The sequence below is a fragment of the Aegilops tauschii genome, chromosome 4, assembly GCF_002575655.3.
Source record: "Aegilops tauschii subsp. strangulata cultivar AL8/78 chromosome 4, Aet v6.0, whole genome shotgun sequence".
Classification (NCBI taxonomy): Eukaryota; Viridiplantae; Streptophyta; class Magnoliopsida; order Poales; family Poaceae; genus Aegilops; species Aegilops tauschii.
Window position 1 is genome coordinate 505407795 of NC_053038.3, and position 72089 is coordinate 505479883.

Below are 72089 nucleotides of genomic sequence, written 5' to 3' on the forward strand. Positions count from 1 at the left end.
TTTCATATTTGATAGATAATGGAAGTATGGCCCACTTTCTTATGACTACATCCCAGATGAAATTCTTACTGGCGCAGGGAGTTACATGTCTATTGAATTAGTGAGTTATGATTGGCCATCCAGGATTCTTCCCTATTTTATTCGCACCATCTCTACTTCTCAAGTCTCTTGTGCACATCATCATGTCCGATGAGTTTCTGCTTCTAGAGCAGAATCTTGTCGGACGACCTTCGCCCTGTCTCCCGCATCTGCACATCAGAACCTGCACACATCTACGTATTAGCACTGGAATGGTCTATTCTTAATAGTATAATGGTATTCGTTAGCACTGGAAGCATATCCATTGACGATTCGTCGTCGCTAGTGGCAGGGTATTGGTGTGCCTTGCCACGCGGATAAGTGTAGTAGACACAACACATTAGCGCCATAATTATCAAAACGGCCCTAATTTATTATGGCAACGGTTGCTCCTAAGCCTACCGACTTCCTTGTCCCTTTGCCCTTAGCTAAGGTAACCGGCGGCTCAGGAGCAAATGGGGGGGGGGGGGGGGGGGGGGGGGGGGGGGGGGGGGGGTTGGAGCAGGCGGGATAGGTGAATGCACATCGACATCACCCTCGTGGCAAACACCTGCCTAGTATTGTATCAAACATTTGCTGACTATATAGGAGCTAATGTGGCACACATTGTATAAAAAGGAAAGTTGTGGAGAATGTTAGTTGGACATACCGTCACAATTTTTCATGTATGTTGGCCATGCCACAACTGTGCCGGAATCTTTTCCATAGCAAGAACAGTACACTGACCGGAGGTCGAATGGAATATCCCGTTCCAACATAAATTTGCACAAGCAACAAGCTCCCTTATCTAGCTCAAACCGTGGCTCCAAATCGACGGCAAAAAACAGAGCGTCGCGACAGGAAGGAGTAGGAGACTGCGCAGAAGCTTGGCAAGATACGACAGCCAGGCTTACAACTGTTCTTTCACGCTAACAACTAGCAGAACTGCTTCTAGTCCACACTATAGATACATGAAATATGACCAAGGTAGGGGGCGGAGCCCCCCCCCCCCCCCCCCCTCTCTGACTTTGCCATATTTGCAGCAATGTGTACATGGGACATGTATGCATATCAACACTGCCCATATAGCAAATAGTGGTATAATCTTCATTGAAGTTCTTCATATAAGGTGGCCATGTCACAATAAGTGAGAATCCTTGCCATGGCAACAATGGTACATAGATGTATCGATCGAAGATCAAAAAGAATATCCCATGCCACCATAAATTTGCACAAGATTAACATGCACCCTTATCTAACTCAAACCCTGGCGCCAAACCTTCTGCATACATGAGGGCATCACATCACGAAGGTGTAAGAGAATGAAGAGACTCTTGGTAACAGATCACGGCGAGACTAGTAAGTTCAAACATACACATATGCTTCACCATCACCAAAACCGCCAAGAGTGGCACCGACACAAAATATAGTGTCACGGGTAGGAGAAGATCCATTTCCTTAAGGAAGGTAAATGGAAATGAGCAAGAGTAAAACAACATAACTTAAATTATTTGCAAGCACATGGAAGAAACTTTTGATTTAGCACATAATTTCACTGATCCTCTCATCCAGATCAAAAACTCTACCAACACTTAAAAATATTTTGTAGACAAGAATGCTTTTAAATCAAACTAAAAAAAATCTATTTAAGGAATTGGTCCCCTTTTAAGAAAAGAAAAATATTAAAGTCTACCCACCTCACCCTTAAAGTATACTACGAACCTTAATTTTTAAAGGGTATTTAGGTATTAACACGTGGAGGTGGATAATTAGCCCCACACAGAGAGGAAAAAAAAGAATTGTTGATCGATCGATCTACTGGGAAGAAACTGGTACTACGTGCAATTAAGTATGAATGAAGCTTTACAAACTTTAACCAGATTTACATTAAAAAATATTAATGTTTACAATACTAAATAATTATAATATGAAAATATGTCCCATGATGGATCTATATTGATTTGGTATTGCGAATGTCTGTATTGTTTTCTATAAATTTGGTCTAACTTCATAAACTTTGACTTATGACAAACCTAATATGCATGGTAAAAATGAAATAGAGGGAGTAGTAGTTATCATAGGAATCAGAGAATTGTTGTTTCATCCCAAATTCAATAAACCAAGGTTGATTTTATATGATTTAGCCTTAGTAGTTGGTGGGGCAATACGTCTATAGTAAAGTCATCATTATTAGTACTTTAAAAATCACAAAGCTTGGTATTTTGGGCAGAAATATACATGATTTCAAGCCTAAAACAAAAGTAACTACTTATTGTAATAAAAATGTTTTTTTGTGTTATATTCGGCCCTGGGAGAACCGAAAAGCAAATTAACAACAAATACAAAACAACTAAGCAAGATAAATAGTAAGCAAGCGGAGTACTGGAGTGTAGGACCTATAGCTGAAAGAAGGGCTTCCCTGCAATGCCACTAGAAAAGGGTTTGCTTTTGATACGTCTCCGTCGTATCTATAATTTTTGATTGTTCCATGCCAATATTCTAGAACTTTTACATACTTTTGGCAACAATTTATATGATTTTCTTGGACTAACATATTGATCCAGTGCCTAGTGCCAGTTCCTTTTGTTTTGCAGAATATCCATATCAAAGGAAGTCCGAACGCGATAAAAATTTACGGAGATTTTTTTTGGAATATATGTGATTTTTGGAAAGCAGAATCAAAGGGCGCCCCCGGGGGGTAGGCACGCCCAGCAAGCTTGTGGCCACCCCGAAGGTCGGTTGGAGGTGTCCTTTGGCCGCAAGGAAGCTTATATTCAGATAAAAATCGTGTTAAAATTTTAGTCCAATTGGAGTTACAGATCTCCGGATATTTAAGAAACGGTGAAAGGTCAGAATCGGGGTCGCGAAACAGAAGAGAAACAGAGAGATAGATCCAATCTCGGAGGGGCTCCCGCCCCTCCGCCGCCATGCAGGAGGGGAAGGTCAAGGAACAAGAAGAAGAAGGAGGGGGGCTCTCTCCCCCTCTCCCCCGGTGGTGCCGGAGTGCCGCCGGGGCAAGGATCAGGACGGTGATCTACACCAACAATCTCGCTACCGTCAACACCAACTTTCTCCCCTCTATCCAGCGGTGTAACACCTCTTCTCCCCGCTGTATTCTCTACTTAAACATGATGCTCAACGCTATATATTATTATCCAATGATGTGTGACTATCCTATGATATTTGAGTAGATCCGTTTTGTCCTATGGGTTAATTGATGATCAAGATTGGTTTGAGTTGTATGTTTTATTATTGGTGCTGTCCTATGGTGCTCTCCGTGTCGCGCAAGCGCGAGGGATCCCCGCTGTAGGGTATTGCAGTATGTTCATGATTCGCTTATGGTGGGTGGCGTAAGTGGAAGCACACACCCGAGTAAGTGGGAAGCGCACAGGAGGTGTTTGGTAAAATGCCAAAGAAAGATAGAGAGAGGAAGAAGAAGAATGACGTGTGGGCCCCACCTGTCATAACAGTCAGCTTAACGGTCAAAATAAACGGAGTTGACTTTGCCGCCACGTCAGCCCTGACAGATGGGTCCCGCATGTCATAAACGTGTTTAAATCGTCTAAACTGGCCATTTTTCAAAAGTGGTAGTTTTTAGTCACAAAATTAGAAATTTTTAGTAGTTATCGGTCACTTTTTTGAATGTGGTAGTTATGTGGGATGGCAACCCCTAATGTGGTAGTTTTTTGTCAAATACTCGCTTGAGGAAGACGATAGCCAAAGAAAGCTACAACATGGCCCCACTAGTCAACAAACCATTTTGACCTCGGCCATGTTAGTGAAACCACCCGTGCAAACCACCAATGTCGATTTTTGAACGGGATTGATAAGATTAGGGGGTTAAACGAACCAAAAAAAGTTCAGGGGTTATGCCAACAACCCATTTTCTTGAGGGGAGTAAAATTGACTTTTTTCTTTTTTTCTCTCTCTAAATAACATGGAACACATCAGAGAAGACCACCTTATCAACCAGTACCGTATATGTATAAACTGATAGCACTGACAACTGGGACTCATGTGTCCTGCCCAAATCAAATTGCCAATGTTACAAAAACGCTATGTATCTGCACTGCATATGCCTTCATGCCCTATTTGTGTGTTTATTTTGCCAACCAGAGAGGCCCCGAAACTCCCCCATTGTAGCATTCGTCCACATACCTAGCAGACTCGGGGCGGGACAGAAGAGCAGCGCCGCGGATTACCGCGTCCTCGTCCCTGATTAGCCCTCTACCATTGAAGTAATCCTCGAGGAGCTGCCCAACCATGGGGATCCTCACACTGCCGCCGACGAGAATGACCTCGTCGATGGCGTCCTTGCGGCTCTGCGTCTGGGAAGTGGGAGCACCTCCCATCACCACCGTGTCCACTATTTCCAGTGCTCTCTCCATGAGGTCACGGTTCAGCTCCTCGAACTTGGCCCGCGTGAGCTCCTCGTAGATATCTGCGCCTTCGCCGAGAACCGGTCCGATGTTCATAAGAACGCCTTCTCGGTCGCTCAGTAGCTTCTTGGTCCTCTCGCAGTGTGCCCTCAGCTTCTTGAGAGCGCCCTCGTCCCCACGGATGTCCCGGTGATGCTTCTCCTTGATCAGCTCCACGAAGTAATCCACAACCCTGTCAGTGAAGTCGTCACCTGCATGGAAGAAGTGAACCAGAGTTTAGCCTCCCCCCTTAGCAAAATCTGGAGCTGTGTATGCTCAACTCACGTACGTACCGCCGAGGTAGGCATCATGGCGTTCCTCGAGGAGACGACCCGTGCCATCCTTGAATCTGAACTTTGTAGCATGGCTTGTGCGGCCACCGAGATGGAAGACGAGGACGACCTTGCCGTCGCCCCTCTTCTCGTAAAGGCGATATGCCGCGGCCGCCGCGATCTGCTCGTCGACGACCTTGGCGACACCGAAGCCACCGTGCAACCGCGCAGCTTCTCTCCTGAACGAACTCCGTTGGGCACCATTGAGGTGCCCGGGGACGGTGACAAGGGCGCTCTCGATCTCACGGCCCAGGCGCGCCTCCGCCATCTTCTTAAGCTCGGCAATGAGGATGCCGGCCACACGCTCGGGAAGGAAATTCATCACGTGGCCTTCCTCGGTCTCCATCTGGATGCCGCATCTTCCCAGCTGTTCGGTGAACTGGTATGGCACTAGCTTTGCCTCCCTCTTCACCATCTCGTTATAGATCCTACGTACGAACAATTGAATTTGACAAATCAAATAATCCATCCGCTCGAACAACTAATTGTGCAAGCTTTAAACAGAGCGAGTAAGCAAGTTACTTGCCTAATGCCGAGGAGTCGCTTGAAGCCGGAGACGGCCGTCCCGGGGCTGACGGCGGCGTGGTTTATGGCGGCCTCTCCGACGAGGGTGCCGTTGTGTGTGAAGGCAACCCAGGAGGGGATGCAGAGCTGGTACGCGGTGTAGGGATCCAGTCGGCCTCCGTAGCCGGCGATGCAGGACTTGGTGTTGCCGAGGTGGATGGCGGCCTTTTCGTTCTGCGAGATCCCTTGGTACTGCAGGAACTCGTTGGCGCAGTAGGCAGGCGACACGCCTCGCGGGAGGCCGAACGCCGCCGCTCCCGATGCCGCTGCATGCATGTCATGCCAAGAAAATCAAAACAATTAGCGAATTATAGGCAACAGGAGATTGATCGACGCCGATGCCGATGCCGGAGGGAGAAGAAGCAGACCCATGGCCAGGAACAGCAGAACACCAAGGTGGTAGAGGACCGGACGAGCCGCCGCCATTGGAGTTTCTGTTTCTCGTCGTGTTCTGGCGATCCGAGTTATCCGAGTGCTACCCGACGGTTGTACATCAGTACTATATATGTCATCGCCATCGATCACGCCGCGCCCGACTCCAACATATTATCCGAGTAATATTGACCAATCTGTGTACGTCTCGTCCAAGAAGTCATGTTTTTTTTTTTCTTTTGCAGGAGGCGAAAAAGTCATGTTGAATTCATGCTCAAACTTCAAAGTCACGGTTGACACATGCATGCAGCTTATTTCAAAAAAAAAAAAGGTTGACACATGCATGCTTCACCTGCCAGGATCGATCGGTCACTAACTTCATTTCCACCTACTCATGCCCGGCCACTGGATTCTACGACTGTTTGAACACCGGCCGGCCGGCTGCGCTCCAGTTCTTAATCCTCAGTCAGAAATCACAATCCCATTATTCCAGGTGCAATGGATTTTGCCATACTGCTGCTTCTCTTGATCTTTGCACCAGCAGGGACGCCATCATCTACCAGCTGCCCCTCATCCACCTTCGGTAAGTGATTTGCCTCTTTATCTTCTTCTTTTTTTGCGGCTGCCTCTTTGTCTTTTTCGTGCACATTATTAAACTAGGCTTGAATTTATTCTGATTTTTCCATGAAAAAACATCAAATTTCCCATAGACGTCTGCAGGTGCAACTAATGGAGCCGTCTGACTTAATTTGGGATGGACTATTGTGTACAAATCGATGCTATATATCATCACTTTTCTTGGTAGCTCACCATATATATATAGCTCAGTCAGTGTCGCTCATCTTCAACCTCGCTAGCCACTATGGTATCTCCCATTGTTAGGATTAGATTTTTCTAATGTCTGCAGAGTGCAAGTTACTTGCTTTTCTCAAAACTACTACTTTTACTACTGTTTTGCAAAACTGAAATTAGCAAACAGACACTTACATTGTTCTTACAATGACTGCAGAGCATGTCGTCAACTCAGAAGGTGCACTTGAGTTCCCCTTGTTTCACACCGACCACCCATGCGCCTGTCGGGCACTTCAGTCGCGGCTGCGTCTGCCGTTCAAAGCATGCATGGAGAAAAGAGGATAGCTGCCTTTACAGTGCGTCATACGGGAAAGGATCTTATTATTAGTCGGCAAGCTGGTGGCAGACACAATCTCCATTGGGCGTGATGGCACACTACTAGAGAAAACCCTAGCAGTAGCGCGTGTTTAAAGCCAGCGCGGGGTGCGACGCTACTAGTAAGGCGCTACAGCTAAAGGTTAGCAGTAGCGTGGGTTGGACCACGTTACTGCTATATCGACTTAGTAGCAGTGCTTTGTACAATGAGCGCTACTGGTAATAGTAGTAGCGCTTCTCCTAGCACGCGCTCGCGCTACTACTATTATTCTGTATTTCTTTTTTATTTCATGTTGTATTCATACACCTTTATATAAATTTTCATACCACAGCAATTTAGAGAATAATTTTATATCATAATGAGTTATTACATCACTGGGAGAAAGAACCGTGGACTAGTTTCAAGTGGATGGACATCCACTTAAAACTAATCCGCGGTTCTTTCACCCAATGATATAATATATCATCATCATCATCATCATCATCATCATATCATTAACAACTTATCATCATTATACATCATTATCATATAACACCTCCTCATGAACCAACTCTACTTAATTGTTCTTAGCACATGATCATCAGTATTAGGTAGTACCTAAATACCCTTTTAAAGGTAAAATAGCATAAAACAATATAGACCCTGACTCTCCATTATGGAGAATGGAGATCATCCTGTCTCCAATTCTTACGCTTCGCTTCCTTTTGCTTCCAAGAACCTCCTTACGACTGTCCATACATTTTTTTTTCATTCTTTGATTAGCATGTATCCACTTCATTTAGAAATCCGGTATGGACATTTGAGATTCGTAGGATGACCTGGATGTATGTTCAAAACATCAAGGCTACCATTCTGATACATCAAATGAGGCACACAATCCATCGGGACTCTCTGTTGAAAAACATAGTAATAACTTCATAGTTAGCAATAATGTACTAGTTTTAGAAGTATACAAAAGATGCACGGATGTCGTCATACTAAAAAATCTTACCAAGGTATCTCCATGGTAGTTATCGTAGTTCAACACATGCACTAGTGGCACGTATTGACCATATTGTTGAGGAGTTTGATTGTAGATATTGTAATTCTCAAGGTCAGTACAAAATGCGACCAGATGATTTTTCTCCTAATAAGTTAATTCGGAGCCATCGGTGTAGTGGGTTTTGTCTACCATCTTCCGCACATTCTTTGAAGAATGAAAATAAGCTGTCAACTATTTTGAAATAAACAATATAAATTAGTTAATAACTATGTTTAAGAAACTCACATAGCGGTAGAATTGGAGGCGTATCAACAAGGACCCAAATGACCATATTGTCTTGCTCGATTTCAGCATCACCAAGATCCATGGTGACAAGCATATCCTCATGAAAACCATACATCTTGCAAAGTGCTTCCCATTCTTTGCAACCAAAATGGGTTATGCTATCAGAATTGTACAGATTTACTTCGAAATCCATACCATGATGGGTCCTTAGGTGAATTTTCTTTGTTTCCATACTTTCATGGTCTTCAAAATCCATCCTCTCCAAGACATAGCGTCTTGCATGGCATGGGATAAGCTAGTCGAATTGTAAAAGATGAAAATTACACGTTCAAATAGTTGAAGTCGTGCTTAATTCCGAAAAAAAACACTTGTTGTCGTTGCATACCGTTTCAACATCGAAGGTCTCCTCGAGCTTAATGCTGAAGCGCCGATCTTTGTCTAGGTGAGGCCTGTCGCACAGACCTCGGTCGTCGTGGCACCAGCCGCACTCTCCCAGGAGACTTTCGTCGTCCGAGTATGACATTACCTATGTTCATAATTCAAATATTAAACTTTTACAATTAAATATATGTACTAAAAAACCTAAATTAGATCATTATTATTCATCACAGGTTGACTATCGGTCTGTCGAGTCTTTTCTTGAAAACTCTCATCTCACGTGGTGTACATATTCGACCGTCGGTGATGGTAGCTCCTCCTTTCATTCCCGAGTGCATTACACCAAATTGTCTAGCACACGGGAATGAAGGAGAAGCTACCCCCACGACAACAGTCAGGATTCTTCGTCCTCTCATATATGGTAGAGACTCTCCCTCACTGATTCCTCTCTGACATTTGCGACCGTCGGTGATGGTCGTTACTCCTCCTTCCCCTAGTGCATAACAAAGGTCTAGCAGAAGGAGAAGAAGGAGAAACGACCCCCACGACAACAGTCGGGATTCTTCGGCCACTCGATATATGGTAGAGCCTCGACAGACTTAAAGTCAACCGAAAATGTTGTTTAATTATTTTTCGAGAAAATCCAGGCCACTTGATATTTCCTACATATTCTAGCACAAGTCATGCCAGAATTCACGGAAAAATCCGGCATGACCTTTGCTAAAAAAGGACATATCGAGCGCCTGAAATTTACCGGAACGGAAATTAATCAACACTCTGGCAAAACATAGGCCACTCGGAGGTGTAAACTGAACATGACCGGCCACTTGGGCAACCACATATCCTATTTGAGCAACACAAGATATACATGTTTTTATCTACATCCATCTTGTAGGACTCATATTGACATGGAGATTTGGCTGGTCTCACCTCGAGGTCGGAGGGGGTCGGTGACGGGGACGACGGCAGTGATGATGGAGGGGCTCCTTGATTTCTGCAAAAACAAAAACCCTACACTAGTAGAAAACAGGGTTTGGTTCGGGCCTGGCCAGCCCATTAGTCCCAGTTCTGCACGAACTAGGACCCATGGGGGCATTCGTCCCGGTTCGTGAGCCCAGGGGGCCGGCCGGGGCCTCGTGGGCATTGGTCCCGGTTCGTGTAGACCCATTTGTCCCGGTTCTAGGCACGAACCGGGACCAATGGGCCTCGCTCCTGGCCCACAGCCATTGGTCCCGGTTCGTGGCTCGAACCGGGACAGAAGGGGGAGATTTAGTCCCGGTTCCAGCCACGAACCGGGACAAATGAGTTGCCTATATATACCCCGTCGCCGCAGAATAGCACTCCACAGTGCTCTGTTTTTTGCTGGCCGGCGAGGGGGAGGGCATTGGGTGCTCTAGCTCACCTCCTATGCACATGAGGTGTTCGATGAAATGCCCGAGTCACACTAGTTAAGCTTTCTCCTCTCAAAGCTCGACCTCCGAGCTCCATTTTTCCCGAGATTTGTCTAGGTTTATATTCGCGGTCCGTCACGCCCCGTCCCCGTCTTCACCGCCGTCGATCGCCCGCGTCGATCTCGTCGCCGGCACCACCGTGGTGAGCCTCTTGTTCTTATCTTCTTTCTGAAAGAAAAAAATTCTTACTTTACATAGATACTTGTCTAATTTTCTTACTTTTGACACACATAATTATATATAATGCACGCAAATGAACCGGCAATGGATGTACGGTGACAGACACACCTCCGAGTACATTAAGGGCGTGTGTGATTTTCTCGAAGTGGCTGAGGCAAACAAGTAGAATAGTTTTATGTGTTGTCCATGCCCTAAATGTGGGAATACGAAGTCTTACTCTGACTGGAAAATCCTTCACACCCACTTGCTTTACAATGGTTTCATGCCACACTATAATGTTTGGACGAGGCACGGAGAAATAGGGGTTATGATGGAGGACGACGAAGAAGAAGAGGACGATGACAACTATGTCCCCCCTGAATACGGTGATGCTGCAACGGGGGAAGCTGCTGAAGATCAAGAGGAACCAGACGATGTGCCCGATGATGCTGCAATGGGGGAAGCTGCTGAAGATCAAGAGGAACCAGACGATGTGCCCGGTGATGATGATCTCCGCCGGGTCATTGTTGACGCAAGGACGCAATGCTAAAGTCAAAAGGAGAAGCTGAAGTTCGATCGCATGTTAGAGGATCACAAGAAAGGGTTGTACCCCAATTGCGAAGATGGCAACACAAAGCTCGGTACCGTACTGGAATTGCTGGAGTGGAAGGCTGAGAATGTTGTGCCTGACAAAGGATTTGAGAAGCTACTGAAAATATTTAAGAAGAAGCTTCCAAAGGATAACGAATTGCCCGACAGTATGTACGCAGCAAAGAAGGTCGTATGCCCTCTAGGATTGGAGGTGCAGAAGATACATGCATGCCCTAATGACTGCATCCTCTACCGCGGTGCGTACAAGGATTTGAACACTTGCCCGGTATGCTGTGCATTGCGGTATAAGATTAGATGAGATGACCCTGGTGATGTTGACGGCGAGCCCCGCAGGAAGAGGGTTCCTGCGAAGGTGATGTGGTATGCTCCTATAATACCACGGTTGAAACGACTGTTCAGAAACAAAGAGCATGCCAAGTTGATGCGATGGCACAGTGAGGACCGTAAGAAAGACGAGAAGTTGAGAGCACCCGCTGACGGGTCGCAGTGGAGAAAAATCGAGAGAAAGTACTGGGCTGAGTTTGCAGGTGACCCAACGAACGTATGGTTTGGTTTAAGCGCGGATGGCATTAATCCTTTCGGGGAGCAGAGCAGCAATCACAGCACCTAGCCCGTGAATCTATGTATGTATAACCTTCCTCCTTGGATGTGCATGAAGCGGAAGTTCATTATGATGTCAGTTCTCATCCAAGGCCCTAAGCAACCCGGCAACGACATTGATGTGTACCTAAGGCCATTAGTTGAAGAACTTTTATAGCTGTGGAATGGAAACGGTGTACGTTTGTGGGATGAGCACAGACAGGAGGAATTTAACCTGCACACGTTGTTGTTTGTAACCATCAACGATTGGCCCGCTCTCAGTAACCTTTCAGGACAGACAAACAAGGGATACCACGCATGCACGCACTGTTTAGCTGACACCGAAAGTATATACGGACAAATGCAGGAAGAATGTGTACCTAGGCCATCGTCGATTTCTTCCGACCAACCATCAATATCGAAAGAAAGGCAAGCATTTCAAAGGCGAGGCAGATCACCGGAAGAAGCCCGCCATGTGTACCGGTGATCACGTACTTGCTATGGTCAATGATTTACACGTAATCTTTGGAAAGGGTCCTGGCGGACTAGTTGTTCCGAATGACGCTGAGGGACGCGCACGCATGTGGAAGAACAAATCTATATTTTGGGACCTACCCTACTGGAAAGACCTAGAGGTCCGCTCTTCGATCGACGTGATGCATGTGACGAAGAACCTTTGCGTGAACCTGTTAGGCTTCTTGGGCGTGTATGGGAAGATAAAAGATATAGCTGAGGCACGGGAGGACCTGCAACATTTGCACGAAAAAGACGGCATGCCTCCAAAGCAGTATGAAGGTCCTGCCAGCTACGCTCTTACCAAAGAAGAGAAGGAAATCTTCTTTGAATGCCTTCTTAGTATGAAGGTCCCGACTGGCTTCTCGTCAAATATAAAGGGAATAATAAGTATGCCAGAGAAAAAGTTCTAGAACCTAAAGTCTCATGATTGCCACGTGATTATAAGGCAACTGCTTCCGGTTGCATTGAGGGGGCTTCTACCGGAAAACGTCCGATTAGACATTTGTGAAGCCGTGTGCATTCGTCAATGCAATCTCTCAGAAGGTGATCGATCCAGAAATCATACCAAGGCTAAGGAGTGATGTGGCGCAATGTCTTGTCAGTTTCGAGCTGGTGTTCTCGCCATCCTTCTTCAATATCATGACGCACGTCCTAGTTCATCTAGTTGACGAGATTGTCATTCTGGGCCCCGTATTTCTACACAATATGTACCCCTTTGAGAGGTTCATGGGAGTCCTAAAGAAATATGTCTGTAACCGTGCTAGGCCAGAAGAAAGCATCTCCATGGCCATCAAGCAGAGGATGTCATTGGGTTTTGTGTTGACTTCATTCCTGGCCTTAAGAAGATAGGTCTCCCTAAATTGCGGTATGAGGGGAGACTGACTGGAAAAGGCACGCTTGAAGGGGACTCAATAATATGCAGGGACGGGCATTCTTGGTCTCAAGCACACTACACAGTTCTACAGAACTCTACCTTGGTGACCCCGTATGTCGATGAACACAAGAACAGTCTGCGCTCCAAACACCCGGAGCAGTGCGACGACTGGATTACATGTGAACACATCAGGACTTTCAGTAGTTGGTTGGAAAAACGTCTCAGAGGTGACAACACTGTTTGTGATGAGCTTTACTCGTTGTCCAGGGGACCATCTTCAACTATATTGACTTACAAATGATACGAGATAAATGGGAATACATTTTACACGATCGCCCAAGATCAAAAGAGCACCAACCAAAACAGCGGTGTCCGCTTTGATGCAGCAACCGAGAGGGGAAAGGACACATATTATGGTTACATAGTGGACATATGGGAACTTGACTACGGACATGATTTTAAGGTCCCTTTGTTTAAGTGGAAATGGGTCAATCTGTCAGGAGGCGGGGTACAGGTAGACCCATAGTACGGAATGACAACAGTGGATCTAAACAATCTTGGGTACACTGACAAACCGTTCGTCCTAGCCAATGATGTGGCACAGGTTATCTATTTGAAGGACATGTCTACCAAACCGAGAAAAATAAAAGATAAGGAAGCGAATACATCATACGATGAGACAAAGCGCCACATAGTTCTTTCAGGAAAAAGGGACATCGTTGGAGTGGAGGGCAAGACAGACATGTCTGAAGATTATGAAAAGTTTCATGAAATTCCTCCCTTCAAAGTCAAAGCTGACCCAAGCATCCTGATAAACGATGAAGATTATCCATGGTTACGGCGCAATAAGAAAATGACACAAGCGAAGAAAAAGTGAAGACTTTCTCTCCACAACTATTACGATGATACCATGCTGATAACCCACAAGTGTAGGGGATAATTGTAGCCTCTTTCGATAAGTAAGAGTGTCGAACCCAACGAGGAGCTAAAGGTAGAAAAATACTCTCTCAAGTCCTATCTGCCACTGATACGACTCTACGCACGCTTAGTGTTCACTTTACCTAGAACAAGTATGAAACTAAAAGTACTTTATAGGTGTTGTTGGATAGGTTTGCAAGATAATAAAGAACATGTAAATAAAAAGTAGGGGTTGTTTAGATAAAGAAGCAATAAAGTAAATATAGCGAGTGTGGAAAAGTGGTGGTAGGAGTTGTGAAATTATCCCTAAGCAATTGACTACTTTACTAGACCGATAGCAAGTTCTATGTGGGAGAGGCCACTGCTAGCATGTCATCCCTGACTTGGAATTCTATGCACTTATGATTGGAACTATTAGCAAGCATCCGCAACTACTAACGTTCATTAAGGTAAAACCCAACCATAGCATTAAGATATATTGGTCCCCCTTCAATCCCGTATGCATCAATTTCTATGCTAGGTTGAAGCTTCTGTCACTCTTGCCCTCCAATACATAGTCCTATCAACATACAACTAACCCTATGGTGTGATCCACGCGCGCGCTCATATAATGGGCACGAAAGGACAGCAACATAACCACAAGCAGATTAAATCAATCATAGCAATTCATCAACCACCAATAGGACAATGAAAATCTACTGAGACATCATAGGATGGCAACACATCATTGGATAATAATATGAAGCATAAAGCACCATGTTCAAGTAAAGGGTACAGCGGGTTGCGGGAGAGTGGACGGCTGTAGATAGAGGGGGAAAGGTGATGGAGATGTTGGTGAAGATGGCAGAGGTGTTGGTGTAGATCGCGGTGATGATGATGGCCCCCGGTGGCATTCCGGCGCCACCGGAAGCAAGGGGGAGAGAGCCCCCCTTCTTCTTCTTCTTCCTTGACCTTCTCCCTAGATGGGAGAAGGGTTTCCCCTCTGGTCCTTGGCTCCCATGGCGTGGGAGGGGCGAGAGCCCCTCCGAGATTGGATCTGTCTCTCTGTTTCGACGTTCTCTGATTCTGCCCCTTCACCGTTTCTTTTATATCTGAAGATCCGTAACTCCGATTGGGGTGAATCTTTCGCCCAGATTTTTCTCATAAAATTAGCTTTCTTGCGGCAAAAGAAGAGCGTCAACCGCCTTACGGGGTGCCCACGAGGGTCCAGGGCACGCCTGCCCCTCTGGGGGCCCCCCTGTCTCGTGGCCCCCCGGGCACCGTCTCGCGTTGATTTTACTTCCCAAAAATCACAAATATTCCAAAATAATTCTCCGTCCGTTTTTATCCCGTTTGGACTCCGTTTGATATTGGGTTTCTACGAAACATAAAACATGCAACAAACAGGAACTGGCACTGGGCACTGGATCAATATGTTAGTCCCAAAAATAATATAAAAAGTTGCCAACAGTATATGAAAGCTGAATAATATTGGCATGGAACAATCAAAAATTATAGATACGACGGAGACGTATCAGCATCCCCAAGCTTAATTCCTGCTCTTCCTCGAGTAGGTAGATGATAAAAAAAATTTGATGTGGAATGCTACCTAGCATAATCTTGATCATGTAATCTAATCATAGTATGAATATTAAGACACGGGTGATTCAAAGAAATAGTCTATCATTTGACATAAAAATAATAATACTTCAAGCATACCAACCAAGCAATTATGTCTTATCGAAATAACATAGCCAAAGAAAGCTCATCCCTACAAAATCATATAGTCTGGCTATGCTCCATCTTCACCACACAAAGCATTCAAATCATGAACAACCCCGATGACAAGCTGAGCAATTGGTTCATACTTTTTAACGCGCTTCAGCCTTTTCAACCCTCACGCAATACATGAGCGCAAGCTATGGACATAGCACTATAGGTGGTATATGGTGTTGGTTGTGAGGACAAAAAAGGAGAAGATAATCTCACATCAACTAGGCGTATCAACGAGCTATGGAGATGCCCATTAATAGATATCAATGTGAGTGTGTAGGGATTGCCATGCAACGGATGCACTAGAGCTATAAATATATGAAAGCTCAACAAAAGAAACTAAGTGGGTGTGCATCCAACTTGCTTGCTCATGAAGACCTCGGGCATTTGAGGAAGCCCATCATCGGAATATACAAGCCAAGTTCTATAATGAAAATTCCCACTAGTATATGAAAGTGATAACTCAAGAGACTCTCTATATGAAGAACATGGTGCTACTCTGAAGCACAAGTGTGGTAAAAGGATAGTAACATTTCCCCTTCTCTCTTTTTCTCTCATTTTTTAATTATTTTTTTATTTTATTTTTTTGTGGGCTTCTTTGGCCTCTTTTTTTATTTGGGCTTCTTTGGCCTCTTTTATTTTTCATAAAGTCCGGAGTCTCATCCCGACTTGTGGGGGAATCATAGTCTCCATCATCCTTTCCTCACTGGGGCACTGCTCTAATAATGATGATCATCACACTTTTATTTACTTACAACTCAATATTACAACTCAATGTCTGGAACAAAGATATGACTCTATATGAATGCCTCCAGCAGTGTACCGGGATGTGCAATGATCTAGCGTAGCAATGACATCAAAAAATGGACAAGCCATGAAAACATCATGCTAGCTATCTTACGATCATGCAAAGCAATATGACAGTAAATGCTCAAGTCATGTATATGATGATGATGGAAGTTGCATGGCAATATATCTCGGAATGGCTATGGAAATGCCATGATAGGTAGGTATGGTGGCTGTTTTGAAGAAAATATAATGAGGCTTATGTGTGATAGAGCGTATCGTATCACGGGGTTTGGATGCACCGGCGAAGTTTGCACCAACTCTCGAGGTGAGAAAGGGCAATGCACGGTACCGAAGAGGCTAGAAAACTATGGAAGGTTGAGTGTGCGTATAATCCATGGACTCACATTAGTCATAAAGAACTCATATACTTATTGCAAAAGTTTATTAGCCCTCGAAGCAAAGTAGTACTACGCATGCCCCTAGGGGGGTAGATTGGTACGAAAAGACCATCGCTCGTCCCCGACCGCCACTCATAAGGAAAGCAATGAAAGAATACCTCATGCTCCGACTTCGTTACATAACGGTTCACCATACGTGCATGCTACGAGACTTGCAAACCTCAACACAAGTATTTCTCAATTTCACAATTACTCAACTAGCACGAAGCTAATATCACCACCTTTATATCGCAAAACTATTGCAAGGAATCAAACATATCATATTCAGTGATCTACAAGTTTTATGTAGGATTTTTATGACTAACCATGTGAATGACCAATTCCTGTCATCTCTCTAAATAGATATAAGTGAAGCAAGAGAGTTTAATTCTTTCTACAAAAGATATGCCCACGCTCTAACAAATATAAGTGAAGCAAAAGAGCATTCTACAAATGGCGGTTTTCTATGTGAAGAGAAACAGGCAATCCAAACTTCAAATGATATAAGCGAAGCACATGAAGCATTCTATAAAGCCATACTCAAAAGATTTAAGTGAAGTGCAATGAGCATTCTATAAATCAACCAAGGACTATCTCATACCAGCATGGAGCATAAAAGAAAGTGAAAACTAAATGCCAAAGACGCTCCAAGATTGCACATATTGCATGAACGAAACGAATCCGAAAACATACCGATACTTGTTGAAGAAAGAGGGGATGCCTTCCGGGGCATCCTCAAGCTTAGATGCTTGAGTCTCCTTGAATATTTACTTGGGGTGCCTTGGGCATCCCCAAGCTTGAGCTCTTTCCTCTCCTCCTTTCCCTCATACCGAGACCTTCTCGATCAAACACTTCATCCACAACTTCAACAGAAAACTCGGTAAGATCCGTTAGTATAATAAAGCAAATCACTACTATAGGTACTGTTGCAAACCAATTCATATTTTGTTTTTGCATTGTGTCTACTGTAATATAGCTTTTCCATGGCTTAATCCACTGATAGAAATTGATAGTTTCATCAAAACAAGCAAACTATGCATCAAAAACCGAATCTGTCTAAAACAGAACAGTCTGTAACAATCTGAAAATTCACCATACTTCTGGTACCCCAAAACTTCTACCAAAATTAGGACAATAAAAAATTTGTATGGAAAGACAGTGCAAAAAGAATCAGAACCGTTTGACGTTCCAGTAAAAAATGTAAAATCGCGCACTACAGCCAAAGTTTCTGTCCTGCACCGTACAAACCAACAAGCATTGTAAACATCCTAAAGGCAAACCTTGGCACATTATTTTTATTTTTAAACTTTATAAAAGCAGACAACAGAATAAATGACTCTCTAAAACTTCTGGGTTGTCTCCCTGGCAGCGCTTTCTTTAAAGCCATTAAGCTAGGCATATAATGCTCAAGTAATGGATCCACCCGGATCCCAAGGTATATCAAAGCCAATTTTAATTAACAATTATTTGTGATTTAGTAGTGAGCACAAAGCAACATATATCAAGTAATGACGAAGTCTAACTCTCTTCCTATGCATCGGCATGTCATAAAAGAACAATTCATGCGCACATAGTAAAGGCCAATGCATAGTATAAACAGTTTCTTGCAATTTTATCATGTTGGAAACATAGAGAGGTGGAGATATAGTTCCTCTCTCATAATAATTGCAAGTAGGGGCAGCAAGTACATGCATATTATACTCATCAAAATCATCATGTCTAGTAGTAAAAGGCAACCCATCAATATAATCCTTAATAAGCACAAACTTCTCCGATATCGTGTAGTTTTGGGAATTCAAAAAGATAATAGGACTATCATGCATGGATGCAATAGCAACAATTTCATGTTTAACATAAGGAACTATAGCAAGTTCATCTCCATAAACATCATTCATATTGGCATCTTGGCCACAAGCATAGCAAGCATCATCAAAAAGGGATATTTCAAGAGAATCAACGGGATCATAATAATCATCATAGCAATCATCCTTGGGTAAGCACGAAGGGGAATTAAACAATGTATGAGTTGAAGAGTTACTCTCATTAGAAGGTGGGCACGGGTAGCTAATCCGCTCTTCCTCCTTTTGTTCTTCGCTTTCATCCAATGAGCTCACAGTTTCATCAATTTCTTCTTTCATAGCTTCCTGCAAAATATTAGTCTCTTCTTGGACAGCGGAGACTTTCTCAATAAAAGCATCAATATCGGAATTATATTCATAATTCTCATAGCAATATTTCAATATAGCAAAATTTTCAGGACTATAAACATCATCATCAAAAGCTTCATACTTTTCAAACAAAGATTCAATTTCATAAGCAGCTTTAAAAGCAACAAATTCTTCAATATGTTCAACATCATAGTAATCATATATACCATTAGCATAAGAAGCTAAGGTTTCATTATCATTAAATTTGCATGAAAAGGGAAGGTGTGGAGCCTTCATACTAGAGCAACAATTATAATCATATCTCAAGCATAGATTCCGAGCATACCAACACAACATATAAATTTGATCCCATAATAGTTTCCCTTTTTGTGTCAAGCGATAATACCTAAAGTATTCATGTTGATCCAACGTGTCTCCCATTACTAGATTGAATGGGGTTTTCTCTGGATTATCAAAGTAGTACATAATATCTTTCACATAATAAGCATCGAGGGTTTTAGGAGGTTCCCCATCTCCATGAGCAGCAAGTACACCTAATTTTTTTCGTATTTCGTGTTCCATATCCATAACTAAAGATAGAGAACAACTTAGAACAGCAAATAAAAATTACTTAGTGATAAAGCAAACAAGCACACACGAGAATATTCACCCCACGCTATTGCTCCCCGGCAACGGCGCCAGAAAAAGGTCTTGATAGCCCACAAGTGTAGGAGATAATTGTAGCCTCTTTCGATAAGTAAGAGTGTCGAACCCAACGAGGAGCTAAAGGTAGAACAAATATTCTCTCAAGTCCTAGCTGCCACTGATACGACTCTACGCACGCTTAGTGTTCACTTTACCTAGAACAAGTATGAAACTAGAAGTACTTTGTAGGTGTTGTTGGATAGGTTTGCAAGATAATAAAGAACACGTAAATAAAAAGTAGGGGCTGTTTAGATAAAGAAGCAATAAAGTAAATATAGCGAGTGTGGAAAAGTGGTGGTAGGAGTTGTGAAATTGTCCCTAAGCAATTGACTACTTTACTAGACCGATAGCAAGTTTTATGTGGGAGAGGCCACTGCTAACATGTCATCCCTGACTTGGAATTCTATGCACTTATGATTGGAACTATTAGCAAGCATCCGCCACTACTAACGTTCATTAAGGTAAAACCCAACCATAGCATTAAGATATATTGGTCCCCCTTCAATCCCGTATGCATCAATTTCTATGCTAGGTTGAAGCTTCTGTCACTCTTGCCCTCCAATACATAGTCCTATCAACATACAACTAACCCTATGGTGTGATCCACGCGCGCGCTCATATTATGGGCACCAAAGGACAACAACATAACCACAAGCAAATTAAATCACCTAAGGACCCATCATGATATGGATTTTGAAGTAAATCTATATAATTATGAGAGCGTAACCCATTTTGGTTGCAAAAATTGGGAAGCATTTTGCAAGATGTATGATTTTGATGAGGGAATGCTTGTCACCATGGATCTTGGTGATCCTGACATCGACCAAGACAATATGGACATTTGGGTCCTTGTTGATACGCCTCCAATTCTACCACTATGTGAGTTTCTCAAACATAGTTATTAACTTTATATTGTTCATTTAAAAATAGTTGATAGCTTATTTCCATTGACATCTTATTTTGATTGTTCAAACAATGTGCGGAACATGGTAGACAGAACCTACTACACGATGGCTCTGAGTTAACTTATAAGGAGAAAAATCATCTCGTTGGATTTTGTACTGATTTTGAGAATTACAATATCTATTGTAAAACTCCTCCACATTATGGTCAATACGTGCCACTGGTGCACATGTTGAACTACGGTAACATCCATGGAGATGTCATGGTAAGATTTTTTAGTATTACGACATTCGTGCATCTTTTGCATAAATTCTTTTAGAACTTAACTACATTGCTAACTACAAAGTTATTACTATATGTTTTTCAACAGGAAATCCTGAATGATTGTGTGCCTCATCTGATGTATCAGAGTGGTCGCCTTGATGTTTTGAACATACGTCCAGGTCATCCTACGAATCTCAACTGTCCATACCGGATTTCTAAAAGAAGTGGAGACATGAAAATCAAGGAATAGAAAAAATGTATGGACAGTCGTAAGGAGGTTCATGGAAGCAAAAGGAAGCGAAGCGCAAGAATTGGAGATAGGATGATCTCCATTCTCCATAATGGAGAGTCAGGGTCTATATGGTTTTATGCTATTTACCTTAAAGAGGGTATTTAGGTCCTACCTAATACTGATGATCATGTGCCTAGAACAATTAAGTAGGGTTGGTTCGATGACTATGAGGATGATGATCGTATGACTTGTTATTAATAACGAGTAGAAGTTGTATGATGATGATTAGTAGGACTTATTATTATGATGATGCATGATGCGGGCATGAAGAGTTATTATATATCAGTGGGTGAAATGAACATGGATTGGATTGAAGTGAAGGCAACATGCATGTGTGGTGCATGTCGAAAGTAGTACTAATCCAAACTTGATCAAGTTAGGATTAGTATTACTTTCCACATGCACCACATGTTGCCTTCACTTTAATCTAAGCCATGTTTAGGCATAGCAGTAGCGTTGGTAAACCAAACACGGAAAAAAGAGAGGACACTTCTCTCTGTTAACTAGCTAACACACCCTAAATTACCCCCTAAACCACCCCCTTTCAAAAAAAAAAAAAAAACCTCAACTACTGCTAGCTGCTGACGCGTGGATGCCTATTGGTCCCAGTTGGTGCCACCAACCGGGACCAAAGGCAATCCTGCCTTCGCTCGCCGCAGCGGCCACGTGGAGGCCCATCTGTCCCGGTTCATGTAAGAACCGGGACTAAAGGCCTAGGGCATTAGTAATGACCCTTTAGTCCCGGTTCAAAAACCGGGACAAATGGGCCTTACGAACCGGGACAATAGGCCCTTTTCTACTAGTGCTATAAGTTATCACTAATACATTCCGAATAATTGCTTAAACTAAAAAAATAACAACAAATATGACATGTTCAACTAGTTCTATTAATTCAACTAGTTCTTACTAAATATAAACTTACTATAAATAGAAATAAACTAGTTCTTTCTAAAATAAACTAGTTCAACTAGTTATATTAATTTTCTTACTAAAAATACATTAGTTCTATTAATTCAACTAGTTCTTACTAAAACTAAACTAGTTCAACTAGTTTATAAATTTACATACTAATTATTTTAAACACTTACAAAAAACAGTAAAAAAACTACATTATACAATAGTAAAAAACATCTACTATTAACCATACTGCCCTAGTTAACTAGTACCATCACTACTACTAATTAACATCTACTACTACTAAAAATCATTATCTATGAACCCTACTACTAATTAACATATACTACTACTGCTAATTAACATGGCAGAGGAAGAAAAAGCAGAGAGAGAGGGGGTGGGGGAGGGGTGGGGGGCTTACAGACAGGGGAGAGACGGTGGCGGGGAGGTGCTCGGCGATGGAGGTAGCGGCGGCGAGGGTGGGCTCGGGATCGGGAGGCGGCGGTCCTGGGCGGGCTCGGGCGGCGGCGGTGAGGTCGAGGGCGGCGGCGGTGAGGTCGAGAGTGGCGACGGTGAGGTCGAGAGCGACGGCAGGCGGCGGCGGTGAGGTTGAGGGCGGCCTCGGGCGGCGGCGGTGAGGGTAGGCTAGGGCTCGGGCGACGGCGACAGAGGAGTTAGGGAAACAGGAGGGAGAGGGGGGAAAGGAGGACTTAGCAAAATTTTGAGCCTGCGCGAGTGGTTACGTCGAACTAGCAGTAGCGCTGTTTCGGAAACGCGCTATAGCTAAGTTAGCTATAGCGCGTTTAAGCAAAACACGCTGCTGCTAAAGGAAGCAGTTATTTCTTTTGTTTATCCTTACATTTTCTTTTTTTCATTTCTCTGTTTTCTACTTTTTCATTTTCATTTACTTATTTTTTTATTTTTTTATTTTTCTTTCTTTCTTAGCAGCAGCGCTCTATGCAGGAAACGCGCTGCAAAAACGACCATAGTGGTAGCGCGCTTTGTGCGGAACCGCTACTACTATTCCTAGCCTACCGCCAACACGGTAGGACTTATAGTGGTAGCGCTTTTTGCTGCACACGCGCTACTGCTATAGTTGTAGCTATAGCGCGCTTTCCTAGAACGCGCTACTATAAAATAGCAGTAGCGCCCTGTTTTAACCAGCGCTACTGCTATACCTCTGTATATAGGATTTTTCCTAATAATGGCAAGGATACAGTATTCCCAGCTTCATCTTCGGCTGCAGCTTGGACATCGAGTATGATCAGGGCGAGGCCGGCGCATATTCGGGTTCGGTGCCGCGCCGTCTTCTTTGTTCTCACAGGTAGTACGGGTGGTTAACTATCGGGCATTCAGCTACTGTTTTCCGAGTGACAGAAAGAAGACTGGATATTTGTCCATCGGGGATTACAACCGTGACAATTTTACTTCTTACACCCCCTTGTTCGTGGCTCATCAACGGCCGGTGTTTGCACTGACACTGGATAAGGTGGTGGTCAATGGGATCACGCTCATCACAGACCCCTCAGAAATGATGGTTGACACTGGGGCAAAATGGACGGTGCTGCGGTCTGATACCTTCAGCCAACTTGAGACGGTAATCTCCAAGGCTTTGCGAACTTTGGGATATAAGCGCACCCTTGTTCTGGGACCAAATCATATGTGCTATGAGGATGACTTATTCACAGTGTTCCGCAATTGGTCCGCTTTGCCTGTGGTACAGCTTTCGTTCGACATGGGTGCTACACTTACATTGGCACCCGAGGGCTCATTTCATTTTACAAGCAGTCATGGACTATGCACGTATTTCATGAGAGATGCTGGCATGGGAAAAGCAGGTTTGCAGCTGATGGGGAACTCGGTCACACGGTCGACCGGCGTCACCTTTGATTTTCAAGGGGGTCGATTTGCTTTTAGGGATGGAGACTGCTGATCAGTCATCAGTCTAAAATGTGAGTGTGACCGGTCAGTTGTTCTTATTAAATGCTCAATTAAAATGTTAATATTGTGTATTGGCACTAATAGATGCATGCTTTATCCCTTGTTTGCAGCCACATCCTCGACGGCGCAGGACATGTCCTCTAGGACACCAATGACTGGCACCGGGCATGAAGAGTTTGCAGGAGCAGGCTGCTCCTGCAGTTCTGCTCACTTGTTCAGGAGCTTCGCGTGTTCTTGTTTCAGTACTAGATTCCCAATAATTGTAACAATGCATGTCCAACTTGTGCACTACTTGGCTATTAAAGAATAGAAAGATCATAAACCCTTTCGGTGTTGCATTCCTTTAGAGTCTCAGAGTATTTTGTTCTACGCCAGAGTATCTATAGCCGGAATCCTCATATCCGCCTCAATGTTCGGGCGGCCTGCCCGGAGAGAAAACTGCCACCCAACTGGACCTGACAAACTCGGCCCATACGTCCAGGCTGACGGGCACCCCTCATTCCAAGCTCATATCTAGGGCGGATATGGGGGTTCCCGGATGCATCTGCCAGGTACCCAAGCCAAATCTCTTGAAGACCATTGAGATTGCTCGACCTGCCATCTTCCTCTCCTCTTTTTTGCCTCATCCATACAAGCGCCATAGTAGCTCCGCCGCCATCGTTGATCCGTCGTCGTTCCCAACCCACAGCGCCCATTCGGAGGCCCCAACCCACAATGCCGCTGACCGTGCCGCCACCAGACGGACAGGCCGCCATCCACACGAATTTATGGAATATGAAAGTACTAGCCAAAGTGAAAATCTTCATATGGAGGTGTCTGCACAACGCCATCCCGTGCTATAGTGCTCTTATGAATTGCCACATCGGACGGGTTTCTCAATAACCTTTGTGTCAAGCCGGGGCGGAAGACATTTTTCATATGTTGTTTAATTGTACTAGATCACAGGCAGTTTGGGATGCTCTCGGGATCACACCAGATATCAATTTCGCTTGTATGACCGATCAGTCGAGAGCATCCCTCATCGAGTTTATCCTATGCGACGTATCCTATCAGAGATTGTATTCTGGACCGTTGGAGTTGCCGGAGCTCATATTTATGGTGTGTTGGTACCATTGGTGGCAACGACGGCAATTCCTTCGGGGAGAAGACATTTTGTCTCCACAAAGAAATGCGTCGGCGGCCCTTGCTTTAGCTATGAATTTTGCTCATGCAGTGGAGATAAAAAACAAGCCTAAAATCAACAAGTGGCTGGTGTTTCTTTCTGGACAACAAATTTTAAATATTGATGCACCATTTACCGAGGGTGACAACGCAGGCTCATGTGGAGCTGTGATCCGTGATCACCGGGGAAGTGTTATAGCGGCATCTACGGAAGACTGGAACATGTAGCTGACGTGTTCACAGCAGAAGAAGTTGCCTTGCTTGAGGGGCTGAAGCTAGCAAGAAATACATGAAGCTCTAATCTGGTGGTGAGATCGGACAACATCACAGTGGTGGATACTATAAAATGCAACAAAGGGTATTCTATGGTGGCAGCGTCGGTTCTTGATGATTGTCGTAGTATTTTACATTTTTACTAGATTTCGGGAGGGTTAATATTGAGCATTATAGTAGAGAAACACATTATGTAGCTCATGAGTTAGCTAGATGGGGATGCGCAAATAACCCTTCTCTTTGGGTTACTTCTACCTTTAATTATCAGATGTTGTGTGTTATTACCTTGGACATGAATGGTGGTTTACTATGTTGTAGTTAGCACTCCTAATAAGATTAGGAACCAGACTAGTTCCTGGTTTTCTAAAGCTAGGCTCCTAAATTAATATTGCAGCGCTGAATAGAAGTGCAAACATTCTTAACCTTAACCCCATTTCTTTTATCTTTGAGTTTGTTTTGTAGGTTTTAATACAAAAGGGAAAGTTTAAAATAAGGAGAAGCTAGAAGAAGATCAAGCTTAGTTTAGCTTAGGATTTTTTTTTCTCTTGGTATTGACCATGTACTGTTCAGCAATATCATTTGTCTATCTTTGTAATACTTTATATATTGGTATTGTGATTAATAAAGCGTTCTATTGATATCACCCTCATAGCAAACTCTTGTATAATCTTCACCACCAGTGCATGCTATCTTAGAAAAAAATAACATAAAGAAATGTAAGTTGGACGACACCGTCGCAGTTCTTCATGTACGATGGCCACGTCACAACTAGGTCGGAGTCTTTTCCATGGCAAGAACGATACACCGACAGAAGATCAAAAGGAATATCCGTGACACCATAAATTTGCACAAGTAACAAGCACCCTCGTCAACATCAAACTAGCCTGGCGACACCAAATGGCGACTCCCACCCCTCTCCTCTCCACCTCTGGCGACTCCCATGGCGATTCTAGGGTTTAACCCTACAATCTCCACCTGGCGAACCCAATGGATGGCCTCCTCCATTGGGACTTTTCCCCCGGCCTTAAGGTCGAGGCACAGGTGCGTGCACGGTTTGGATCTACGGTCCACTTCGTCCCCAACCCCGGCTCCAAGGAATTCTTCCTTGAAGTTTCCTTCTCCTCGGCCTCTTTTCCCCTCTCGGTGGACTCGGTTGGTTTGGCTCTTCAATCATGTATTGGAGGGCTTAGTGATGGCTTCAATGTTGTTCGCTTGGGAGATCGTCATTTCCGGTTCTCGGTGGCATCAAATCGAGTGGGTCACTTTATCTTTGGTCTACAGGATCGTATTTGGCCGGATTTTATCTGTCACTTTCATTTGCATCGCGGTATGGACAATCGCCCCCGGATTCAATCATGGCATGCGGACTCTGAGCTGACTGGTTTGGCTTCTTCACCTGGTCCGGCTATCAAATCTAAATGGTTATCTTCACAACATTATGTGCCTATGGATCCTGCATCTATTCCAGTGTTTCAGAATTTGGGTTTGATCCCGCCGCCGACGGACTTGCATTCCGGTGAGCCTCCGGCTGTGATCTCTTTTGGTAGTTTTCTGGCTCCGGTTTCTCCGGATATTCTTCGGATTGGGTCCATATCCCTACCTATCTCCTTCGATATTCCGGCCAAGTTGCCTTCTTTTCGAGGTGGGTTGTTTGATTTGGGATCATGGGAGTCCATTCCTGATGATACTCTTTACTCCATCTTGGATGGATGGCAGGCTGGTTATGATAATGACAGTGTTAAGCAAATGGTACAAATTTCATCAGTTCCAACCAAAGATTATATATACAAACGGCTTAAGCATTGTTCTATATGTGATCGGCTTGGACATGTCGCAGAAAATTGCACTGGGTACTTTTATCAAAGTTGTGGGGATGTTTCTGGGCATGGTTCCTGTTTTTCTTCACGTAGAAACTCCCACAAGCATGTGCCATGCAAGGTGGGCCCGGACCCTTTAGGCCATCCATGCAATGCCTGCTCTGCAACTGACCACATGACTAGGCTTTGTCCTGGGCTCCGTCGTTGCATGCTTTGCCACTGTCTGGGTCATGCGGCCCGTAAGCCCAGATCTTGCAAATTTTTACCTCATTGGGCTTGGGCACAAAAATCCCTACAAGTAACAAAATCTGAGAGGATCTTGCCTCGGGGTGAGTTGGGTGTGTCTGTGTTTGGAAATTCTATGGTTGTTGGTATGGCCCGTGTTGTGAGGGATACGCGTGCCCGTTGGGTTTGGAAACAGAAACAGAAAATCCCACGCTCCTCGGAAGTGGCCACCCCCCATTGCTTGACGATACGCCTCCCCGGTCAGGGTGTAGTCACTTCAGCCTGCCAAAAACCCCAATCGGGTGAGCCGGCGTCATCCTCGAGCTCACCACCCCCACCTTCATTGCCCCCGTTCCCATCGCCTTCTCTCTGTCCATCATCGGTGATTCCCCTTTGGGCGGATACCAAACCTCCGGCAACTCTAGCTATGGCGAACTTCCTAGTGCGCCCGTTCGCCTTTGCTCCGGTTGGATCGACCTTCGACCGTGGCCCTGCTCATCGCGTCCAGCGCCATGTCATGGTGGTAGATGATCCGCCCCTCAACCATGACAGGTATGCTATTGTTTCAGTCCATCCTCCAGTCCCTGATCATCAAAAGGAGCTCTGGCTAGCCGAGGTCTGTCGCATTATCACTGGGGATCTAGAGTATGATTTGGTGGATGATTTCATTTACCCGCTGGGAATTGGCTGTGTGGTTTTTGCGGATATGGAGAGTCGGGATGCTGCCATTAGAGAGGGACCTCACGCTTTGACTGAGGATTCTACTTTCTCTTTAGTACCTCATGACGAATGTTTCAATATGCGCATGCCTGCTTTTGAATATGAGGTTTGGGTCATGTTTCTAGCTTTCCCAATGGACTACCAGACTGAACACTATATTCATAAGGCTGTTTCTAATTTTGGAAAGCTTCTTGTCTGGCCACGCCCGGGTCACAACAAAGCTAGAGTTCTGGTTAAGTGTCATATCAAAGATGTTGCTGAGGTGCCGCACAGTCTGTTGGTTACCAGGGTTGGTTTGTTGCCAGGGCTTGCTCGATCTTGGTCTGTACCTGTGTATGTTCTGAATGGCAGAAATACTATTCCCAGCTTAGTTGGTAATGAAGATGTTCCTCCTCTTCTGAATGCATCACCCCACCCATATGAGCTTCCCTACTACACCCTCATGCAGCAGGCAAGAATTGATGAGATGACTGCTCAAGAGGCTCTGAATGAAGCGGTATGGAATGCCCCGGATCCTGCCCAGGAGCACATTCAGGATAATGGTTGGCCTATGTGGCCCGTGGTTCCTCCGCCATACACAGGGTTCAGTTTTAGAACTTTCTTCCAGTACGACGGGCCGTCCCTGATGGATGGTGTGGACCCAGAAAACAATGTTCAGGACAACCTGTCTGATATTTGGTCTTCTGACTCAGAGTTTCAGGCGGTGGAAGCGTTGGCTGATGGTTTTGTGCTTGGGAATCCTGCTGCACGACTAGCGTTTGTCAGAGCAGGAGGAGATTCAGCTAATTTCATTGTGGTTGTCGATCATGAGTTGTTGCTTTGGATGGGAGGGATGCTCAAACGCATATATACGCCGGCCCTCACTTTTCAGCAATCTGAGGCTGTTATGTTACCCCTTAACCCGTTCAAGTTTCTCCAGAACCAACTGAATGCTGCTGCGGCTGCCTGGCTGAAGGCATGGTCCCAGAGCGTGATGTTATGTCAGAGGTGTTCAGTTCAATCTTTCAGTTGGGGGCTGTCATCATACCCTCATTTCTGCTGCAGGAGTCTGTTGAGCACATGTCTGAAGTGATTGATACTGATTGGGAGATGGCGGCTCGCTCTCCTGGTCTCAAGGCGATCTCACGACTTGTTTCTGAAGATACAGAGTTATAGTCAGTGCCCCTATCTGATCAAGAGACTGCTCTTCAGGTGATTGCTTCTACTTCTCTTTATAATGCTCCCCAGTCTCGCAATGTGCTAGTGCCTCTCGACACAACCACCGTCAGAAGAAGCACTCGATCTAACAAGTATGATGGCTTCAAGATCAATCACGTCTCTGACACCAAGCGCTCTAAGTCGCGGGTGAAACCACGCGAGACCTCTTTTATCACAGCTGTTTCTTTGGCTGCTGCCCCCGTACAGGTTAGGTCTGATGCTTGTCCCCCTCCTATGTCGATTGAAGATCTTCAACAGATGGGCAGCCGTTGTGGGATTGCGCAGGATGTTCTTTCTCCTGAGAAGCTGCTGGATGATCAGCGCTCGTCCACTGGAGCTGGAGACTGAATTTTCGCTCGTTCATGAATAAGTCGTGGAATGTACTGTCGTGGAACATCAGGGGCATCAACTCTGATGCTAAAACTTTGGCTCTTAGGAATGCTATTGATACTAGTGGTTGTTCTGTGCTATGTATCCAGGAAACAAAGCGTGACTCTTTTGATCTGGCGTTTATTAAAACTTTCTGCCCTAAGCGTTTTGATAAATTTGTGTTTGCCCCATCAGTGGGTGCCTCTGGTGGTCTTATTATCATATGTAATAGCTCTGTGTTTGTGGGCACGCCTTGGTATGTTGACTCGTTTGCTGTGGGTGTCTCTTTCGTTGCTACTCAGTCTAGTGATTCTTGAAAATTGATCAATGTCTACGGTCCATGCTCTGGTCAGCGTCGGGTGGATTTTACTAACTGGTTATTTGACCTAAATATACCTGATGATGAAAATTGGTTGATCCTTGGAGATTTCAATTTTATTCGTTCCACGAATAATAGGAACAAGCCTGGGGGCGACGCTGCGGACATGTTGTTGTTTAATGAAATCATTCGAGCGCAGTCTCTGATGGAGTTACCTGTGAAGGGCAGAACATATACCTGGAGCAATATGCAAGACGACCCCCTGCTCGAACAGCTCGATTGGTTCTTTTCTTCCTCTTGTTGGACTACCTCCTTCCCAAACACGATGGTCCTGCGATTGGGGAAACCGGTGTCTGATCATATTCCTTGTGTGGTTGCAATTGAATCTAATATCCCCAAGTCCAAGCTCTTCCGCTTTGAGAATTTCTGGGTTAACCATGCTGGGTTTATGGATGTGGTTGCCACCTCTTGGTCCAAGGCATGCCATGCCGCGAACGCTGCTGCCCGCATTTGTAAAAAAACTGAAAACTCTGAGATATGATCTCAAGAGATGGAGCAGAGATATCTCAAAGCTGAAAATTATGATCCAGAACAGTAATGAATCTTTAGCTCTGATGGATAATCTCGAGGACAAAAGACCCCTATTTATCCAGGAGTCAAACTTTCGGAGGATTTTGAAATCTCACTTGCAGACACTGTTAAAATTTCGGAACGAGTACTGGAGGAAAAGATGCACGATCAGGTATTTCAGATTTGCTGATGAAAACACCAAGCTCTTTCAATCTCTAGCCACTGAGAGATATAGACACAATTCTATTGCCATGCTTCGTGATGATGCTGTGGAAATCCATGACCACGTTGGCAAGGAAGGGGTGTTGTTCAAAACCTATAAGGATCGTTTGGGTTCTTCTAAACCCACTAACATGCGTTTTGATCTTTCTAGAATCATTCGTCGGATCGAGGGACTGGATCAATTGTCGGCACCTTTTTCCAATGAAGAGATTGATATTGTTATTAAGGAAATGCCGAGTGACAGGGCTCCAGGTCCTGATGGTTTTAATGGTTGTTTCCTTAAGAGCTGCTGGCAGATCATCAAGTCGGACTTCTATGAGCTGTGCCATGCCTTTCATGCTGGAGGGCTAGATATCACCAGCATTAGTGAGGGGTATATCACCTTGATCCCTAAGAACTCTTCTCCAGAAACTGCAAATGATTATAGACCAATCACTTTACTGAATTGTTGTCTGAAAATCATCACAAAGATCTTGGCTAATCGGCTACAGAAAGTCATCCTCAAAATCATCCATAAAAACCAGTACGGTTTCATCAAAGGGAGGACAATCCAAGATTGCCTGGCGTGGTCGTTTGAATACATCCATCAATGCCATACCTCAGCGAGGGAAAACATCCTCCTCAAGTTAGACTTTGCTAAGGCGTTTGACACGATTGAGCACGCCCCCATGATGGAGATCATGAAGCACATGGGTTTTGATGACAAATGGCTTGGATGGATGAAAACGATCTTTGGCTCGGGGGTTTCTTCTGTACTCCTTATGGAGTTCCTGGTCGGAAATTTAATTGTAAATGTGGTGTGCGACAGGCTGACCCTCTCTCACCGTTGATCTTCGTCCTTGCGGCTGACCTTCTCCAAGCAGCAATTAATGATGCTTTCGCTCGAGGACTAGTTGAGCTTCCTCTCCCTCGTGACAGTGCGGGTGACTTCCCCGTTGTCCAATACGCTGACGACACGATTTTGGTTATGCAGGCATGTCCCGAACAGGCTACCCGTATGAAAACTATCTTGGAGGATTATGCTATTTCGATTGGGCTGAAGATCAACTTTCAGAAATCAACTCTTATACCCATTAACATTGATCACCAGCGTGCTTGTGAATTTGCTGGGGTTTTTGGTTGTTCTCTTGGTTCCATGCCCTTCACCTACCTCGGCCTGCCAATGGGCACGACGAGGCCAAGTGTTCTTGATCTTATGCCGCTAGTAAATGCAGTCAAGAGGAAGACGTCCACTGCGTTGTCGCTGATGTCATCCGGGGCCAAACTGACCTTGGTCAATACTGTTGTGACTTCGATGCTGATATATGCAATGTGCACAATCAAATTGCACCCAAAAGTGATCGAGCATCTGGACAAACTGTGTAGATATTGCCTCTGGGCAAAAAATTCTGATGATGGGGTCAAGAATAACTCCCTTGCGGACTGGGAACTTGTCTGCCGCCCAAAACGCTGCGGAGGCCTTGGTGTTATTGATATCAAAACACAGAATGTTGCCCTTCTCCCAAAACATCTATTCAAATTCTATAATCATGAAGATGTCCCCTGGGTGGAGCTGGTTTGGGACGCTTACTACAGAAACAGAATACCGCATGCAACTGAGGCAGTGGGCTCTTTCTGGTGGAAGGACGTGATGCAACTCAGTGGGATCTTCCGGGGGATCACCAAAGTCACCTTGGGGGATGGCTCTAGCGCTTTATTCTGGAAAGATGTTTGGTCGATAATAGTCAGGATTCCCCACTCATGGACATGTACCCACGGGCTTTCTCATTTTGCTTGAATGAAGACGACTCCATTGCTAAGGTTCTTACTGCAACTGACCCAGCCATGATCTTTAGTCTGCCTCTCTCGATCCAGGCGAGGGAGGAAATCAAAGAGATCCAGGAGGGGTTGACACAAAATCGTGTGGCCAACGACCGTTGTGACACATGGGAATGCACGCTCGGGCGCTTCTCGTCCAAGAAATTCTATAATCACTGCTACAAGCAGGTTGTGGCAGATGAGGCGTTCGGATGGCTCTGGAAAGCCAAGAGCCTGATCAAATTCAAGATGTTCGGGTGGCTGCTCCTTGTTGATCGTCTGAATACCAGGAATATGCTCAAACGCAGACATTTTGCTGTCGCGGGGGGCAACTACACATGCATGCTCTGTCAAAACCCTCCCGAGGAAACTGTGGAACATCTGTTCTTCAATTGCCCCTTTAGCCAACAATGCTGGAGTAAAGTTGGATTGGCGTGGCCGATAGATGCCAACAGATTGGCTCTGCTGCGTGGGGTAGGGATAACTGGAGGCAACCTCTTTTCATGGATATATTTCTTTTGGCTGCTTGGAGTCTATGGATGGAGAGAAACAACCAACACTTCAGAGGGACTCAGCACTCCTTCGGAGCATGGCTGGCTAGATTCAAGCATCTCTTGGAGTTGCTAACACATAACTGCAGAGAGGAACTTCGCCCCTTCCTGTCTAATTACATTGTAAATTTGGGTCACTAGGATTGTGGATAGCTTGCATGGTCGGGGGGCCGCGAAAACCCTTTGTAACACATATGTAACTGTTCTTTTGTGAGTAATACAAAGTCAGTGGGAGCCTCTCCCACTGTCATTCATCCTAAAAAAAACATCAAACTAGCCTCTACGCAAAACTCTAAAAGACTAAGGAAACAAGAGAATAACCACACCGAATGAAATATGAAAAGCATGACAGCAGCACTACTTTAGTCTACACTATACATACAGTGGCGGAGCTTGATGGAGATTATTGAGGGGGCATATCAGAGTTGAAGGGGTGAAGAATACAAGCTATGCATGAACTCTGAGAAACCTTGGATATTCAATCCAATAATTAAGGATACACTTAAGAGTTTCCCTAGATTATAGGGGAGGGGGCATGGCCCCCTTTGCCTCTCATCCGCCACTATATACATACACTAGAAAAGTTTTGTAAAAGTGTGCAGCCCCATCCGTTGCTTTCCTTCTTTCTCTTCTCTTTCCTCTCGACTATTTTGGCAAGAACTTATAATATCCTCTTGTTTGTTAGCACAAAGGAAAGGATATGGTGCTATGACTTACTTCTGGCTCGATACTTGGCTTACTCCACGTCCGCTCTCCACGGTTTACCCAAGCCTCTACTCTCACTCCACTGGGCCTTTAGTTAGAGTGGCAAATATTATGCGTTTCGGTATAGACTTTAACCTGCGTGATCGTCTGATCTCTGCGGCTGTTGCAGAATTGTCCTCTCTTTTGTCTTTGCTGCAGGATTTTATGCTGAGCGACGAGCAGGACTCACGCTTCCTCAACGGTGGTCATCCATTCTCCACCAAGAAAGCATACAAGCTGCTGACACAAGGAGTGGACGAAGACACAAACGCAAAGATCTTTTGGCCCACCAGAGTGCCCAACAAAATCAAGGTTTTCGCATGGTTGGCCTTCAAGGGGCGATTAAACACAAAGGCCAATCTTGCTCGCAAGACAATCACTCCCACAGCCACATGCCCGAGATGTTCTCTCCAAGACGAAGATACAGATCACTTGTTCCTGCACTGCCCGCTGGCTGTCAGGATTTGGCAATGCTGCGGAATCGGAATCCACGCACTCTCCTACATCTACTCTGGGACAATGCCACACTACCAACGGATCTGGACACGACTGCCTGGCCCTTCGTCCTCTTGGCAATCATGTGGCGCATTTGGGATGCCAGGAATGAGCAGGCCTTCAACTCCATCGACGTTCACTCCTCTCTGTCACTTAACCTAATAGTATCAGACTTGGACTTATGGTCACATCGCTTACGAAAGCAATGTGATAAGGACGCCGTCTTCTCGTGGCGGTTGTTCCTCTCCTCGCGCCTCGGCGTGCCTATGTAATATGTCATGCTTGTGATTCCGCTCTTTGAGTAATATATTCAGGTGGGGAGCTCCCCCCCCCCCCCTTGATTCTAAAAAAACTTATAATATCCTCTCATTAGCTCTCTCTCTCTCTCTCTCTCTCTCTCTCTCTCTCTCTCTCTCTCTCTCTAATGTCCAATAAGAACAAATCATATTCTTGTATCTATGCCTAGCTAAGGATGGACAATTTTTCCCGAGGCATTTAATCGTCAGATAAGAATAGATTACTACCAAGTGCCCTTATTCTTGATGAAGAATCGCATATCACTAGTATGCAAGATTTGAGAGCAAAAATCCAAACTCCTTGATGCTTAGTTGCTAGGTTTGTTGACCTAAATCTTGTACCTTGTGTGTACTCATAGTGTTAAGTCATTTAGTGCAGTTTTTATTTAACCAATAGCATAGCAATTCTGCCCAAGTTGGCATTGCTTTTCCATATGGAAAAGATAACTTTTCTCCCCCTCTCTAGTTACACTCCTCTTCTCTCTTTCAACTCCTTCCTGATGGTCTTGTGAAGATTGGTCTTCAGGAAATCTAGACAACCTACTTCTTGTGGCCAGCCTTCTCCTAGCTTCTTCTTCTTGATTTTAAACTACTAGTAACGGTGGATTTTGCCCCTGTTTGGTATTGCTGTACCAAGTGTTGCTATGGCCTTGGGAGTACTATCTATAGTGTTTAATTATCAGTTGTCTTCTTCTTCTCACAAGTGGCACGGCTGGTTAACTATCAGGCATCCAACTACTGTTTTCCAAGTGAGAGAAAGAAGACTGGGTATTTGTCCATCGGGGATTACAACCGTGACGATTCTAATTCTTACACCCCATTGTTCGTGGCTCATCAACGACCGGTGCACTAACAGACGTCCATGAGAAATTGATGTTTTTAATGGAAAAATCAGAATAAATTCAAGCCTAGTTTCTAATGTGCAGGAAAAAGATAAAGAGACAAGCAACTTACCGAAGGTGGAGGAGGGGCTGCTGGTGGATGATGACATCCCTGGTGCAAGGATCAAGACAAGCAACACTATGGCAAAATCCATTGCACCTCGATATATCAAGCTTCAAGAGTACTGTAGCACTCGTATTGTTATTTTTAACTGAGGATTAAAAGAGCTGGAGCGCAGCCGGTGTGCAAACAAACGTAGAAACCAGTGGCTAAACCTTGGTGATTCAGCTGGACATGAGTAGGTGAAGATGAAATTAGTGGCTGATCGATTCTAGCGGGTGAAGGATGCATGTGTCAACCGTGACTTTGAAGTTTGAACATGACTTTTTTACCTCCAGCAAATTTTTTTCTTGACTTCTTCAGTGTGTCGTATACACATTGTTCAATAATACTGGGATAATAACATGTACAGTACAAAATACCATGGAAAGTATTGGAGTCGGGCGCGGTCTGATCGATGGCGATGACATGCGGAAAAAGTCCAAAACAAACCTTAAACTTGTAGACGAAAACTAAATTGAACCCCGAACTTGTATTCCTAGAAATTAGCACACCTCTTCAATCCCGGTCTATTTTAAACTTTCAAAGCGTTTGCAAGCAGGGATTGTCGCCGTGGCAGGTCGAATCCTAGGATTGTTGTCTGCGTTCCTGACTGGGTCGGCCCAACAATTAAACCACATGGAGCAGGGCCGAGATTTGAATCATTTTTTGAAGTACAACATATTGAAAACGTGCAGGCCCGAACAATTTTTGAAATATCATTTTTCTTTAGTGGGAACACATTTTGAAAATTCTGCAGGCCCGCACAGTCGCTCGCTTGCCTAATTCATTAATTTGATTGATTTTCTTGCATGACATGCAGCAGCATCGGGAGCGGCGGAATCACCTGGGCTACGGATTTGTCGATTAGTTGATTCTCGAAATAAGGTCATTCGAAAAAAAACTGCCGCTTTCTTAAGGCTTCAAACGAACGACTAGTCATTAAGAAACCATGAAATCCAAGTCTATTTTGGACCTTCCATGAAGAAGTTTTGCCTGCGCGCGGCCTCCCGCGTGGCGTGTCGCCTGCGCACTGCGCCATCGAGTTCGTGCAGTACCACGGGATCTCGCAGCACGAAAGAAGGCCACCCCCTCGGCAACACCAAGTCCTGCATGTTGGAGCCAATCCCTCTTGCCCTAGCTCACAGATGATCCCTCTCCTCGCTGGACACCTTTGTGCACACCTCTCGCTTTGCCTGGCTCGAACCGAGGAAGAAGAAGACAGAACAGGGAAGGAGAAGAAGCAGTGGACACAGTGGTGTTTCCCGGCGCACATACGCCCGCCGGTACAACGGCGATCTTTTCCCAAGCACAAACTCGACAGCACGGCAATTACAACAGTCATCCAGGGCTTTTATACCTGGGCCGTGCTGGAGCTATAGCAGGCGATGTAAAATAAGGCACGTCACTATAGCTCCAACAGGCGCAGCAAAATCCAGCGTGCCTGAGCAGCTGGTACTACGATATAACACATACGAAAACTATGAAACAACATATAGAATACAAATAAATATGAAACAACTATTCATAGTATAGTTCAAGCCCAACACCACAAGCTAGTCCATACGATAGAAATAAATCTAGATAAAAACGATACTACGATGCAAATATAGTAGATTACGTCGATGATAAACTAGATAAACTACTCCTCGTTCTCGTCCTCCTCGGTGGTGTAGTCCGATGACAGAAATGCGTCCTCCCATCGAGGATCATTGTCGTCCCAGGTCGACGCAACTGCCAGTTCGCACTGGGCTTCCGCCAGTGCCTTTCGCTCACGCCTGTTCGTCCGTTCTGCGGCTCGCACCGCCCTCCTCTGCTCCCAGAACTTGTTCTTCGCGGCGACATCCTCAGGGAAGCGCTCATGCCACACCGCCATGACATGCTCATCCGCCTCAGCGATGAGAAGGCGGCGCTCCCGCTTCCGTTGGATGCGGTGGTCCTCCTCGGTGACTAGCCACGGGGTAGGCGCGAGTTTCTGTGCCTGCTCCCGCATCTGCGCTTCCGAGAAGTTCATCTACGCCTGTGGCCTCCCGTGGCGCCACGCCGCCACGTCGTACGCGCGGGAGGCCTCGTCGGCGGTCTCGAACGTCCCGAGTACGAGGCATGTATTACTGGAGCAGATCTCCGCATAATACACGCTGGAGGGGTGGGCGCGGATGCCGTTGTAGCCGGAGCTGCTCCGGGTGCGGCGGCATGGCGGCGGCGGGGAAGAAGGCGCTGGAGGCGAGGAAGAAGGGCGCGGCTGCGGGGGCACCGGCAGAGGCGAGTAAGAAGGAAGAGAGAGGCGACGGAGACGGCGGTTGGCGGTGCCAGCGCGCGGGTTTTATAGAGCACGCGGCGAAAACTGCTGCGCGCGTAGATTTTTTTTACCGCGCCTGCTAGAGCGCGCCAACCGGGCTCGCGCGCATAAAAACCACGTTATTTTCCGCGCGCGCCATAGCTAGCGCGCTTGCTGGAGATGCTTTAAGGCGGTCTTCTTATGAGTTCCATGTCATTGAGAGAGAGAGAGAGAGATTGCAAACACCGTGTAGCTCCTCAGGCCTTAATTATGTTATGTTATGTGACTGCACACAAGGAATCAAGCAAGCAGACATCATGGCCAATCCTTTGCCTGTGAACACACAACCAATAATGATATTCTGATTTACTAGAAGTTAAGGATACAAGAAAAAATGCTGGGTCGTACTCACATAATCAGCAGTCTCCATTCCGAAATGCAAATCGACCGCCGATGTCAAACGTGACGCCGACGACCGTGTCATCGATCGAGTTACCTAATATCTGAAGACCGCTTGTTAGACCAGAACCCCTCATGACGTAGCTGCATACTCCAAAGACCTTATCAATAAGGGGTGGTACGTAGTGTGAGTGTAACACCCATGTCGAACTTGAGCTCCACGGCTGGCAACGCGGTCCAATTGTTAAAGGGCAGAAAGAGATCGTTCCCAAAGCACATATATTCTGATCCCTTGTTATGATTACGATTATATTTCAGAGGTGTCATTGCCTCGGTGATCACCGTGTCAAGTTGGTCGAAGGTATGTGCCAGTAGTATTGTCCATTTAGCCCCAGTGTCTACAATCATTTCTGCGGGGTTGTGACCAACGCGACCCCATTGACAACCACCTCATCCAGCTTCAGTGCATACGTTTGATCACCTTTGATCCCCCGAAGTTTTAAAAAATAAATCATTGTTTTCATTTTTTTTTTGAATTTACTGGTTATGAGGGTGTAGGGGCACCCGGGAGTTGTCACACATTTCTCTTTGTTCTAGTTACCATAAACTTGTACTTGTATGCGCAGACATGTGTTTGCTTTTTTTTCCAACCAGGCTCACACCCCTTTCCATTAATCGCTTAACGGAAATATTACAGTCTCAGTTGTTTTCAAACCACAGCACCCTGAACTACCCGAGACCGACTAAGCAAAAGGAGACCGAAAGGGGAGAGCGAGTTGGGGCATCAACAGGAAACCCGCAACAAATGACTCTAAAACGAGTCATCCACCACGGAGCAAAAACCTGTTGACACCTACCATCCCAACCTCGAAACGAACAGCACGGCGACCACTTCGCGCAATCAGGACTAAAGTACGGGACACCACCACCAAAAGGAGCCACAAAACATCTCAGCGGGCATCAAACCCCAGTGAGATCAAAGACATCACAGACTACTGTCCAGAACAGCTTCAAGCCCCCACGCCATTCCCAGCATGAGCCTTCCCCTGGGAGTAAAACAGTCCACCAAAGACGCAGCCACGCGCACCATCTTCTGTACTCCAGTCTGGACTCTTTCCTTGTCAATTCCTTTCAGAAGACCTGACCAATACATTAAAAAGGAACACACAGTGAAAACAGCCTCCAACGGAGAGCGAATGATACAGTTATCAAAGGTTGCCTTGTTACGGGTGCACCAAATACCCCGACATATAGCAGCAACCATAGTCATGTAATGCTTTTTGCCCCCAGGAAGATATTTATAGAGCCATGCCCAGCTCTGCCAAATAGTTTTAGGAGTACAGGATGTTCCCAAAGCAGCCCCAATCACCCCCCAAACAGAACGGGCAAACACACACCCAAAGAAAAGGTGATCAGCAGTTTCAATATCATGGCAGAACGAACAAATTGGATTCCCTGGCCATTTTCTTTTACGCAGGTTGTCCCTGGTAGGGATGGCATTTTGAAAAGGTTGCCAAAGGAAGATTTTGATCTTCAGAGGAATCTTAGCTTTCCAGATCCACTTGTAATCAAGTCCTGATAAATCTTTTTCTAACCACTCGTAAACAGATTTTGTTGTAAAATCTCCTTTGCTATTAAACTTCCAAACAACTTGATCAGGTGAATCATTCAAAGGTAGCTTTTTAGCCCCATCCACCACATTAGCCCACTGATCAGATAACTCAGCAAAGAGATTACGCCGGAATCCCATCACAAAGTTATTAGCAGCAAAATTCGCTAAGGTGCATTCTTGCTCTTGACAAATATCATATAGAGCAGGATAGCATTCTTTCAAAGGATTCTCAGAAATCCAGGGATCGTGCCAGACCCTAGCCAGATCACCCATATTAATGCGGATCCCTCTGCCCTCCATATACACCTTTTTAACTTTCATAATAGCTTTCCAACAAGGGGAGTCATTAACTCTGATCTGTACATTAGCCACCGTTTTGCGCTTAAAGTATCGAGCCCGCACGATCTTTTGCCACAGTCCATCACCTGACTCCAACTTCCACCACCATTTAACTAGGAGACTAATATTCTGTTTATGCAGATCCTTAATACCCAATCCCCCTTTATTCTTCGAGCGACAAACTCTGGACCACTTAACCCAGTGATAGGCCCGCTTATCTTTTTTTCTCCTCCAAAAGAAGCGCCTACGATGTTTATTCATCTTCTCAATAAACGTTTTGTTAAGGAGGAACATAGACATGAAGTAAGAAGGAATCCCATCTAGGCTAGAGTTAACCAAGGTTAATCTAGCACCAGACGAAGCAACATAACTAATCTAGGCAGCCAATCTCTTTAGAAGCTTAGCATCTAGGAAGTCCCAGTCCACAGTTTTAAGCATGGCATACGTCACGGGGACCCCCAAATATCTCATAGGAAACTTGCCAATCTGGCACCCAAACATCCCAGCATAAAATTGATCAATATCATTATCCCCACCGATCGAAAAAACCTCGCTTTTATCAAAATTAATTTTAAGCCCAGACATCAATTCAAACAAATAGAGAAGCAGCTTAACATTTACTGCCTTATCCACATCATGAGAGAAGCAAATAACTGTATCATCTGCATACTGCAAAATCCCCACTCCCCCTTAATAAGATCAGACGCGAGCCCCTCGAACAACTTATTTTTTTGGGCAGCCAGAACCATCTTGGTCAGACACTCAGCGGCCATATTGAACAAAAAAGGGGAATGAGGGTCACCCTGACGCACCCCTTTGGCACTTTGAATATAGGGCCCGAGCTCATCATTGATCTTGACACTAACCGTGCCATCACGAAGAACCTGGGACACCCACCCACACCACTTAGAATTAAAGCCTCTCTTACTATGACAATCAAGAAGGAAATCCCAATTGACCTTGTCGTAGGCTTTTTCGAAGTCAAGTTTAAGGACAATCCCCGTCCTTTTTTCACATGGGTATAATGAATGACTTCATGAAGCGACAGGATCCCGTCCATAATGTCCCTCCCTTTTATGAAGGCATTCTGCTGTATACTAAACAGTTTGGGGGCATATACACTCGCTCTCCTGTCCATGACCTTGGTGATCAGCTTATAAGGGCATCGCAACAAGCAAATAGGTCTGTACTGCTGAATTCTATTGGCCTCCGAGGTTTTAGGCAAAAGGGTGATAATGCCATAATTCAAGCGTTGCACATCTAGCCTGCCCTCGTGAAACCACTCAAAAAGCCTAAGGAGATCCATGCAAACAACATCCCAGCAGTGCTGGTAGAAATCAACAGGTACACTATCAGGGCCAGGTGCACGATTAGGCTCCATAGCAAAGAGAGCAGCTTTAATCTCCTCAAGGGAAAAGGGTTTAGTTAACTCATCATTATCAGTCAAGGATATATTCTCCTCACTAGACCACAAGGATGCGTCAACACTACACATATTACCAGGTGCAGGTCCAAACAATTCCTTATAAAAGTCAGTAGCATGGGCTAGTAAATTATTGGTCCCCTCAATAGTAACAGAACCACATTCAAGAGAACGCATCATATTTTTCCCGCGTCTCCCATTGGCCACTTTATGGAAGAAATCGGTGTTATTATCACCTTTCAATAGCCACCTTTCGGTAGATTTTTGATGCCAGCATGATTCCTCTTCAAGGTATATACTATTAAGTTCCACCAGGATATTTAACTTCCTCGTATACACCTCCCCGCACAGATCATATTGCTCTTCTAATAGCTCCAACTCCTGAAGCTCGAATCTAAGTAGATTCTTCTTAATCCTACATTTGCCAAAGTTATTTGAGCCCCACCCTTTAAAAAATTTCTTCATCCTCTTCAACTTAATGTTCAACACATCAATAGGATCATCCGTGTACACCGGCCTAGCCCAGATTTCAGAAACAAGCGGTAAGAACTCTGGATTGCTCAACCAGGCGTTATCGAATTTAAAACATCTATTGCCGGGGGCCCTGGATGAAGTCACCCCCCCATCCAGCAGCAAAGGGTTATGATCAGATAAATTCTTGACTATTTTAGTAACCGACGCCAACGGATATAGGTCTTCCCAATCGGAGGACATCAAGACCCTATCAAGTTTTTCCAAAGTGGGATGTTCTTGTTTGTTAGACCATGTGAAGCACCCACCGCCCATAAAAATCTCCCTCGGACCTAGTAGATGGATGACAGCATTAAAGACATCCGAGAAATGGGATAAAGGGGTCTTTTTATTTTTTTTCCCTGCAGTGTCTAATGATGTTAAAATCACCACCCACCAAATAAGGAGTTTTAATCCTATGACAGAAGGAAGACAATTCAGCCAAAAATTCAGGTTTATTTTCATCGTGGGTTGCACCATACACCACCAACAGAGCCCATTCACATCTCTTAACCTTGTCAAAGAGATTAATCTGCAATATATATTTACCACGCACAACATCTATAACCTCAAGTGTTTCTAGTCTCAATCCACATAATATCCCACCAGACTTCCCAATCGATGGGATCCATTCCCATCTAAAATCCGAATGGGGGTCAAATCTCCTAAAAAAGGAGGGCTTATAATCCCTTTTCATGGTCTCTTGCAAACCAATGAAGTCCACTTTATTGGTATTAATGATATCCGTGAGGCAGGAAGCCATACCACCTTTTCCTGCCCCCCTACAATTCCAAAAAACCCCTATCATTTATAACGTCCAGGTTTATCTCTCACCCTGGTAGGCCTACTATGATTCAGAGTAGACCTACTCTCAGCCTCTTTTTTCTGTTTTCGAGTCACAGGTCTAATTGTGATGTTAGGAGACGAAACCACAACTTTATCTTTCTTAGGGGATTTTTTCTTTTTTCTCCTGGAATACACAGGAATAAATGGGGCATCATCTTCCATGTCCTGATCATCCCAGGTTAAGGAGAGAGGAACAACATTGCCTAAGCCATCTTTGATGGTGATATCCCTAGGACTAGTTACTTTCTCATGCAGCACTTGCCTAGATATTTCAAGTTCACGAAGGATATTAACAGTATTGAAATTATCATCAGGTATATTAACCCCCATAAGCGAGGCACGGATCATGATGGCTGTGTCAGACAGAACAGAGAATTGGTTACCAGCAGGGGGTGAGAAAGTACATTCAGAGTTGCGCTTCTTCATGCGATCCGTTGCCCTCTCCTCCACCCTAGCGAGCTTTTGATACTGATTGCGACCCTCAGGTCCAGATGACACATGCAGCTTTTCATGTATAGGAGATCCAGTAGGAGACTCAACGGTATACAGACTGCGAGTCTCGCTACCTTCCTTCGATCCCTCCTCCAGCTCAACAACCCGAGGCATATTAGGCCATGCCACATAGTCTGACAAACAAGGTATAGTACTCACATCATCTTTTCCATCATAACACAAAAGGCAGGTTAGGGAGGGATAGGAGTCAAAGCCCAAGCACCTGAGTTCAGCTTCTCCGCATGCCTGGGTGAGCCATCCAAGGATTCATTATCATTCCTGACAGGGTTGCTCTCTGTGCTCACATCATTCTGTCCAGAGGAGTCCAACGCTTCATGCTCTTCAGCCATGGTATGAATCAGAAGCTCGGTATGATTTCCTTCATCACTCTCTTCTTCCTTTTCATTCTCAGAAACGGCAGACAGCCGAGTGGTAGCAGAATATTTCTGGCAAAAGGAATCCCCAGCAGCAGAAGCACTTGTCCCTCCTTGCTCGTATGATGTAGAAGCCTGGAAATCAAATCTAGCCTTTTTCTGGACAGAAGGAGAATTACTGTCAATAGGAATAGAATACTGACTCGCACCAGGAGCACCCACCACCACACGTTCAACTTCATAGTAGAAATCATAAAATTGTTCTCCCAACATTCCCTCAGCAGACGGTGGGATTTTATCCACTTCCCTGCACCCCAGAAGTATACGAGCATATTCAGGTTTATGCAGAGTAGCTTTATCCACCTCCAAAGTGACCCCCACCAGCGCCCCAGCATATGAAACATGTTGCACACATCGTTTCTCCAAGGGGACATTGCGAACACGAACCCAAGCTTTCTGCAGATCAGCTTTGGCACCCACTGATGCAGACCAAGGAGAAATAGACACCACGACTGAATCATTCAGAATAGGAAGTCTCCTACCATAGCAGCAAGCTCTTTCAACTTCATGAGCATTAGGAAATCTCATCACAAACTGCGTGGGACTGATTTGGCGTGCAGTGCATCGCCATTTTTTAGGTTTTTGAGCAAAAAAGCCATTGAACTCAGTCTCAATTTCTTTCACAGATGCCACACCCTCCACCAAGGTAATCACCACAGTATTAGTTTTCTCATTGGCCTGTTTATCCGCACAACAATCAGGGATGAAGAAGAAGCCCTGCCCAGGGGACTGGAAACCGCACATGAATGGAACACATTCCCAAGACTGAGGAATCTGACATAACTGCGCCATGTGCCCAAGTTTACCGCATTTCTCACATCGAATGGTAGGACAGCGAGGAGCAAAATGACCTGGAAGGTTGCAGTTGAGGCAGCGCTCCTCCCCGCCCTTGCTGACAGGAGCAGGCGGAGCTGGTGGGGGAGCCAGATCCCCGTCCTTCGCCGCCGTCTTGCCCGTGTGGGTAGGCCACTGGTCCCTGGAGCCCCCGCCTTGCATCTTCGCCGCCGCATCCCATCTGCTTCCCGACGCCGCACCTCCAGATCTGGCACCACCGGGCGGCGGCGGGAGGTTCGTGCGCTGCCACACCAGGTTGCGCCCCTGGTTGGATGGGGCTTGGGCGCTCCCCCCTCTGATGCTGCCACGGCCCGCGCCCTCGCGACCCCCGAACTTGCTGCCGCCCCGATCCGCCATCTTGTCGGCTTGAGACGCAGCCGAGCCGCCCGCCACCTGTGCGAAGGACCGCGCCTCCCCGGCGACCTTCCCTGGCCACCACTGGAACGAATCAGAAGGTGGAATGGGGCAAACCCTAGATCTGGACCAGAGGTGGGAGAAGAAATGTTGAAGATGCGAATCGCCCGCTCCCTGGGATGGGGGATCCGCACGCGGCCTCTTATCCTCCCCATGCCCATTGCTGGGTCCCTCATGGCGGTCAGATGTCCATGGATCTGGCCCTCTCTCCCCCGCACTCTTGCCAGGTGGAGCGCACCGAGAGGCGGTCTGCCGCCATGCCCCACACCCATGCAAACTGGACCCAGGAGCAGTCGAGGGCATGCATGGCTGTGGAAGCCGCCGGTCAACCCTGACCAGGTGACATGGAAAGGAGAGGGCATCGCCGTCGTACACGCCCTCCCCTTCCCGGAGGGCCCGCGCATCCACCGTCCGCCCGCCGGCGTCGAGCAGCACCAGACGAAGCGCCTCGTGTCGGAGGAGCAGGATCCCTGACTGGAATGAGATCGAACGACGGGATCGAAAATCCAGGGCAAACGAGGCCTCCCATCTCGTGTCGTCGGGATCACCCGAGTCGCCCTCCCTCCTCGACGGGCGCTCGCTACGCGCGCCGAAACCCACACTCGCCGCCGCGCCGCGCACGGTGCCCGCGGTTGACGTCGCGCTCGCCACGCCAGGCGCCATCAAAAATCGGATTGCCAGGCTCCAGACATGTGTTTGCTATAAACCAGATAATTTTAGCTATAGTGCAGAAAAGAACGTGTCATGAATTTTCAGTTACTTTGATAGGTACTTCTTCCTTGAGATTTACAGTTTGTAAGCAAGACATATTGAGTTATATTTAACGCATGTCCTGCAATGTAACTTGAAGACAGCAAGGTATGCCTTTGTTGGGAACATTTTTGTGTTCCTTGTATTGGTATTAGTTGAAGTCTCTTCAATGAGTCTGCTTTACTTCCGTCCAAATTGCGTGATGCTATCAGTTGAAGGTACTAGATGCCATTGCCTGGTATTTAAATTAGTACACCATTTGACGCGAAACACTTCTGAATCTGCACTTCAGTTGGTAGAGTTTGACAGATCATAGTGCTGTAAGACTGAAGAAATAGAACAATCAGAGATTGTGATAGTAGCAAAGCAATAGAATTTTAGATAATGAGCAAAGCAGTGCGTAGGCTAGACTAGACCAAAATCAGTTGCTACCATAATTGGGAATCTTGTATGAAAGAGGAACACAAAGCCATGAATGAACGAGTAGCAGCAAACTCTGTAGATCAGGCAACCTGCACCAGCGAGGATGTGGCTGCAAACAAGGAATCAAGCAAGCATGCATCAGGGCCAATCCTTTGCCTGTTAACACACAACCAATACTGATATTCTGATTTACTAGAAGGTACGGATACAAGAAATAAATTGATGGGTCGTACTCACATAATCAGCAGTCTCCATTTCGAAATGCAAATCGACCGCCCTGGATGTCAAACGTGACGCCGACCGACCGTGTCATCGAGTTCCCTAGTATCTGAACACCGCTTGTTAGACCAGAATCCCTCATGAAGTAGCTGCACACTCCAAAGTCCTTATCAATAAGGAGTGAGCTCCGGGGTGGTAGTGTGAGTGTAACACCCATGTCGAACTTGAGCTCCACGGCTGGCAAAGCGGTCCAATTGTTAAACGGTTGAAAGAGGTCGTTCTCAAAGCACATATATTCTGATCCCTTGAGATTATTACGATTATACTTCAGAGGTTTCATTGCCTCGGTGATCACCATGTCAAGTTGGTCGAAGGTATGTGCCAGCAGAAGTGTCCATTTAGCCCCAGTGTCTACAATCATTTCTGCGGGGGTTGTGACCAACGCGACGCCATTGACAACCACCTCATCCAGCTTCAGTGCATACGTTGATCGTCGAAAAGCCAGGAACAAGGGAGTATAGGTAGCGGAGCTGACACGACTATAATTCCCGATGGACAAGTAGCCTGCCTTCCTTTTGTCACTTGGAAAGCAGTAGCTGAAGGCCTTGTAGCCGACCAGTGGGCCTACTTGTTCAAAGAAGGAGAATGGCTCGTCAGCGAATCCCAATATGCCAGCTTCGTACTGGTTGTACTCTGTGTCCAAGTTGCAGCCGAAGAGGAAACTAGGGAAGCTGTATCCCTTGGCATACTGGCCGATTGCGAGCCTGTCCCTCACCAGCTTGCCGGTGGAATATGTAGATGATCCTCCGAACGTCATGGTGTAAAGGCAATTGTTCTCTTCCTCCAAGCATGCTTTGGTCTGAAGACGTAGCGCCCGGTGGATCAGGTCGCAGAATTTTTCCGAGCACCTAACACGCGTCAAACTCGATGACTTGCTGGGGTCGAATATTTCCCCAGCATCCGATTGCTTGTGGCACCGGAGAGTGCATGGTTCGCACTGAACAAAAGAAAGTGAGGCTCCAGTATCAACTGCCACGAGATTCCACACCGGTGGCGTGCCCAGCTTGATGGGCATCAGAAAGAGGAAGTTGTTTATACTGTCATCCCGTATCAGGTCAATCGGCAGCGGAACGTCCTTCTGAACGATGTTTCCAGCTGACCTCCGGTAGACGAGGTAGTGTTGCTGGACGCATGGATGGTCCTTCTGAAACAACGGGAACTCAAGTGCTCCATCCGAGTTGACAACATGATCTGTTAAAACATTCCCGACGGACTCAGTTACATATATAATATAAGGATATATTTCAGAAACAAGCAAATAACCTACTATTTGTTGGATATGGATTTTGCGCGACCAATTGCTCAACTGGTTTTGAGAGCGTTCAATTGTGCTTTAACTAGAACATAAAGGCACGCGTAGCCGCACACGTTCATTTGAGAAAGAGATATATAAATATTTGATAAATTTTTGACAATTAAATAGGTGGAATTTAAACAGTTCATAGCCCTGCTATAGCTATTTGAGCATGTTGCCGCTAAATGATTTCATGTACGATTTGCCGCTATAGCCCAGCTATAGCTGTTTTTAAGGGTTGCCGCTATATGCCATAGCCCGCTATTTAAAACAGCATGTCACATGAAGGCTCCGAGAATTGTTTGCGGACCAGCAGCCCAATTAAGGACCAGTTTGGACGGTTTAAGAAATAACTGCCTCTCCCTAGTTTAAAAAATAAATTGTCCTTAAAATTTGTTGAGACTTCTAAATTAGTTATCCCATAATTAGTTTAGAAGTCTCAATGAATAAGAGAGACTGCTTACGGGAAACACTAGGAAAGAAGTGGCTTATTTTTTAAGCTGTCAAAAGAATTGGCCCTAAGTTGACCAGGCAAACGCGGGTGTTAAATTCACAGGTAAGGCAAAGTGCGCTCCGCAACAGGAAGGATAGATCTAGTGCGCGCGCGCGTGTGTTTTGCAGATCCGACGGTTGACAACCTAAAATCGTTGTGACGGGCCATAGGTGGCTCAGGTTTACTGTTTATAGTAATCCAAATCTAGTCTCCATGAGTGTGCACAAAGGCATGTGTTTTGTGCCAAAAAACAAAACAGTAGCGGTGATGAAAACTAACAACCAACATTTAACAAAATGATGTATGAAGCAAACATGTATGCCATATTTATTTAGATGCCACAAAAATACATGTATGCGCAAAAAATATTTTTTTTCTAGAGATAAATGTTTCGAGCAAACTACATCACACTAGTAGAAAACAGGGCTTTGGTCACAGGGCAGTATGCACATTAGTCCCGGTTCAGTCACGAACCGGGACTAATGTGAGCATTCGTCCCGGTTCGTGCGGCTAAAGCATTAGTCCCGGTTCACCTGGGCCCTTTAGTCCCGGTTGGTGCCACGAACCGGGACTAAAGGGTGCGATGTCCATTAGTCCCGGTTGGTGGCACCAACCGGGACTAAAGGTTTGCCTTTTTGAGATAGCTCTCTATATATTGTTGGCCTCTAGAGAGCCATGTATTTTAAATAATAATACTCAAAAATTACATTAGTATGTTTCATTTTTTTACATTTGTATTTTTGAAAAAAAAGACGAAAGAAATTTTAGCCTCCCCACCCAAATTTACATGCTACCATGAATTCTTGCTTCATTGTACATATAGTATAAAAATTGTTGGGTTTTTTGCCTCAATTTTGCTTTTTGCTGTATTGGCACGCCATGTATGTTAGCTAAAGTTTTCAATTACTCCCTCCGTCCTTGAAAAGTATACATATAGAAATTTTAGGACAAATTATGGAGTGGAGTAAAAAATGCATTGGAAAGGTGCAAGCCACCATCTCTCTCCTCTTTAACTACCGACCCTCCGATGAGCTAAGTGCATGTAGAAATTAAGAAGATCATATATATAATGTTATTGGTCTTGATTACTATGTGATGAGAGATAAACATGTTTTTCTACTATAAAATGCATTAGAAGATAGAAGTACATTCTTTTGGACAAATTTTAAAGTCAAAGGTATACTCTTCGGGAAGGGAGTAAGAAACAACATACTCCCTCCGTTCCTTTGTATTAGGTGTATTTTTTTGATAAAATTCCACAATATAATGTGTATTTGTTCTAATTTCTCGTAATTCCGTTTATCCCTATAGAAAAATGAAAGTATCTCTCACCTGATTACATTTATCTCTCCTCGTAGAGGAAAAAAGGAAACTATCTCTCTCTCAATTGCGTGATTAATGAATTAGACAAGGGTAATTTCGCCTAAATTGTCAACAGTTATGTGCCTTACTCATCATGCTGAAAATAATATACCTTACATAAAGGAATGGAGGGAGTATATTTCTATTGTGCTAAATATATTCTCTTTAGAAATTCCTCTACAAGTAATTACAAAGGTGGGCTTAACCATAAACCATTTACGGTAAAGTATTTTATTTAGGACAAGAAATCCTTTTTATAGAAAATCACAAAAAATATTGGGGCCTTATTTTCTAGGGAGAAAAAACTTCAGGCTTCATTGCACTGCGAGAACTTACTTCCTATAGGGCCATTCTATCTGGGCTGGCCCATTATCTCTGGTTTAAGGAACCTTCTACTCGGTTTTGAGTGGTTCGGGGAAGCTTCTGGCTGGTTTCTTTCCTTGTTTCTCTGCATTTTTTTCTCTTTTTATTTTATTCTTTTTTATTTGCATTCAGTTTTTTTTCCTTTTATTCTGTTTCATTATTTCTAAATTTTCAAATCAGCATGTTTTAGTGTCTGAACATTTCTTTTCATTTCATGAACATTTTTAAAAATTGCAAGGACAAATATTTACGTTATCATGAACATTCTTATATGTATGACAATTTTTAAGAGTTGTGAAAGAATTTTTATAAATGTGCAAATATTTTCTTATATGTAAGACCATTTTCAAATGTTGCACGAATAATTTTTATATTTTCTTAAACATTTTATGAGTGTCTTAATTAATTTTTTTGATGGCACAAACAAATGTTTTATAAGCTTTGAAATTTGAAAACAGTTGTGTGAATAAACTATTTTCATGATCAATCTTTCAAAGATGTCATGAACCATTATTTAAATGTACGGAATGTTTTGATAAATGGGTTAAAAATGTTTTTTAAATGATAAAATCATTTTTAAACATCCCATGATTATAATTTTAATTGTTCTAACTTTACTAAACTCCGCGAACACTATTTTTATGAACATTTTTTCCTGGTGAGTGTAACAAATTAAAAAATTCCAACGATATTTTTGAAAACTACATGAACACTTATTTTAATTGCACAAAGAAATTTGCAAATTACATAACATAATATGATGGTTTTTCTAAATAAATTATTTTTATTAACATAGAAAACAATATAAATAACTAAAGGTTAAAATGGAATGGGAAAGAAAACGGGCTTAGGCTGCATACGATGTGTCAGGCCAGTGCTAGGAAAGCGGAAACTTTGCCTAGCCCATTGAAGGTGCGCTGTAGGCGAGATTCCCATATGACTAGCAGCAAGCAAGGTATAGATGGAGAGCTCCTATACCGCGCCTTTAGCTCCCTGAAAGGGAAGTGGCGCTCATAGCAGTGCGTAGTGGGCCGTCCTACGATCGTGCAGCGCACATGAATTGTATTTTATAACGTAGACAGACCCCAAAAAACAGAAATCCGTTGGTGCTCTTGGGAGCGCGCTGCTGCATGCGAAAAACATATTTCAAACTGTGAAAAAATTCCAAACAAAAATTTGGCGCATACATCTCAACATTATATATGCGCACATCAAGTTTCAGAGAAAATCGACATTTTATGTGCCTTGTGTAAAAAGACAAAAGAATGTCTTGTGAAAAGCATTTTTTAACACTGGATTTTGTCTTTTTCATACACAACACGTAAGTTGTCGGCTTTTCGCGAAACGACTTTGTGAGCATGTACAATATCAAGATATAAGCGCCAAGTTTTTGTTTAAATTGAAATTTCAAAATATGTTTGTTTGACATTTAAAAAATGATGAACTTTTATTTACAAAATGAATGAAGTCGACAAAATTGAGAAAATTTCACAAAATTTGAAAAATCGTTTGTGAAGTATAAAAAATCGTTTTTAAAATTCCACGCATTTGAAAAATCATGAAAAGCAAAAAGAAAAAAAAAAGTAAAAATCGTCCAAACAAAACAACAAGAAAAAGAAAAGCCATCATTGTTCTGTTTAGCGTTCCATTTGACACAGAACAAAAGGAGAAAAAAGAAGTATCTAGCCACACGAGGTGCAGAGTCCCAGATGGCCATCTCGGTTCTAATCCGTGAGGTCTACTGTTCGAAATCTCACCTATACCTATTTATGATGGAATTTCTTATCCTATAGAATTTCTTCAAAATTATGCAAACCAAAGCAAGCCTAATAAAACTAAAATAACAATTCCTATAATAAGAATCTTAACCTATAGAATTCCTACAAAGTTTATGTAAGTTGGGCGCAGCAGGAGGGCGCCTTACCCTCTAGTTACTTACCAAAGGTGGAGGAGGGGCAGCCGGTGCATGATGACATCCTTGGTGCAAGGATCAAGAGAAGCAGCACTATGGCAAAATCCATTGCACTACTGGGGTGAGAGTGTACCAACGTTAACGTGTAAGAGGACTTAGCACTTGGCTTTGATTTCTAACCGGGGATTAAGAAGTGGAGCGATCTGCAAGTGTGCAAACAAATGTGAAACCAGTGGTTAGGAGTGTCAAGTTTGACTTGCTGATTCAGGACACGCGAAGGTGAAAAGTGACGACCAACCCTAGCAGGTGTCTTGACTTTGAACATGACTTATTCGCAATAGCCAAACTTATTTTATACATTTATTAAAAGGAAATGTAACAGCCTATGATCAAGAAGAGGAGACCCGAAATGAAAAATAGAAAATTGGATGTAACAGACCGCTGATCATACAAGGTTTACCTGCTGCTGATTCGGATGAAGAAGACGCAAGAAGATCAATGCCAACTTTTAATCCATGAAAGCGAAACAGTTCGCTACCCAAGAAAGATCAAAGATCTGTTTTTCTTTCGGGAAGCAAACTATCGGCTATCGGGCAACTCCTGCGCTATAGGATTTGTTTCGTCCCGAGGGTGCGATTGGCCCATTAATAAGTGCCCCGGCAAGGTTAGTTTGCATGCAATGATTTTGTAATAAATAGGATTTATTTCCTAACGATTGTCTCCATAATATAAGATTTCACTCTAAAACAGTAGCTTCCAGAAATCACGCCAGATTTAATTCATTATTAGTGACATGCGGTTTGTTTCACACCATGGAATGTGTTTCTATCTCTGTATACTTTTTTCCCGCAAAAAAAAAAAATCTCTGTATACTTTTGCCTTATGTGTGGCTAGGTCTCAGTCGACTAATAAGACTTAAAAAAGTCTAAGTCAAATGACATACCATAACATGTAAGAAAGAAAAAGAAAACTAAAAAAGAAAATTTTACATGGATCTCCATGTAAGATTCTGCGGATATTGCATCGACTGGGACTCGATTAAGTCTCAGTCGACTAGCAATCCCGTTTCCTTTATATATACTTTATACTTAATAAGAAAAATAAATAGCGCTCTTTTGTCTTGTCAGGTCAACCGGTTTTTCTCCCACTATGTTCCTTCATCAATTTTTTTTCATCCAACTGGTTTTTCCCACCATGTCATATTTGACAACACCTTCCAAATACGCCGTTCAATCATAAAAACACGCCCTATGGCCACACTCATTCTCTTTTGCTTTAAATGAGAACTTCGCTGTGCAGCAATTTGTTCCTCAAAGATTATGTTCGAGATTTATTCCACTTCTTTGAGGAGTTGTATAGGTGGGGGAGTAAGAGCATCTATAGGCGGGCATTTCAAATCCGTTTCAAATGTCTGGGCGGATGACCCGGTCACGAAAATGCGATCCAGGCGGGCGTTTCAAACGGGCCTCAGACGCCCGAGCTGACCGACACCCCTTATATCCAGCCCAAATATGGGCGGATATGTGGGCGCCCAGGCATGCCCGCCAGGTCGGTCCCAGCCCACGCTGGCTCACCTGACTTCACATATATATTCCTTCCAATCCGTTCACTGGACCAAACCCTAGTCACTTTGATCCACTCCCCTCCGTCACCCAAACTCCTGTCAGGCAATCTTCGGCCTTCTCCGGCATGGCGGGCAGGGGATCTGACTCCGATCAATCCGGTTCCATTGTCTGGGGTGTCATCCTGTGCGGGTTGGAGGAAGCACTGGCCGTCTGCATTGCACCCCGTCGCTCGCCGGAAGACAGCGCCCGGCCAACGGCAGGATCTGTCCGGCGCGACTCCATAGCATCAGCGCATCGGGCACTCGGATCCTCCTGGGCTGGATCATCGCGGTCTCGGGAGCCTTCAAATCTTCCCTTTCCCATCACCGGTCCGCGGAGTATGAGTCTCACCGAGACCGGTGTGCCCGCGTGGGAAGGAGATGATAAGGGTGGCGGAGGCCCGCCTCGCTACCGACATGGTGGCAGCTGATGCGGCGGTGCGGGCGGCCGTAGAGTAGGAAGCTATCCGCGCCTGCATTGTAAAGAAGCGGCAGCGGAGGAACACGCGAGCCCTCGCCCAAGGGCAAAATCGGGCGTCTCGTGCCATGGCCGGACTGTCACACAAGGAGGAGAAGGAGGACAACGATGGGTTGGACAGCTCTGATGACGAGCATATCCGTGAGAAGGACAGCAATGGCGCCGGGAAGAGCAAGGGCAGCCGTGGATGATCTTGTCCACCATAGCCAAACATGCCAAGTTTTGATAGTCCGGTGACATGTTGTGATGTAGTAGCCCAACGATGTGTGTAATGCATCATTATGTAGTTGCATGAGTTTGTATGGATTTGATGTATGCTAATTGATGTGTTTGATTGTGAGAAGGAAATTTGGGGTTTGACCGGTCAGCGTCCGCGGACGTGCCTAGGCATTTGAGGGTTTGGATTTGCCAAGTCCGTGCAGTTGTCTCGTGGTAGGGCCGTGGATGACCGGCTTGTAAAACGGCAAACGGGTTTCTTTAAATTCTCATAAATACATATGATACACATATGTTTGTGCGCATTTTTTATTAAACCCGAAGAAGATCGATCATTTGTTGCAAGCTGCGGAAGAACACCTGTTTTTGAAGCTGTGGGAGATATTTCGATCATCTTCACGGAATCGTCATCACAGGATGCAACAGGAGTACAGGACAGAGCGCAATAATTCTACCTGAGCTTTGGTACATCTACGAAGCCTTACGTAAATTGCCTCTAAATTCTATCCGCTCCACTCCACTCCTTGAGTGAATTGCAGAAAACATCGACATTGGAAGCTAAGGTTGCAGGAACCATATTTCTACAGTTTTGTGCCAAAAATCACTAATTCCGAGACTAATTTTTTACAAAAAACACTAGTTGCCAGATTTGGCTCATTTGATGACGATTATGACAGGTAGGGCCCACAAATGATGATATGGCATAACTGTTCATGCTGGACGTCGTTACAGATTTTCTTTTACCAAAAACTACCTCCCTTCTTCTTCTTCTTCAAAAAAAAAAAACAGCCCTGGGCACATGGCCGCCTCCGCAGTGTCCTCCTGGAGCTGCCCCTCCCCCCCGGCGCCGTCTGACCCCTGCCGGCGCCGCCCCTCCCTCGCCGAGCCGCCTCCCCATGCCCTCCACCGCTCCCAGCTTCGAGCTGACCCGCAGCAAGCCCGCATGGCCGGCGCCGCCGCAGCTCGCGCCCGTGCGCGGCCGGCGAGGCTGCTGCTCGTGCCCGCGCCGGCCCGGCGCGGTTGCTGCTCGTGCGCACCTCGGCCTCCACCACTTCGAGCTCCGGGCTGACCAGCAGCATGCCCGCATGGCCGGGGCCGCCGCGCGGCCGACGCGGCTGCTGCTCGTGCTCGTCGCGGCCGACGCCGCTGCTGCTCGCGCCCGTCGCCGGCGACGCCGCTGCTGGCCCTGCGCGCGTAGGCCTCCATCGCTCTGAGCTGACCCGCCGGATGCCCGCAGGGCCGGCGCCGGCGCCGCTCCCGCCCATGCGCGGCTGGTGCCGCCGCTGCTCCTCCCGAGTTCGCAAGGGGCTAGGCTGTCCCGAAGCGCCGCGTCGGACCTGGTGGCCTGCAGGGCCGCGACCATCCAGATCCCGACAGCACCCCCTCCACCCCCCTCCCCTCGCCGGCGACAAGACCATGGCTGGTGTACTGCTATTCTGCTCGCCGGCGATAAGATCCTGGACTTGATTGCTTTTTTATTTTTTTATTGAAGGGCCTCTTGGTAAAATTACAGGGACCGTTTCCTATATCTATATATCCCCGTCTAACGTCGTCTATCACGAACCGTTACGCCATGTCAGCAAATGCGGGGCCCACCTGTCATAATCATCATTAAAATGGCCAAAATCATCGACTAGTGTTTTTTTGCAAAAAATTAGCCTGGAAATTAGTGTTTTTGGGCACAAAACTGTAGACTTGTGATTTCTGCAAGACTGTGCTTCAATGTCGATGTTTTCTGCAATTCACTCCCACTCCCTCGCAGGTCTGCAGCTAGCAAGCTAGTCTGCTGCCCCCGCAGCGCCCGTACGGCTGCCCTGGACTCTGAAGTCTGAACTTCTGCACCGCATTCATCAAAGGGGGCCAGTGGACGGTGCAATGGGGGATCACAACAATCTATATACGGGTTCTGTCAAACCATCATCCGCTCCGCTCTGACTCTCTTCTCCTTCTCACTCTCCTCTCGAGTCTGCACTCTGGAAACAAGGCAATGGCATTCATGGCGGTACTCTACGGTGGTGCCAGTGCGCTTGCAGGACAGGGCAAAATCTTTTCTCCCTACTCGCCTGGCGAGGAGTGGGGATCGAGCTGGGCGGAGGAGGCTTCAATGCGCGCACAGCGAGGGTAGACTTAACGCGCACCCTCTCCCTATTCAGGTTCACCCACTCCTCCCACTTCAATGTTTCAGCCATGTGAGATCGATCTCGCAGCGCGCACTCCCTTGTGCATGCATCGTGGGCCATGGCTTCGATCAGAGCTCCTCAGCATGTCATTTTACCACCACCCTCTCCTTATCATTCACAACTGCTCAACTTCTACTAGTTTTCATGTACTCTACCACTAGTATCTTGCGCAACGGCCTTTCATGCCACTGTCACAGTGTTACCCATGTATCTAGATTCTAGGGAGCTCGATCCAGTTCTTGTGATCGACCCCAGAGATCTCGATCATCTGGCCGTGCAGGGAGCCAGGGAGACACATAATCCTATCTAGGACAGTCATTAGTTCATGGCTTAATGCTAGCTCCGTTTATTATGTTGGTTACCATTTACCAATATGGGTCTATGGTCCATCGGTGTGTCCCCGGACAGTAGTAGTAGTGTTTTGTCCTGCTAGGATGGAGCACCAACCAGGCGAAGAGGAAGGGGCCGGGGCAGAGCCGCAAAGTACAATGATAGTAATGGCCATCCAGTTGAAACACCGGTTATAAATGTGCATCGTATGTTACCACTTGACGTGAGAGAAAGTTTCATTTGCCAAAAGAAAGAACAAGAAAATGAAAGAGAATTCAGCAGATGTCGCTGAGTCCACTTGACCAAAAATGAACGCAGGTAATAAGATAGTTTACGTGTTTACTGCGACAACGGTCAAACATATCAATGTCGAATTCTGTCTGCGTGCATGTAAGAGAATTTTTCTGGTAGTACTATACTCTGGGTGTAACCAATATCAAAGTTTCATGTATGGCTGTACATGTCTACCCATCATTATCGCCAAAAGACCATTTGTAAGTAAGAAATTTACACCATCTATGTATCTATCTATTATAAGTACATCACAGGCTAGAAAATAAGGAAAACTCTAGAAATTCCATTTAAAAAAGCAAAGCATCCCCCATTAGTATGGTGGGCTTTAAAAACTAATTCAAAAGGACCAGATTTGATCTTTTTCTTAGAGGTAGGAAGAAATCTGTGTTCACATTGAAAACTAGATGGACAAATAGCAATCCGGCTGCATTACATGTGAGGACGACATGGAGGAAACCAGGCATGTCAAGCAAACTTCATGTGCATAATTTTCTGAACGCGCTTTACTTCGATCCGAACTCTGAATTAGGGAGTTCATCTCGACCGGACAAATCTTTCTCCAAAGCAATTTACAGAACACGATCCACAAAAGTGGATAGTTACAACGTATACAACCATCCACATGACCCGTATATAACATTGTTCAGATAAGTAGTATATAGATTTTTATCAGATGAGAGCATTACAACCATGAGACAATGGAAACCTCCATGAATAAAGATTCAGTCAAGGATCATCAAAATGACAGTTGGGAATATATAAAAAGAATAAAGGAAAATATGTAGATGATGTTTCCTCATCTATTATACTATTATTATTACAAGTATACGAGTTGTTAACAAAAAAAGAAGATATATGCTACAAAATTTCGCAGAAGTCAGACACATCTTAGCATCAATTTGGCGGCATCTCTTTTGATTAAGAAACATAACTCTTAGATCATTATAACTCTGGCCATAATTTACTAGATCCATATTTATGTGTGCAAGGAAAAACATTCACGCACATATGCTTCACCTCAACAACGTCACGTCTAAACAACAAGATTCCTATTTAATATGATTCTTTATTTACAACCAATGATTTAGAAGAAAAAAAAAGTTTGCTCAAGATCAATGGTATTTTATCCATTTGCCTATATAGGGAGCAACAAGAGTTCTCCCTGAAGGAAATATGCCCTAGAGGCAATAATAAAGTTGTTATTTATATTTCTTTATATCATGATAAATGTTTATTATTCATGCTAGAATTGTATTAACCGGAAACTTAGTACATGTGTGAATACATAGTCAAACAGAGTGTCACTAGTATGCCTCTACTTGACTAGCTCGTTAATCAAAGATGGTTAAGTTTCCTTGCCATAGACATGAGCTGTCATTTGATTAACGGGATAACATCATTAGAGAATGATGTAATTGACAAGACCCATCCGTTAGCTTAGCACGATGATCGTTTAGTTTGTTGCTATTGCTTTCTTCATGACTTATACATGCCTATGACTATGAGATTATGCAACTCCCGAATACCGGAGGAACACTTATTGTGCTATCAAACGTCGCAACGTAACTGGGTGATTATAAAGATGCTCTACAGGTGTCTCCGATGGTGTTTTTGTTGGGTTGGCATAGATCAAGATTAGGATTTGTCACTCCGTGTATCGGAGAGGTATCTCTGGGCCCTCTCGGTAATGCACATCACTATAAGCCTTGCAAGCAATGTCACTAATGAGTTAGTTGCGGGATGATGCATTACGGAACGAGTAAAGAGACTTGCCGGTAACGAGATTGAACTAGGTTTTGAGATACCGACGATCGAATCTCGAGCAAGTAACATACCGATGACAAAGGGAACAACTTATGTTGTTATGCGGTTTGACCGATAAAGATCTTCGTAGAATATGTGGGAGCCAATATGAGCATCCAGGTTCCGCTATTGGTTATTGACCGGAGATGAGTCTCGGTCATGTCTACATAGTTCTCGAACCCGTAGGGTCCGCACGCTTAACGTTCGATGATGATTTGTATTACGAGTTATGTGATTTGATGTACCGAAGGTTGTTCAGAGTCCCAGATGAGATCACGGACATGACGAGGAGTCTCGAAATGGTTGAGACATAAAGATTGATATGTTGGAAGGTTATATTCGGACACCGAAAAGGTTCCGAGGTGTATCAGGTATTTTTTGGAGTACCGAGACGTTACCGGAACCCCCCGGGGAGTCCATGGGCCTTATTGGACCCTAGTGGACAAAGACGGCAGCAAGCAAGGTGTGGGGCGGCCCCTTAGGCGCAAACCGAATTGGTTTAGGGTTTGGGGGGCCGGCCCCCTCTTTACTTCTCCCCTCCTCCTCTTTCCTCCTTCTCCTAGTAGGAATAGGAAGGGGGGGGGGGCAAACCTACTTGGAGTAGGATTGCCCCCCCTTGGCGCGCGCCTCCTCCTAGGCCGGCCTCCTCCTCCCTCCCTCCTTTATATACGTGGGGAGGGGGCACCCCAAAGGCACTCCAAGATTTGTCTTAGCCGTGTGCGGTGCCCCCCTCCACAGTTACACACCTCGGTCATATCGTTGTAGTGCTTAGGCGAAGCCCTGCGCCGGTAACTTCATCATCACCGTCACCACGCCGTCGTGCTGACGGAACTCTCCCTCGGCCTCAACTGGATCAAGAGTACGAGGGACGTCATCGAGCTGAACGTGTGCTGAACCCGGAGGTGCCGTACTTTCGGTGCTAGGATCGGTCGGATCGTGAAGACGTACGACTACATCAACCACATTGTCATAATGCTTCCGCTTTCGGTCTACGAGGGTACGTGGAAAACACTCTCCCCTCTCGTTGCTATGGATCACCTAGATGGATCTTGCGTGTGCGTAGGAATTTTTTTGAAATTACTGCGTTCCCCAACAGTGGAATCCGAGCCAGGTCTATGTGTAGATGTTATATGCACGAGTAGAACACAAAGAGTTGTGGGTGATAATATTCATACTGCTTACCAGCATGTCATACTTTGATTCGGCGGTATTGTTGGATGAAGCGGCCCAGACCGACATTACGCGTACGCTTACGCGAGACATGTTCCACCAACGTGCTTTGTACACAGGTGGCTGGCGGGTGTCAGTTTCTGCAACTTTAGTTGAATCGAGTGTGACTACACCTGGTCCTTGTTGAAGGTTAAAACAGCACACTTGAAGAAAAATCGTTGTGGTTTTGATGCATAGGTAAGAACGGTTCTTGCTCAGCCCGTAGCAGCCACGTAAAACTTGCAACAACAAAGTAGAGGACGTCTAACTTGTTTTTGCAGGCATGTTGTGATGTGATGTGTTCAAGACATGATGCTAGATTTTATTGTACGAGATGATCATGTTTTGTAACAGAGTTATAGACAACTGGCAGGAGCCATATGGTTGTCGCTTTATTGTATGCAATGCAATCGCCCTGTAATTGTTTTTTACTTTATCACTAAGTGGTAGGGATAGTCGTAGAAGCAATAGTTGGCGAGACGACAACGATGCTACGATGGAGATAAAGGTGTCGCGCCGGTGACGATGGTGATCATGACGGTGCTTTGGAGATGGAGATCAAATGCACAAAATGATGATGGCCATATCATATCACTTATATTGATTGCATGAGATGTTTATCCTTTATGCATCTTATTTTTCTTAGTTCGGCGGTAGCATTATAATGTGATCTCTCACTAAATTTCAAGGTAAAAGTGTTCTCCCTGAGTATGCACCGTTGCAAAAGTTTGTCGTGCCGAGACACCACGTGATGATCGGGTGTGATAAGCTCTACGTTCACATACAACGGGTGCAAGCCAGTTTTGCACACGTAGAATACTCGGGTTAAACTTGAAAAGCCTAGCATATGCAGATATGGCCTCGGAACACTGAGACCGAAAGGTCGAGCGTGAATCATATAGTAGATAGATCAACATAGTGATGTTCACCATTTAAAACTACTCCATCTCACGTGATGATCGGACATGGTTTAGTTGATTTGGATCACGTGATCATTTAGATGACTAGAGGGATGTCTAAGTGGGAGTTATTAAGTAATATGATTAAATTGAACTTTAATTTATCATGAACTTAGTCCTGATAGTATTTGCATAACTATGTTGTAGATCAATAGCTCACGATGTAGCTCCCCGTTTATTTTTGATATGTTCCTAGAGAAAAATAAGTTGAAAGATGATAGTAGCAATGACGCGGACTTGATCCGTGATCAGAGGATTATCCTCATTACTGCACAGAAGAATTATGTCGTTGATGCACCGCTAGGTGACAGACCTATTGCAGGAGCAGATACAGACGTTATGAACGTTTGACAAAGCTCGGTATGATGACTACTTGATAGTTTAGTGCACCATGCTTTACGGCTTAGAACCGGGATTTCAAAAAATGTTTTGGACACCACGGAGCATATGAGATGTTCCAAGAGCTGAAATTGGTATTTCAGACTCATGCCCGAGTCGAGAGGTATGAGACCTCTGACAACGTACTTAGCCTACAAGATGGAGGAGAATAGCTCAACTAGTGAGCATGTGCTCAGAATGTCTGAGTACTAGAATCGCTTGAATCAATCGGGAGTTAATCTTCCAGATAAGATAGTGATTGACAGAGTTCTCTAGTCACTATAACCAAGTTACTAGAACTCCGTGATGAACCATAATAGGCAAGGGATAACGAAAACGATTCCCAAGCACTTCGCGATGCTGAAATCGGCGAAGGTAGAAATCAAGAAAAAGCATCATGTGTTGATGGTTGACAAGACTGCTAGTCTCAAGTAAAAGGACAAGCGAAAGAAAGGGAACTTCAAGAAAGAATGGCAAGCAAGTTGCCACTCCCATGAAGAAGCCCAAAGCTAGACCCAAGCCTGAAACTGAGTGCTTTTACTGCAAAGGAAATGGTCACTAGAAGTGGAACTGCCCTAGATACTTGGCGGATAATAAGGATGGCAAAGTGAACAAAGGTATATTGGATATACATGTTATTGAAGTGTACTTTACTAGTGTTTATAGCAACCCCTCGGTATTTGATACTGGTTCAGTTGCTAAGAGTTGTAACTCGAAACGGGAATTGCAAAATAAACAGAGAATAGTTAAGGGCGAGGTGATGATGTGTGTTGGAAGTGATTCCAAGGTTGATAAGATCACCATCGCACACTCCCTTTACCTTCGGGATTAGTGTTGAACCTAAAATAAATGTTATTTGGTGTTTGTGTTGAGCATGAATATGATTGGATCATGTTTATTGCAATATGGTTATTCATTTAAGTCAAAGAATAATTGTTGTTCTATTTACATGAATAAAACCTTCTATGGTCATACACTCAATATAAATGGTTTATTGAATCTCGATCATAGTGATACACATATTCATATTATTGAAGCCAAAAGATTCAAAGTTAATAATGATAGTGCAACTTATTTGTGGCACTGCCGTTTAGGTCATATTAGTGTAAAGCACATGAAGAAACTCCATGCTGATGGGCTTTTGGAATCACTTGATTATGAAACACTTGATGCTTGCGAACCATGCCTCATGGGCAAGATGACTAAGACTCCATTCTCCAGAACAATGGAGTGAGCAACTGACTTGTTGGAAATAATACATACTGATGTATACGGTCTGATGAGTGTTGAGGCTCGCGGTGGGTATCATTATTTTCTGACCTTCACAGATGATTTGAGAAGATATGGGTATATCTACTTGATGAAACATAAGTCTGAAACATTTGAAAAAGTTCAAAGAATTTCAGAGTGAAGTGGAAAATCATCGTAACAAGAAAATAAAAGTTTCTACGATCTGATCGTGGAGACGAATATTTGAGTTACGAGTTTGGTCTTCATTTGAGACAATGTGGAATAGTTTCGCAACTCACGCCACCTGGAACACCACGGCATAATGGTGTGTCCGAACGTCATAACCCTACTTTATTAGATATGGTGCAATCTATGATATCTCTTACCGATTTACCACTATCATTTTGGGGTTATGCATTAGAGACAGCTGCATTCACGTTAAATAGGGCACCATCTAAATCCGTTGAGACGACACCATATGAACTGTGGTTTGGCAAGAAACCAAACTTTCGTTTCTTAAAGTTTGGGGCTGCGATGCTTATGTGAAAAAGCTTCAACCTGATAAGCTCGAACCCAAGTCGGAGAAATGTGTCTTCATAGGATACCCAAAGGAGACTGTTGGGTACACCTTCTATCACAGATCCGAAGGCAAGACATTCGTTGCTAAGAATGGATCCTTTCTAGAGAAGGAGTTTCTCTCGAAAGAAGTGAGTGGGAGGAAAGTAGAACTTAATGAGGTAACTGTACCTGCTCCCTTATTGGAAAGTAGTTCATCACATAAATCAGTTCCCGTGACTCGTACACCAATTAGTGAGGAAGCTAATGATGATGATCATGTAACTTCAGATCAAGTTACTACCGAACCTCATAGGTCAACCAGAGTAAGATCCACACCAGAGTGGTACGGTAATCATGTTTTGGAGGTCATGTTACTTGACCATGAAAACCTACGAACTATGAGGAAGCGATGATGAGCCTAGATTCCGTGAAATGGCTTGAGTCCATGAAATCTGAGATGGGATCCATGTATGAGAACAAAGGGTGGACTTTGGTTGACTTGCTCGATGATCGGCAAGCCATAGAGAATAAATGGATCTTCAAGGAGAAGACTGACGTTGACGGTAATGTTACTGTCTACAAAGCTTGACTTGTTGCAAAAGGTTTTTGACAAGTTCAAGGAGTTGACTACGATGAGACCTTCTCACCCGTAGCAATGCTTAAGTCCGTCCGAATCATGTTAGCAATTGCGGCATTTTATGAAATCTGGCAAATGGATAAGAAAACTGCATTCCTTAATGGATTTATTAAAGAAGAGTTCTATATGATGCAACCAGAAGGTTTGTCGATCCTAAAAGGTGCTAACAAAGTGTGCAAGCTCCAGTGATCCATTTATGGACTGGTGCAAGCCTCTCAGAGTTGGAATATACGTTTTGATAGTGTGTCAAAGCATATGGTTTCATACAGACTTTTGGAGAAGCCTGTATTTACAACAAAGTGAGTGGGAGCACTACAACTTTTCTGATAAGTATATGTGAATGACATATTGTTGATCGGAAATGATGTAGAATTTTCTGGAAAGCATAAAGGAGTGTTTGAAAGGAGTTTTTCAAAGAAAGATCTCGGTGAAGCTGCTTGCATATTAAGCATCAAGATCTATAGAGATAGATCAAAGACGCTTGATAAGATTTTTCAATAAAAACATACCTTGACAAGATTTTGAAGTAGTTCAAAATGGAACAGTCAAAGAAGGAGTTCTTGCCTGGGTTGCAAGGTGTGAAGTTGAGTAAGACTCAAAACCCGACCACGGCAGAAAATAGAAAGAGAATGAAAAGTCATTCCCTATGCCTCAGTCATAGGTTCTATAAAGTATGCTATGCTGTGTACCAGAACTATTGTGTACCTCACCATGAGTTTGGCAAGAGGGTACAATAGTGATCCAGGAGTGGATCACTGGACAACGGTCAAAATTATCCTTAGTGGAATAAGGAAATGTTTCTTGTTTATGGAGGTGACAAAGAGTTCATCGTAAAGCGTTACGTCGATGCAAGCTTTGACACCGATCTGGATGACTCTAAGTCTCCATCTGGATACATATTGAAAGTGGGAGCAATTAGCTAGAGTAGCTCCGTGCAGAGCATTGTAGACATAGAAATTTGCCAAATACATACGGATCTAAATGTGGCAGACCCATTGACTAAACCTCTCTCACAAGCAAAACATGATCACACCTTAGTACTCTTTGGGTGTTAATCACATAGCGATGTGAACTAGATTATTGACTCTAGTAAACCCTTTGAGTGTTGGTCACATGACGATGTGAACTATGGGTGTTAATCACATGGTGATGTGAACTATTGGTGTTAAATCACATGTCGATGTGAACTAGATTATTGACTCTAGTGCAAGTGGGAGATTGAAGGAAATATGCCCTAGAGGCAATAATAAAGTTGTTATTTATATTTACTTATATCATGATAAATGTTTATTATTCATGCTAGAATTGTATTAACCGGAAACTTAGTACATGTGTGAATACATAGACAAACAGAGTGTCACTAGTATGCCTCTACTTGACTAGCTCGTTAATCAAAGATGGTTAAGTTTCCTAGCCATAGACATGAGTTGTCATTTGATTAACGGGATCACATCATTAGAGAATGATGTGATTGACAAGATCCATCCGTTAGCTTAGCATGATGATCGTTTAGTTTGTTGCTATTGCTTTCTTCATGACTTATACATGTTCCTATGACTATGAGATTATGCAACTCCCGAATACCGAAGGAACACTTATCAAATGTCACAACGTAACTGGGTGATTTTAAAGATGCTCTACAGGTGTCTCCGATGGTGTTTGTTGGGTTGGCATAGATCAAGATTAGGATTTGTCACTCCGTGTATCGGAGAGGTATCTCTGGGCCCTCTCGGTAATGCACATCACTATAAGCCTTGCAAGCAATGTCACTAATGAGTTAGTTGCGGGATGATGCATTACGGAACGAGTAAAGAGACTTGCCGGTAACGAGATTGAACTAGGTTTTGAGATACCGACGATCGAATCTCGAGCAAGTAACATACCGATGACAAAGGGAACAACTTATGTTGTTATGCGGTTTGACCGATAAAGATCTTCGTAGAATATGTGGGAGCCAATATGAGCATCCAGGTTCCGCTATTGGTTATTGACCGGAGATGAGTCTCGGTCATGTCTACATAGTTCTCGAACCCGTAGGGTCCGCACGCTTAACGTTCGATGATGATTTGTATTACGAGTTATGTGATTTGATGTACCGAAGGTTGTTCAGAGTCCCAGATGAGATCACGGACATGACGAGGAGTCTCGAAATGGTTGAGACATAAAGATTGATATGTTGGAAGGTTATATTCGGACACCGAAAAGGTTCCGAGGTGTATCAGGTATTTTTTGGAGTACCGAGACGTTACCGGAACCCCCCGGGGAGTCCATGGGCCTTATTGGACCCTAGTGGACAAAGACGGCAGCAAGCAAGGTGTGGGGCGGCCCCCTAGGCCCAAACCGAATTGGTTTAGGGTTTGGGGGGCCGGCCCCCTCTTTACTTCTCCCCTCCTCCTCTTTCCTCCTTCTCCTAGTAGGAATAGGAAAGGGGGGGGGGGCAAACCTACTTTATTTTCCCGTGAGCCTCCAAGCGGGAGATGATGTTATGATGAAACATAGAAGTCATATCATAGATTATTAGTTGAAATCATCACATATCAGCCCATTTGGCCATCTTTTTATGAATTGTTTTCATACGTATATGATCTTACAAGTTTGGCGAGCCCCATAAGTCAGACCATGTCTTCATGCATGTCAGATCACGTGGAGTGGCCCACATGTTCAAATAAATGGACCCACAAATTGGCGAGCAGCGCAATTCAGACCATGTTGGCCCTGCATGTCAAACTACATTGGTCCCACATGTCATATGATGTGAGCTCTCATAACCATATTGGGTAACTCTCTATAATTTAAAACATGGTGTTATGAGAACATAACATAACCAATGGTAATCTTCATAATTATTCAAACATATTCAGATTTTCAAATTTTTTTTGAGAACAATAAGATGCACTTAAAAGGTTTCAATTTGTCCAGACAAACATTTGCTATATTTATATTTTCTCCGTATGAGCTGTAAATTTACAAAAATAATTAAATATAATATATTTTCAATTTCAATTTTAATGATTGATTATACGAATGCTGACCACGACATTGTGTTGGTACTGTTATTTTAACCTAGAAACCTTATTTGAAGTATATGTAGTGCAAATTGAAATTATATTCACTAAATACCTAGAAATTCTTTAATAACTAGATAATGTCAAGTGTTTTGAAAAATATTCCCCACTTGACAATAACAATGTAATGTAGTATGATCCATGTATTAAAATTTGGAGCTAGTTTTAGGTAAATATTCGGGAAGGTACCAAAAAAGGTACCTTAACTTGGAATTTAAAAATAGAAAATGTACACTAATGGTACCTCTCTGACTAACTATAAGACATTTTTAGTTCAATTTGAACTACAAAAACGTCGTATATTTAGTTATAGAGGTAGTACATAACAAGATGGAACATGAAATTCTATTTGTAAATACCGATGTAATAGGAAGTTTTAGTCAAAAGGTTAAGTAAAATGATAAAAAAATGCGTTGCAGAATACAAAATTTAGTTTTTGCCTTAAATGATATAGTGCAGCCTATAAGAAGCATCAATAAAAAAAGCAATGTACAATTCATTTTGTTGTGAACATTTCATGAAATTGTAAACTCATTCTTATGAGGGCATAACATAATCCATGAAAACTTTCATGATTTTTAGAACACATCATATTGTGTTAAAAATATGCATGCAAAGGTTTGTATTTTTTCAAGCAAATATTTCATCTGTCTATTTATTTTTCTTGATAGGATCTAAATTGACCGGGTATTCTCGTATACTACACATTGAATATATTTTCTATAATCTACCATTTCTAATTATAAGAAATTAAGAATATTTTTGTGCTATGCTTCTTAATCTTCGTCAACTACATATAACTGCACTACACTAGAATACCCCTCCACTTACATGCGTCTAGACGGACCCAACCCAACACTAATATGTTTAGGTCTGGTTCTTTTGCAAGATTCTCCTAGAATCGGACCCCTCCCCACTTTCTCTCAGAATCCTTAGACCCATTTTGTTTTACAATCCTAGCTATTCAGATTCTAATTAGCTAGAATTGTAAAACAAATCATTGTTCAAGATTCTGGGAGAAGCTGGAAATGGGTCCGATTCTGGGAGAATCTTGCAAAAGTACTGGCCCTTAGTACCCATTAGTAATTAATTGTCAATGTAAAGGGTGGCCATCTGAAAGGATCGATATAGTTGACTAGAGAGGGGGTGAATAGGCAACTAACAATTTTTATCTTTTCTTTACCAATTTAAACTTTGCGTCAAAGTAGGTTGTCTAGATATGCAACTAGGTGGGCAACCTATATGATGCAACAACAACAAGCACACAAGCAAGCAAGAGATATAACACGAATAAGCTTGCACAAGTAAATGCACGAGATAACCAAGAGTGGAGCCGGTGAAGACGAGGATGTGTTATCGAAGTTCCTTCCTTTTGCGGGGAGTATGTCTCCGTTGGAGCGGTGTGGAGGCACAATGCTCCCCAAGAAGCCACTAGGGCCACCGTATTCTCCTCACGCCCTCACACAATGCGAGATGCCGTGATTCCACTATTGGTGCCCTTGGAGGCGGCGACCAGACCTGTACAAACAAGGTTGGGGCAATCCCCACAACTTAATTGGAGGCTCCCAACGACACCACGAAGCTTCACCACAATGGACTATGGCTCCGCGGTGACCTCAACCGTCTAGGGTGCTCAAACACCCAAGAGTAACAAGATCCACAAGGGATTAGTGGGGGGAATCAAATTTCTCTTGGTGGAAGTGTAGATCGGAGCCTTCTCAACCAATCCCTAGAGAATCAACAAGTTAGATTGGCTAGGGAGAGAGATCGGGCGAAAATGGAACTTGGAGCAATGATGGAGCTTAGGGTTGAAAGAGGTAGTCAACTCGGGGAAGAAGACACCCCTTATATAGTAGAGGGACAAATCGAACCGTTATCCACCAACTCAGCCTGCGAAGCACGGTACTACCGCGCCAGGGCCGCGATACTACCGCAAGGGCAGGCGGTACTACCGCCCGGGCAGCACTAACCAGGACAGCCCACATGCACTAAGGCAGAGAGTGGTAGAACCGCTGTCGCGGTACTACCGCTCCCCTTGCGGTACTACCGCAAGGCAGGGACGTGCCAGTTTTTGGGAAGGCATGGACATATAAAAATACATCCGTGGTAACTTCCGCTGAGTTGGAGTCAATGCAAAAATCCAACACGGTACTACCGCACCAGGCACGCGGTACTACTGCGCAGGCAGGAGATGTAAAAAATTACATCCGCCCTACTTCCGCTCATGTTGCTGTGCCAGCACAGGACTCACGGTACTACCGCGCGCTTGGGGCGGTACTACCGCGTAGGCGCGGATGTAAAAAATTACATCCGCCCCTACAGCCGCACGAGCAGCTGAGCCTGGCCAGAGGCCACGGTACTACAGCTCCTAAGGAGTGGTACTACCGTGAGCACCTGCGGTACTACCGCAAGGACCTCCGGTACTACTGCAAGGACCTGCGGTACTACCGCAGGGGCCTGCGGTACTACCGCTCAGAAGAGCAGTACTACCGCTCAGAAGAGTAGTACTACCGCATGCCCCAGAACAGCAACACTAGGAATCATTCTTTTTGCATACACACGAAGAAACGGATGATGCTCCAAAGTGCTAAGGGAAAGGCGGTGCAAAAGTAGTAAACGTGTACGTGATGATTCCACCCGAACCTTTCCAAAGCGGACCCCGTCTTAATAGTATGACTTTCCTACGACACAAATCCACCGAAAAGAAACATAGAAAAACTCCGTCTTCAATAGTCTTCGAGGGGCACCAAACCCTCTTGTGCCTAGTGATGAAATGTCTGAAATACTCAAGGCACAAGATTAGTCCACAAAAGCATCGTCATCAATCACCAAAACAACTAAGGGATAAATATGCCCTTACAATCTCCCCCTTTTTGGTGGATTGATAACAATACGGGATTTGCACAACAAGGAGATAAAATGAACATGGTCAAACCCCACATTTATAAAATATCGACGGGCTCCCTCTAGATGTGTGCTATCTAGATAAGTGCTTTGGACTGCATGGCACACATACTAGGATCAACACTCCCCCTGTATTTTATAGACAAGGCATATCTTGCAACAACAAGGCTAACTCTAAGCAAGATATAAACTAAGAGCATAATATATAAAGCACAAGATAGCATAAGCTCAATAGGGTATGATAGGGTGCATATGTCTTGCACCATATGATAGAGAAGTCTCACAAGCGCAAACCAAATCAAAGCAAACAAGGTTCAATGGAAACAAAGGCAAGCAAAGCAAACCAAGCACGACAGCACGATACCCGACTCGCAAATCCCTACACCCTCTCCCCCTTTGGCATCGAGACGCCAAAACGACAGAGAGGACACCTACAACACAAGTGGTGGCTCAAGCGGAGTAGTCACTCGCACGCTCTTCATCGGACTCGGCAGCGGGGATGGGCTCCTCCTCAGAATCTGTCCACTTGTAGCCTTGTTTTGCCATCCACTCAGCCTCTGGAGTGATGTGCTCCTCAGAGCCGCCGGAGTCTTCCTCGCCAAAAACCCTCATGATCTTCTTATCGCGGCGGCGACTCTCCTTGGAGGCAACGTGAGTCCGGTACTGCCCCTTAGCCTGCATGCAGAACAAGGCCTTCATCTTGGTCTTCAGCTTCTTAGCCCATGAGGGCTCAGTGGAGGGAGGAGCATACCCAGCAGAGCGGTCCTCATCTGCATCCTCCGCCTCACTGTCCTCCCCATCAACAGCCATCTTAGCAGACGCCGCCTCAGCACGAGTAGTAGTGTTAGCCCACTAGGGCTTGATGCGGAGTTTGATGGGGTCATGACGGATCCGGTCAGGGGCCAAAAACTCATCCTGAGGGAATAGCTTCTCCCACGTCTTCGAGATCAAAAGAAACAGGTAAGGTCCATAGATGGGAACCTTATGATTGAACACCGCAAACCAAAGCTCGCACCACATGATGTGGGAGACGTCCAAAGGCTAAGTCTGAGAGCGACGCGCTTCCTCACAGAGAAGCAGCATGTCCACAAGATAAGCATGCACCTTGTCCTTGTCCCCAATGCGTGGGAAGAGAGAGTTGCGGAAGATCCGGTGCATGATGTCAAGGAAAGGGTTCAGAACCCACACCTTCTTGCCACTTGGAAGGAGCTTCTCAACATAATATTGCATGAGCTTGTTCTTGTTGGCAGACTTGGGGTTGGCATGAGGGCGAACTCCAACGGGCGTGTTGAGCAAAGCCATGAACTCCTTCCATGTAGCATTCAGCTGACGCCCATTGGTCATCCAGGTCATCCTCCGTTCCTCCTCAGAGTGAAAGTGTACCAAAGCAAAGAACTGGGCCACAAGCTCGGGATCAAAGTCCAGGTGAAAAGAGATCACATCCTCAATGGCAAACTGCTCCATGAGATCCAAGGCCTCACCAAAGTAGGCACGGTGCTTCTCCTCCCTCATGTGATTCATATCAATCCAGTGCACGTCCACATAAGTGTTCTACTTGCCCTTGATCACATCCAAATAAATGAGATTCTGCTGCTTGGTCCAGAACAGATCATTGCCTCTGATGTTGGCACGAGGATTCGCATAAGGGTTGATCCTCCTTCGAGAGATAAACTCTGCCAGTGGGATCTCATCCATGCCCATGGAGGGCTCCTTCTGCTTGGTGGCGGTGGTCTTGGTCCTGCGTCGGGGGGCATTGGACCCCTCTGGGGCTTCATCTTGGTTGCGCAGACGCTTGAACCCGTGTCACGGCTGGGATTGGAACGGCGAGCAGGAGCACCGGAGCCACCACCTAAGACACAAACACAAAACATGCACGAGAAGCGAGAGGGATCAATGCAAAGACCACAGCAAAATAGGTGAAACAAGTAGAATGCGCACTTGGTAATTGCCACGAAGAAGATTTGACAGCAACGGTAGTATCGCTTGTTCGCGCGGTACTAAAATTTTAGTGCCGTTCCTAGTCGCGGTAGTACCGCGCGGCGGCACGGTAGTACCGGGGCTCGGAGCGGCAGTAGGATTTTTGTACCGCGGCTCGTGCGGTAGTACAACGCCTGAGGAGCGGTAGTACCGCACCTGAGATGCGGTAGTACCGCACAACATCAGATCTGAACCAACTGAATCTGAGAACAACCGCGACAACGAGGCGGTACTACGGTTGATCAAATCTACCACGGGACAACATATCAAGTACAATTTCTATGC

The 72089-nt window shown here is 44.8% G+C and overlaps 3 protein-coding genes across 3 annotated transcripts; all 3 read right to left on the reverse strand.

Moving 5' to 3' along the window:
* Positions 1-4020: 4020 nt before the first annotated feature.
* On the reverse strand, positions 4021-6266 carry LOC109738229 (heat shock 70 kDa protein BIP2-like). The gene is made up of 4 exons (XM_073497398.1): positions 5740-6266; positions 5330-5637; positions 4769-5279; positions 4021-4687 (listed from the first exon to the last, which is right to left on the reverse strand). Exons 1-4 carry the CDS (start codon positions 5795-5797, stop codon positions 4158-4160), a joined length of 1407 nt encoding a protein of 468 aa, XP_073353499.1. The 5' UTR covers positions 5798-6266; the 3' UTR covers positions 4021-4157.
* A 30902-nt stretch (positions 6267-37168) lies between these two features.
* On the reverse strand, positions 37169-37540 carry LOC109738230 (uncharacterized). The gene has a single exon (XM_020297334.1). The coding sequence runs from the start codon at positions 37538-37540 to the stop codon at positions 37169-37171; it is 372 nt and encodes a 123-aa protein (XP_020152923.1).
* Positions 37541-46521: 8981 nt separating this feature from the next.
* LOC109738231 (aspartyl protease family protein At5g10770-like) lies at positions 46522-53391 on the reverse strand. Its single transcript, XM_020297335.2, has 2 exons — positions 52011-53391; positions 46522-47750 (listed from the first exon to the last, which is right to left on the reverse strand). Exons 1-2 carry the CDS (start codon positions 52090-52092, stop codon positions 46522-46524), a joined length of 1311 nt encoding a protein of 436 aa, XP_020152924.2. The 5' UTR covers positions 52093-53391.
* Between the last annotated feature and the right edge of the window lie 18698 nt (positions 53392-72089).

Excerpts from the sequence above, each read along its gene's own strand:
- LOC109738229 (XM_073497398.1), bottom strand. The coding sequence starts at position 5,797 with ATGGCGGCGGCTCGTCCGGTCCTCTACCACCTTGGTGTTCTGCTGTTC. Across the intron at positions 5,280-5,329 it reads GACTCCTCGGCATTAGGCAA|CGGATGGATTATTTGATTTG; the intron begins GTAACTTGCTTA and ends TAGTTGTTCGAG. Across the intron at positions 4,688-4,768 it reads CCATGATGCCTACCTCGGCG|GTGACGACTTCACTGACAGG; the intron begins GTACGTACGTGA and ends TCTTCCATGCAG.
- LOC109738230 (XM_020297334.1), bottom strand. The coding sequence starts at position 37,540 with ATGAACTTCTCGGAAGCGCAGATGCGGGAGCAGGCACAGAAACTCGCG.
- LOC109738231 (XM_020297335.2), bottom strand. The coding sequence starts at position 52,092 with ATGGATTTTGCCATAGTGCTGCTTCTCTTGATCCTTGCACCAAGGATG. Across the intron at positions 47,751-52,010 it reads CTGCCCCTCCTCCACCTTTG|ATCATGTTGTCAACTCGGAT; the intron begins GTAAGTAACTAG and ends ATGTTTTAACAG.